This window comes from Physcomitrium patens, chromosome 6, assembly GCF_059467195.1.
Source record: "Physcomitrium patens ecotype Gransden chromosome 6, ASM5946719v1, whole genome shotgun sequence".
Classification (NCBI taxonomy): domain Eukaryota; kingdom Viridiplantae; phylum Streptophyta; class Bryopsida; order Funariales; family Funariaceae; genus Physcomitrium; species Physcomitrium patens.
This window is the reverse complement of record NC_143415.1, coordinates 9,746,241-9,818,329: the sequence shown is the minus strand read 5'-3', so window position 1 is coordinate 9,818,329 and position 72,089 is coordinate 9,746,241. Positions and strand designations below refer to the sequence as shown.

The window sequence follows — 72,089 nt, the reverse complement described above, 5'->3', positions numbered from 1 at the left end:
AATTGGCTCCGCCGTCAAAGCTTTCTCCTCCGTTTTTACCTTTAAGAGATCTTTTTACCGAAAGGACGTTCCTGAAATGACACAAAAGACGAAACAGCCTAAAACGGAATCAGAGCCCCATAATCGGGACTACATTGAGTCGCTCGACCAATTCAGGTCCCATATTGGATAAGAGGCCCGTACTAAGACCTGGATGTTTCCGTAATTGGACCACATTAGGTTGCCCAAGCAAGTCAAGTCTCATATTGGGTAAGAGGCCCGTAGTAAGACCTGGATGTTCCCGTAACTGGGTCCAATTGGTCCTTGGCGTCAGATTGGCTCAATCATCGATTTAGTCCTTTTGATTCTACTGACTTCCATTATTAGAATTGAACGGAGCATTTCAGTATGCCCCAGCTGACTGTAACGGGGTGACTGAACCTGATCTCTCAGTATTTGCACTGGAATTGGTCATTGCTCTCAATATTCGAGGTAACTGAACATTAATAAAAGTTTTTTTTTTATTTTATTTTCTCGGTATATTCGTGTTACAACACAATAGCATTAGTACTAATTAACAACAACATTGCTTTTCAGAGACCTCGAAGCTAAAGGAGGGGGTGATATTAGGAACATAGACCTTAGAACCTTCTAGAGACAAGTTTCTAGAACCTTCTAGAAGTAAGTCTCTGGAACCTTCTAGAAGCTTCCTAATTGGTAGAAGTTGCTTGAGAAACTTCCTAAATATGAGTATATATTGGAATCGAGGCTGAAGAGTTCTTCAGTCTCGACAATACATCTCTTGGAGTTCTAGTTCACCTCTCTGGTATTATTCTTGTATTCATCTGATTAATCTAGTTCTTGTTAGTTCTTCTTGAACTTCTTGTTAGATCTCGAGCCTATATTTCTATGTCCGTGACAATTTTTGTGTCCGTGACATATGCTTCAAAGAGTGACAATAGATACAAATTTGACACCTTAACTTTGAACACCTATACCTCCTTCATAATAACTCAAAATCACACAAACTCTTTTTCCAAATTATATTAAAAACCCTGAATTTGCTAATTCTAGCATCCAAGACTGAAATGACTTCAAATAATAAGGCCTTGGGCAGCGTCCTTGAAGCCATTGGGCATGGCCTTCAACCAATAGGAATGAAGATCCCCATTCCTTGCCTTCATCCAACCATGCCTTACTTTCATCCCTTCCAATAAGCCTCTTAATAGTTTAGACTTTCATCTTTAGATTCCAACCTTCTCTTAAGCTTTATACTAAATATCTAAATCTTACATAATATAAATACTATAATCAAAATAGATAACTCTCCAAATAAATTTCTTTATATCAATTTTTTTTAAATATATTTATTAACCACTCTAATTTATATTAAGACTTACAAACTTATTATATGTCTTAATTTATTTTTTACATACTATAAGCAATTACAATACGACAACATAATCGAGCTTCACCTTCTAGAACATATAGGCGTCATTCAAAATATAATAGATTATTCTTGAATTCAAACTTAGAAGTATCATGGGACTTAGAGGAAGTATCCTTGATATCCTGAACAAGAGGATCAAAGGACATGCTTGATTGAATTTGCTTCACAAATGTTGAGTCAATAGTCAATGTTGATTTTATAGCTCAAAGATGAAAATGCTCAAGCTTCAAGAGAATTGATCTTTTTTGATCAAAAGATACATTTTTTTCTTTTGGTGCAAGATAAGAACGTCTAAAAAAAAAGAGCGTTGTTGTATTGTAACACGACTATATAGCAAAAATATAAATGAAAAATATTTTATTAATATTTAGTCATCTTGGATGTTAAAAACAGTGGCCAATTCCAGTGCCAATATTCAGGGGCTAGTTAATGTCACCCCATTGCAAGCTATACTACCGTACATGACATCAGTAAAATGCTCTACCGACGTCATCAAACCAAGTATCCTCCATACCAACGGGGCATCCGAGATCATTTTCTAACCCTACATGGAACAAGTCTAGTAGGTATATACTGATGGAGATACCCAATATGCTTGATGGAGGTACAAGAAGACCAATTTGTTGTTTCCGTTGTAGACAGATTGGTCATTATGCTAATGAATGTTCCAATCCCAGAGCTAGTGACGATTACACACTAGTGTGTGGGAATTGCAAGTAGTCGGGGCATACTTATCAATAATATAATGTTCCATACAATTTTAATAATCGAAATCAGCTGATCCAAAGCTAAGAAAAAATTGAGAAGATAAATCTAGGTCCTTAAGATACTCTGATAAATTGGGTGGAATGTGTCCAAGCCGTTCTTACTAAGAGTCGGTAAAAAGAAAAAGGACCAATTGAGCCTGATGCGAAGGACCAATTTGACCCAATTACGGAGACATCCAATCCAGGTCCTTACCCAGTATGAAACCCGACTCGGTTGGGCAATCCAATGAGGTCCCAATTATGGAGGCTTTGGTTCCATTTCAAGTTGTTCCATTCTCTAGGCCGTTTTGGAAGAAACGTCTTTTCCATGGAAAGATCTTCTTAGAGGCAGGAATTCCATGGAAGAGCGGTCTACTGTTCCAATTTCGAGTCCAGGATGGAAGAATAGGAGACCTCATAGAGTCAAAAGAAAAGGAAAGAAAAAAGAGGAGGGCATTCGGAGATTGAAGATTTTGGGGTCGGATAGCTAACTTCAAGGTCCTTCAAAAGGTGTAAGACTTAGTTTTTCATAGGATTGGGAGGATTGGACAATCATTGCTGAAATTCAGTGTTTTTATTGTGATTTGGATTTTTTTTTGCAATAAAGTTAAGGCTAGTACTCTTGACTGTTTTGTAAAATTGGAGAGATATTTGTAGTTGAAATTTAGAGATGTCTAAATAGTTGAGTATGCCAAGTGCATGTAAAAATTTATATTAATCTAATGGTATGGATAGAGGATATTTGATCATTAGTGTAAAGAGGTATCAAAAGTTGGCATATTGGGGTTGTTTAGGATTTTTGTAATATCCAGAGATCTATCAACTGAAATAAGGTGAATTTTGACATAGCAAGTCAAGGACTTAAAGGCAAAGATGCACACAAAGTTTGAATGAGAATTAATGATTAGAGAAGGAGAAATAATAAGTCAAAGTTTATCATCAATTTCTAGACGGTGGTCAAGGGACATAAGTGTGGATTTACGGCGTTTTCTTGTAATCTATAAGTTGAATTGGATTGAACTTCTTGAGCATTTAGAAGACTTGCAAAGACACTAGTGGTAGAAGTTTTACAACAATCGGACAATCAGATTGAGAATTACAGCTTGCCAAAGCTCATTGTGTAGGATTAGGGTTTAAATTTTTTTAAAAAATAAAATAAAATAAAATAAAATAAATAATAAATAAAAAATAAAAAATAAAATTAAATTAACAAATAACAAAAAAAATTGTGCTTATAATATCTAAAAGTTATTAAGATAGTGTTTCTAAGCACTTTGTATTGAAATTAAGCTTTTACATTGAAATCTAAAATATTTTATATTTAGATGGTTGAAATCCACTAGACTACTTGGATACTTGCAAAATATTATTTTATCTTCCACAACCAGATGCCTAGTGCGTTCTCAAGCAAGACAGCACATAATACGATATAAGTGGTGAATCTGATGTGAAACACTTAAGGTGGGAGGTATTAAAATTTGTTTATTTTTGTTTTTGTTTTATGCACAACGAGAATAAAAATTTTGAAGGAGCTTAGGGAGGAGCTTCAAGTAGAGCTTCTGGTGGGATTTCTTCTAAAAGACAAGGTATGTACATGAATCCATCTATTGCTAGTATGTTTTAAGTCTTATCATTTTTTATACAGCAACAGCAAAGTAATGATTGCAAAGAAGCTTTAGCAACCAAAGCATTGCAAGCAATGGTCAATAAAATTGATCAATTTGATGGAAGGGATATTTCAAAGTATTTAAGATGTTATGTTCGAGAAATGGAATTAAATTGGGTTTCTAAGAAGAAGATGGTTGAATTATTTGGACTTGCCACGATATCGGAAATAAGAGATCATATTACATCAATTATGGAGTATTATGGAAATTCATATGAGATTTTTTTACATGCATTAAAAGATGAATATTTCTTGGAGGACACTAATCGTGTTACTAAGAAACTATTTCTAGAATGGATTGAGCAGCCTAATAAGAATTTGTAAGCAACAGAGCTACTAAGGGAATTTGAGAGGCAGTATTCTCAATTATCGAAGGTAGAAAAATTGACATTAGAGCCAAACAAGGTTGATTTATTTCTTCAAGCTGCTGATGGAGAATTACAAGAAAAATTGGAGTTGCTTCTTGAAGACAAAGAAGAAGATGAAGGATTGACAATAAAGTAGAGAAATATTGAAAATGTGGTAGGTTTGCTTGCAAAAGAGAAATGAGGAAGGATAGGAGTAATATTCTAAAGGTAGTACAAGCACCTAAAATTCCAGTACATACAATATGACTAACAATGCCTACTGTTCAACCTTCAATATCTTTATCGAAGAAAGAAGATATGGAGATTGAAGAAATTATACGTGGAATGCGAGATCTTCAAATCAAATTGGCAAGACTTAAAGAAAATACTTCTACAAAAAATTTGAAGAATGTTTCAAAACAAGGATATGTACAAAGATGTATCTGGTGTGATGATACTTCACATATTAGGAAGGATTACAATGAACTTAATAATATAGTACAGCAAGAAGTTATTTACTGGAAAGATGGAAAGATTGCATTAAAAGATACAGAGGATCTCCTTCAAACCAATTTTGACAAAGCATGTATGAGAGCATTGATTCAAGATTATTTAATAGAACATGAAATAGCAAAACAAGAGAGTGCAAGTTATGGTGCTAGAGTAGATGATGACTTTGGTGGAAGTATAGAAACTAGTAAATTTTGGACTTTTTTCATTTCTACAATACAAAAAGGAAAAATACCTACGGAAGCGTTATTGATGACTGTAGCTACAATACGAGGTGCAACAGGTTGGGAAGATCTTGTTGAGTCACTTTCAATTCATGCATATATTACTAAGATCTAATATGAAGCTTTAATGGAAGAAAAGAGACAAAGAAATTTTGATGATACAAGAGAAGGAAATTCTTCTAAGAGGCAAATTCGAGGAGACGAGGCTCGTGAGGCAGTTTCACAAGAATTGCCTATAAAGGATACTTTTGCATTATTGGAAGAAAAAACAAAGGAGACAAAAGATAAAGATAAATCAATTGCTTATAAGCTACTTTCTGATATTGAAGTGGCAACAAATTTAAAAGGGGTGTTGGAAGAATGTATAGTAAATGCTAAGTCGGAATTCACATTGAAAGAAATTTTGGGAATAGCAAAGAAGGAATTTTATGATGTTATCATTGATAGCATTAAGCGAAAGAGGCAATTAATGGATGAAGCTAGAATGAGTCATGTTATTGATGTAAGATTATATAAAGATAAAGAAGAGGTTGATAATGGTTACAAGTAAGTATAGAAACTTGTGAATTTTGGACTTCGCACCTAAAATTGTCGCAGATTATTCATTGGGCTGTGAAATATAAAATTGGTTTAGGAAGTTGGTCTCATGAGGGAATCTTGAAGATTATCAGTTCGTGAAACAGATAACTTAGATGGTTGAATCTTACTTCGTACAATACATATAATAGCATGGAATGGTAGTGAGTTCATTGTTGAGTTTAGAATATGAATCTTGCATTTGATTGTGTATCTTTATTGTCATTTTTACTTTGGAGAAAATGTGGATTGGAAGTAGTCTATAACAACATTTTGAATCAGATCAAAGATTGTTTGGACAAGGATGGTTGACTTATTGTATATAAAGTAGGAAAATATTCTTGTAACTTTCTTAAAGATTATGAAACTTGCATTGGAGATGAAACTATGGAGATTGGAGACTGAAGACATCCGTGTTGAAGACACATGTGTTGTAGCTGATAATTACTTCAATGCAAAGCAATGCATTAACTTGTTGGATAATTTACAAGGAGCATTGAAAGAAGTGCAAGTTATAATTGGATCAAATCAACATATTTTACAACCATTAATAGAGGATTTTTCATGAATTATTTTGAAAGCAATGATAGTGGATAAAAATTATTCAAGAGATTGGTGAGAATTTGCTTTGATGCAAAGAAAAACAAAAAAAACTTATCGGAAATTGCTAATGGAATTAAATTGGATTTGTGACATGATTTTTGAAGTTGGATCAAAGAAAAGATTGTGCGAAGAAAAAGATCTCATAAGAGCAAACCAATTTGATCCATGTGATTGGAATGAAGTTGAGAATGATGAAAACCAATTTTATGCAATTCTAGAAGAAGAACAATCTAGAGTGACTCCTAGCTCAAAAGAGTATAATTTAAGCAAATATATTAGATTATGGCAAAATGGCATAAGAAATTTTGAAATGGGAGTAACAAAAAAAATTAATTTTCCAAACTTTCACATACCAAAATTTGGAAGTGCTCTTGAATCATTGGCTAGTGGTTCAAATCTTTACATCACAACATGATTAGGCCTTCATACTGTTACAAAAGTTATTACATTTGGTTATGTTAATTCCAATATTGATGTTGAAAAAAAAGCATCTATCTTATCTCAATTAAACCATCCAAATATTATAAGAATATTTTACATCTTTCATACAAATGATATGAAAAAAAATTCAAATTGGTATGAGAAAAGGTGATATTGTTCTTACAAAGATATTATTTAAAGAAAAGACATTGAAATTATCTCTTCTAAAGAAAATAGAAATTATTATTCAAATTGCTAAAGCAATGTATTATCTCCATAATATAATGATTTCTCATCATGATTTAAAGCCTGACAATATTGTAGTTGTGGATTATGAAAAAACAAAAAAAAGAAGTGGTTACTTCCATGTGAAATTAATTGATTTTGGAATATCCAAATTTGAAGTAAATGGTTTGGAAATACCAACACGTGGATATCGATATGGAATTGATGGTTATATAGCTCCTGAGGCAAAACGAATTTCAAAGACATCATTTCAAAAGATTGATGCATTTAAAGCAGATGTTTTTAGTTTTGGAATGCTATTTGAAGTCCTTCCACTAGTAGAAACAACTATGACATAAATGACACAAGGTGATCCTTCTTTTACAGCATACAAGAAAGCTCTTGTACTTATAAATACAAGTTTAATTGTACTAGACTTATGACTTTCTACTTGATTAACTATGCTCTTAGTTATACTTTCAAAAAAATCAAGACTATAAGAAGTCCGATCTATTTTAGGATTATATTTTTCTAGCCATGATAAACCTAAAATGATTGGATAAGAGGGAGATCTAATGATATTAAATATTACAAAGCTACTATGACCATTAGTTACTACTTCTATAGGAAGTATTTCATGAGTAATATCTCTTGAAGACAACGGACGACCATTTATGACTTCTATATGAACATATTTAGTTTTCTTTACTAAAAATATGCTAAATTTTTTAGCAAATTCCTCATGTAAGAAACATGTTGAGGCTCTTAAATCTAATAAGGCAGAGGCTTTGTGATATTTAGGTCCTAAAATAATATTTATAGTAAAATAAGGAGAGGGTTCTGAGGAGAGAATAGGACCTTCAGTAGGTATTGTACAAGGTTTCAGCTGCATGGTCTCTATTGTAGTTGAACAAATTCATTTTTTGACATACTATCTTCTTTGATAGCCATATTCTTCATTTTATGGTTGCATCGTTTCTTTGGATAATGTTGAGTAGTGAGCTTAGGTTCTCGATAATATAAGCACAATCCTTTCTAATGACGACAAGTCTTTTCTTGCTCAATAAGAGGTTTGAAATGTATCACATCAATTTATATATCCTCTACTTCTGAATGTATGTGTTGAAGAGATGTTGGTGTTGCCATTCAATTATAGTAACGTTGAGGTCCACTTGTATGGTTCTCAGATTGAAATTCAAAAAGATGATTGTCACACTTCATAGCAAAGTCAATTGTTTGACTCAATGTTTGACGATCAGATAAATTGAACATTAATTTTTTTTACTTCATATTGTAATTCGTAGAAAAATTGGCTAACGATTGCAGCATCATCTTACTTGATATCAGTTACAAGTTATCGAAACTGTGAAGTATACAACATTACTAATCAATTGTATTATTGCAAAGTATAGATCTTGTTGGTTGCAATACAAATTACATCATGTTCTTCATACATGGATTAAAACTCTGCCAAAAAAGCCTCTAGATTATCCAATATTGGATTTCGTCATTCAAGAAAAGATAAAAACCATGATAATGTTGAATTTGAAAGAAGCGTACCAATGAATCTAACTTGCGATCTTCGAGTTGAATAGCTTTGGAGTTGAAGTTCAATCACAAGTTGTACTTGATTGATGAATCTTCTAAACTTTGATCTAGTGCCATCAAACTTCTCATGTAGGACAATTCTTAGTTCTCTAATACTGGAAGGATGTTCTACCATAAAAGAAGAGACATGATTTGGTGCAGATATTGAAGCAACTCTAATCATTTCTGTATCTTTACTTCCTGCCAATCTTATTGCTCCTTAAGATGGTAAATTGAGTTGATGCATTATATGTATTAACTCCCTCAATTGCTCTTGCATTTGTGCCATTGCACTCTTCATTTCAAGAAGTTCTGCCATGATAATACTTAGAAAAGAAAAGACGTTTAATATCACTTAAGACAAATAGAAGAGAGGACTTGAGAACAAAGAAAATACTAAGAATAATATCAGTTTAGAAGAGGGTAATTTGTAACTTCTAATACACTTATGTCTTATCAAGAAAAAGAGATAATCCACTCTTAATCAAGATTAGACAAAGCTCTGATATTCTAAGTGCACTCTTATCAATCTGTTAAGGACAAGAACTTGGTAAAAAAAAAAAAAAAAAAAAAAATAAGACTTTTTTCAAAGAAAGATGATAAAATAAAAATAACTAAATATGTATATTAAGAAAGAAAGTAGAATGGCTATTGCCAAAAGATAAGAAAACTAGAGACCCTTGAAACTAATTTAGAAGCAAGAAAGGAGTTGACAAGAGTGAAGAAGGCTTCACTCTTGCCTCTATATATACTATCTACCTAAGAGCTACATGGTGACGTTCTACACGACCTCCAAAAATGTGTTGACTTTATACAACACGTATCTTAACTTGTAAGGTAAGTTTTTTATGTGGGCACCACATAGTTAGCTTGTTTCATAAGCTACCAATATGTATGGCACGTGGTTAACTTGTTGACCAAGTTTTTAACCTATCAATCAAATATAAACACATGTAAAATCAAAACAGCATCTATGAAGCTTCTAGAAAGTTTTTCTAAAAGATATTAAAAAATTAATCTACTTTTACTTATTTCTACCTATTCATATCACCTAAGTAATAATTACAATAATATATGTTCATAACAGAGGTGGTGGTTGTCTTTGACATGATATGTTCGAGTCTTTATACCTTTTTAAAGATGAAACATAAAAAATTGGATGAATCTTTATATATGAAGATAACTCCAAGGGATAAGTTATATTATTGATTTATTTTTGAATCACAAATGGTCCCAACCTTTGATAGTCTAACTTATCACATGACCTGTTGGTTTTTATATTGTACCAAAGAAGCCACTCTTTGTCACCAACTTGAAATAAAGGATATTCTTTTCTCAATTCATCCGCTAATAGCTTATTACATTGCTGAGTCTTTTTTAGATGATTCTTCGTGGTTGCTTGAAATTTGGCCATCTTCATAGCAAATTCCTCTACTGCTCGATTTATCAACTTTGAAGGCTCTATCATATCTAATTTTGGATGATGACTGTAGTTTGAGTATAATGTTGCATAGATGCATGTATTGTATTATTATATGCAAACTCTACCAATAACAAGTAGGAAGTCCAATCATCTTGTTGATAGTTGATGGTACATTTTAAATATTGATCAAGAATTTAGTTGACGTGCTTCGTTTGGCCATCAGTTTGAAGGTAGAAGACAAAAAAAAGGTTGATGTCAATCTTAAGAATCTTGAAGAATGCCTTCCAAAACCTTGATACAAATTATGGCCTAAGATCTGATATAATGTCATTTGGTAACCTGTAGTAATGATAAACATTATTAATAAAGAATCTTGTCATCTCTTCACTTATAATTGACTTTTTGTAAGGTATAAAATATGTCATCTTAGTCAATCAATCAACAACTACAAAGATAGTATTAAATGAGCTTGATGGTAGAAGATCTGGAATGAAATCTATAGAGATAGATGACCATGGTTTTCCACGAATAGAAAAGAGTTGAAGAAGTCCATATGGTCGATGTTGAGGATTTTTTGACCTTGAAAAAATATCACATGATAGTACAAATTTTTTAACATCCTTCTATATTTTAGGCCATTAAAAGTCTTTAAATAGAAGTTTTAAAGTCTTATTGAATCCAAAATATCTGATTGTAAGAAAGTCATGGCATATTTGAAGAATGCACAGGTAAGTTGGTCCTTTAAGAATGAACAAATATTCTTTAGAGAATAAGAAGTTGTCTTCATACTTGAATTTAGAAGACTCTTTAGAAAGGTTTGTTGACTAGATGCTTGATATTAAAAATAAAAGAATCTATATTTGAGGCTTTATAAACCTAATCAAGAAATGATAAATTCACATGCATTGATACATTAGTTGCTCAAGAATGAAATTCCTCAAGTTTTAATAAGGTTGCTCATTGTTAATTATATGCTGCCTCATTTTGTTTTGGTTCAAAGTAGAAACGTGTTGATAATACATTTGATAATCTTTGTTGGCTCTCGGATTGATATGTGATGCAAAAGTCAAATCGTGATAAGGATATACTCCAATATACTTGATAACAGTTCAAGACTTAAGCTGACATGAAGTATTTAAGATTCTTGTGATTTGTATATATAGTCAGCTATTAAAAACCACCTTTAAAAAAGTGGCACCATTCTTAGAAAGAATCCATGATGGCAAGTAATTCTTTATTATGGATTTTATAGTTGATTTTTTCTATCGAGAATTTTTTAGAATAGAATGTCATTGAATGAAATTTTCCATCTTTTCCATATTGTGACAAGACTACTACCAATGCAAAGTCTAAGGCATTGGTCTCTATAAAATAAGATGTGTTCAAATCTAGATGTATCAAAATTGGAGATGTTGTGAAAGCATCTTTTAAGCTTTGAAAAGCTTTCTCTGCTTTGAAGCCTCAATTTAGCTTGTCCTCGCATGTCAACCATGTAAGTAGAGCATTGATCTTAGAGTAATTCCTAACAAAAATCATGTAGAAGTTTACAAATCCAAGAAAGTATTAGACATCACGTTTAGTTTTTGGTTTTGCCCAATCGATGATTGCTTGTACCTTCTTTGGATGCATAAAAAGGACTTTGTTAGAAATAATATATCCAACAAATTCGACTTAAGGTGCATAAAATATACTTCTCTAATTTTGCATATAGTCCAGCACTTTGCAGCTTTTCTAAAACAAGAGGAACATATTTTTTGTGGTCTTCCAAATTCTTAGAAAAGATTAGAATATCATCCAAATAGATCACAAAAAAATCGTCAAGACGCTCGTAAAATATTTCATTCATTAAATTTTCCTTAATATACTCCTTTAAAGTCATAAGCTCATTTTGAAATAAATTGTATATGGATCTAAACAGTGATTGAATACCTTCAAGAAGGTCAATTGTACAATTGTAATGACAATTTATTGAAAGGATGTTTATATTTTTCTTTTCAAATATATCTAAAAAATCCTTATATGCCTCTGAAATTATTGTTATAGCAACCACAAGTTCCAATTGTGGATTTTAGACAACAAATATAGTGCCTTGTTTGGTCGCCCTCACAAATGCTCTAGCTCCAATAAATAAATGTTGTTTAAATTTTGGCTTGTTAGGTGTTAGAAGCTTTTTCATAGATATGAGGGTTCTATGATCTATTTGAAGAAATTCTAACTTTCAAGATATCCAATCTATTCGTAGATTATATTTTTTAAGCCATTAGAGTTCTAAAATGATTAGACTTGATGGTCATCTAATGATGTTGAATATTACTTGCTTGCTATGATTATTAAAGGTTATTTCTAATAAAATCGTTTCATAAGTGACATCTCCAGAGGATTAAGGTCGACCATCTATTACTTCTATATGAACGGCTTTGGATTTTTTGACTGTATAGATTTTATATGATCTAAAAAATTCTTCATCAATAAAACATGTATAGGCTCATCAGTCAATTAATTCATGACATTCTAGTTTTGTGACTCTTATCTATACAATTATAATAAAACAATGAGAAGGGCTAGTAGAAAGTACACGATTTTTTTTGATTTGTGATAATTAAGAATCTAGCCATATAGTCCTTACTATGGCTGAACACCTTTGTTTTCCTACCATGCTTTTGATGATGTGGCCGCACTCCTCATTTGATATATACATTGGTGTTTCTATGAACAATTATTAATATTATAGTTAGATTTTTTATAATATAAGCATAGGCCAAGTTCTCTTTGATGCTTTTTTTCTTGCTCAGAAAAAAGTTTGAAGCAAATTGCATCAATCTATATATCTTCTACTTCCAAATGCTCATTAGAATTAGATGGTGAAGAAGTTGCAGAATAATTGATATATACATGTGGCATAATTAAAGAATATTTATCTTATCATCATTGAAATAAACAATTATGATACTTTTTAGCTTGACTAATGGCTTCATTGAGTATTTAAGGATTTTTCATGGACAACAATAAGTCTTTGATATTGTCTCTTAATCTCCAATGAGATTGGCTCATCAACACATCTTCTCTCTAATTTATATCACATGCTAATTGTCAAAAATCTGAGGCATACGTTGATATAGAGCACATTTTTTGTCAAAGGCTTCAAATTTTAGTTTTTGAAGAACAAACCTTATTATGTTTATGAAATGCTTCTGCAAATGCTATTAAAAATGCTTCAAAATTATACAATATAAGAAAATTCTTTTCAAATAATAGATCGAACAAAGATAAAACTTGACCTGAGAGCAAGATTCCAACCAAACCAACACAAGATGCTTCAATAGAATATCATTGAGATTGAAGCAAGGTAATTAGTCGTACTTAGTTTACAAAGCCACAAAATTTTGAGCAGGTGCCATCAAACTTTTTTGGAAGGCTGATCCTTGCTTCTTTTGTTGTTATTGTTGCCATATCATTGCCTTGAGTAGATGCACTTTCCATGTTTGAAGTAGATATAATCGTTTGAGAATTTGGAACCTCTATTGTCATTTGATGTGGTAGTTGAGACACTCCGACTCTTAAACCATTATATATGGACATATATAATTCTTTATTCTGCTTCGAGAAAGTATCTGTCCTAATCTTCAATGCTTCAAGATTGTATAATATAAAAGAATTCTTTTCAAATAATAGAATCTAATTTAATCTCTTTAGAGTCTATCATATTAACTTTTCTACCTTCACTATAAAAAATCAAAGAAACATACGCATTCAAACAAAAAAAAATTGATCTATGATATAAGGAAAAAAAAAAAACAAAACAAAACAAAACAAAACAAAACAAAAACAAAAGAATATTAAGAAAAGAACAATATTAGACTAGGAGAGGGTAATCTGCAACTTTTAGAATACTATAATACTTCCAAGAAGATGGATAATCCATTCTCTGTTAAGAAAGAACAAACTTCTAATATTATTTTATGGTAGTTTGGACAAACTATTAGGGGCTATATACAAGACAAGGATTCAAGACTTAAAAATGGAATTAGCTTAATATTAGAACAATAATTAGATACAAGGCAAGAAGATCTTGGCTATACCACAAGAAGTGAGTTGTTGAGATTGAAAATCCCCTAAACCTTGACTCCTATATATACTAGGTCCTAGAAAGCTTCTTGAGAAATTTTGATGAGGCTTGGAGAACAAAGCAAGCCTAAGATCCTTCTTCAGCAACTTCCTAAATCATTTAAAGCCTTCTAGAATCTTCTAGGATCTCCTATGACCTTCTAGAATTTTCTTAAAATCTATTGGAACCTTTTGGAACCTTCTTAGAACCTATTGGAACCTTTTAGAACTTCTTAGAGCCTTTTCAAATCTTCTTCAGTTGAATACCTATGACAAAGACGTCCAACACGTGTTAACTTTGCAAGATACATATCATAACTTGCAAGGCAAGTTTTCTATATGTGCACCACATAATTAGCTTGTTTCACAAGCTATCAATACATGGTTAACTTATTGATCAAGTTTCTAATCTACTAATCAAATACAAATACATGTAAAGTCAAAACAACATCTACAAAGCTTTTACAAAGTTTTTTTAGAAAATATTATGAAATAAATCTACTTTGTTTTATTTTTATTCAATTATATAGATATATATTAGAATAAATATGTATGTCCATGACACCTTGATACTTATCTATGTTTTAATTGTAAGACTAGTTGATCATGATAGTTCGATTTCTTATGGCCTATTTGCTTGTAGTTTATACAAAGATTGTATATGTTATTTTTTATTAGATAATTACTAAACATTACTTTTTTAATATAATTTATAAAAAAATTAAGAGACAAAAAAAATTAAAAAGATATACTAAAATATCTTGTGATCTTTTGAAAAAATTAAATATTTATAATTATCTTAATTTATTTGACAAAAAAATATAATTTTATTATAAAAGATTATATATATATATATATATATATATATATAAATTTCTTCTTTTGTATCTTTATAATAATATATAATTTATTATTAAAATAATTTTGAATTTCAAAATAGTATACATCAAGATTGAATGAATATATATTTGTATTGGGACTTTTTTCTATTTCTACAATTAATTCCAGTTCCTATGATGGATTTAATAAATGCAATAATTAAGTCTTAATAACTTGGTATTACTAGAATTTATTAAAAAATAATGCTAATATAATATCTACTAATAAATAATCTTAAAATTTTATATTTTAGAAGCAAAAAAATGAAAAAATCTTATATATTTTGTAATATGATAGAAGCAAATATTTAAAGTTTATAAGGATATTCTTTTAAATTAGATCTTTGAATATATTTTTTTTTAAATTATGATTTTTTAGAAAGTAACTTAAATTTTTTTACTTATAGATTCCTTCTAATATTATATCTTAAATTTATTTTATAAATATTGTGGTAAATAATTATGATTTTAAATATTACATAAAGAAACAAGTCAAAATTAAAAATACCATTTTGATATAAAAAAAATTGAAATGATATTTGAAATGAAAAAAATTACAATGTAATAATAGAATTTTATGATTTCAAATAAATCTAAAATTGATCTATAAGCTTAAACAATTTTTTAAAATAATAATTAAAAAAATTAAATTCAAAAATATTCAAGACAAACTAGAAGTTGAAATACAATGGTAAATAATATATAAATGATACATTTAGATTAAATAAGTAATTTTGTTAAGATTTTAAAATATTATAATAATAATTTTAAAAATGGACTTCATAGAACTATCCTTAAATAAATTTAGACATTTCCTCACTTATGTCTAAACTCTTCACTTTAAAATTATTTAAACATAATTTAAACTATATCAAACATGATTAATCATTTAAATTTGATGTTATCTTATTTCTAAAATTAATAATTATAATTGAAAATATATACACACATATATATTATTATTATTAATATTTGTGAAAAGTGTGGAGATGAAGGGCATTGACAATGTGGAATGTGGAGTGAGGTAGGTTGTGGTAGAATAGACACCCAACTTGTACTCAATGAACAAAAAATCCAAGTAATTTCTTGCATTAGATCATTTTAATGGTATCTCATTGCTTGTAAACAATTATGTGTTTGTTTTTGTTTTTGTTTTTTTTTTTTTTTTTTTTAAACTCCAAACCCTTAACCTTACACCCCTTCTAATATTTCAAGGACTCCCAATAATCTAGATTCTTCTAGAAGTTGTAAGCGCAGCATCCGCAGTGGTGGGTGCCGAATCTCCCACATCGCACGAGCATTTGCCAGAGAAAGTGCCGGGCCCTCCTGCTTGCTAATTAATACTGCAGGTTCGACGAGATTCTCACTTTAGCAGCCTCCGGAATGACTCACTTTAGTGCCAGATTCGCCTACAGTAGATTCTTCTTTGGATCGCTTTTGTTAGCCTGGGGACGGGCCAAGCTTGTGCGGCGTCCAGTTTGAGTGCGTCCCATGCAATCCCCAATTGGTCAGTCGAAGTGCGTATAAATACAAGCAGTAGACCTTGGACTCGAGCGTGACAGCAAACATTCTCCGCCAGCTGGAGAGAGTCGAGTTGGATCTGTGGGGTTGGAATTTGAAGTCTGATGAACTTGGTGATTGATTACACGTTTTTGCTCTTGTTTGGTGGTGAGTTTAGCGCCCTTAAGCAGCGACGCGCGAGGTGACCGTCTTATCAGGAAGGTTGCAGTGGCTCTAGAATTGAGTCACAATCTGTAGGGGTGCAGGACGAGCAACGTAGGGTGGATTTCCTGGAAGTTCGAAAGTTGAGAAGAGAGAAGGTGTTGGACGGAAGACGTGGATTGAACATTATATTGTATTGTGGGGATTGAATATTAACTTGCGTGCACACACACACACACAAAGATGGCGTTTTTAAAGAAGATTAAGTCTATCGATGCCCCGATGAGGCTGCTGGTGCCGAAAAAGGTATCAGAGGATGACATGCTCGTTGATTACGGCTCCCAGTTAGGAAACCGGTTCCTCGACATCCTTGAAAGTTTGCACGGCAAAAGCATGAGAGAAACGGTAAAGTTTCCCAAATCTTGCTGCGCCACGAATGACTACTATATCTGTCAGAGATTTGAACTCTTGGATGTTAATGATCTATAGCTGTTTTTTTGTTTTGTTTTGCAATCTTTTCAAAGAGAGCAAGGAAATGCCAGACTGGTAAGTGTTACAAGTTTCTGAGTCTGTACATATGCATTCCTGAAGGTTTGCATGCGCAGGCCTGGATTGTTGCCAGGTTTCAAATTTAATATGTTGTCCTCAAGGAACATCATCTGATACGATTTGTATCTTGCTAACTACAGGTAATGAATTGTTACGAATTGGCGGGAGCGTTTGCCAATTCCCATAGCAGGGAGGAGGAGAAACTTCAGCAACTGTCGTCTTTGCTGAATAATCTAAACCCGACTGATTCGATCGTGGTGGCCAGTTCTTTTTCGCACATGCTCAACCTCGGAAATCTTGCAGAGGAGATCCAGATTGCCTATCGTCGTCCGACCAACAAGAAGGGAAACATTGGCGATGAAAACAGTGCATTGACAGAATCTGATTTGGACCAGACGTTTCAACGGTTAAAGGACGAGCTGCATAAATCCCCTGATGAGATTTTTGAGGCCCTGAAGAAACAAACTGTGGACCTAGTCTTCACAGCCCATCCAACCCAATCTGTTCGTCGATCTCTGCTGCAGAAGCATTCTCGGTGAGAGTTCCCAATCGAACTCATATATTTGTTTTGAATTTCGTTTTTTTCTACACTTGTCTTCTTTGCATCTCTTCAAGCACCTGCAGAATAATTTCGCTAATTTTTCTTCGCCTCATATTAATCCAGCGGATTTTCACCGACAGGATTCGAGATTGCCTGTCACAGATGTACCAGAAAGATGTCACAGCCGAGGAGAAGCAGGAACTAGACGAGGCCCTGCAAAGGGAGGTTTGTTCTTGTCTACAAATGAGGCAAACGATTTTCCTGAATGCTTCCGTCTCCCTTAGCTAATGTCCTTCACTGTATATCTATTCTGATTAATGATTTTAGTTTTTTTCACTGTTCTTTTATACAGATACAAGCTGCGTTTCGCACTGACGAGATCCGGCGGTCACAGCCAGCACCTCAGGACGAGATGCGTGCGGGTATGAGTTACTTCCATGAAACTATTTGGAACGGATTGCCCAAGTTCTTACGACGCGTCGATACTGCCTTAAAAGGAATCGGCGTGAAGGAGCGTTTGCCACATGACGTACCTCTTATCCAATTTTCCTCATGGATGGGTGGTGATCGCGATGGTAACATTCAGACCTCGCTCTTCAGCCTTTTATCATTTGTCTCTCCATCACTATCGATTTTCTTGCTGTAGTAACGTGAACGCGTTTTACTCATTTATGGAACTCTGGAATCAGGAAACCCACGTGTCACCCCCGACGTGACAAGAGACGTGTGTTTGTTGGCTCGATTGATGGCAGCTAATCTTTACTACTCTCAAATTGAAGATCTGATGTTCGAGGTATGGTATTTAAGCTGCGATTCAACAGCTAGATGGAATCCTTAGGCTCTGGAATTTCTTTCTCGTCCGCTTTCACTTCCACTTCCACTTCTAAGCTCCAGCATGGACATACTTGTTATGTTGATGATTTGGTTCTGCTTTACTATCGATGCAGCTGTCTATGTGGCGCTGCAGTGACGAGCTCAAACAGAGGGTGGCGATTCTGGAGGCGCAAACTAAGAAAGAGTCGAAGCATTATACTGGTAAAACTCTGTTTTGGTATTGTTAAGAGACGATTTTGTTGATTTTGTGCATTTGGTTTAATTCTGTGCTGAATTTTTGTGCACACTTTTACATAGCGTGACTCACTAGAGTGCTAATTACTTACTGATGGATTGATGAATTCAGAGTTCTGGAAACACATTCCACCCAACGAACCTTTCCGAGTATTGTTGGGAAACATGCGTGACAAGCTGTACAACACGCGGGAGCGGATGCGTCAGTTGCTAGCCAACGGCAAGAGTGACATCAATCTGGAAGACACGTTCACCGAAAAATCTCAGGTGTTTTTGCAAGCCTCTTATTTTAGTTGCATCTGTGTGTCTTGCATGTGTTATGATCAATTTCTCTTTGCAAGAATGCAGGTTAATGAGGGAATTCTATTTATTTATTCATTCATTCCTCTGGTTTTCACAGATTCTTGAGCCTTTGGAGCTGTGCCATAGGTCATTGTGTGAAACTGGAGACAAGCCAATTGCCGACGGCAGTCTTCTAGATTTCATGCGCCAAGTTTCGTGCTTCGGATTGAGCTTGGTAAAGCTTGATATCCGACAAGAATCTGATCGCCATACTGATGTGCTGGATACCATAACCAACTATCTTGGTATAGGATCTTATCGCGACTGGTCTGAAGAGCAGCGCCAGGTCTATGACGTGCCCCTCCAATGCCACCGTTTGTAGCAATCTGTATTCTGGAGAGAGAAGTTTTGCAAGTTTGCAACTTTTGTTGCTGCAATTGACCTGCTCCCCCTGAGAAACGTGAGCTATGTGATGTAGGACTGGCTCCTGTCTGAGCTTCGCGGTAGGAGGCCTTTGTTTGGACCCGATATGCCGACAACAGAGGAAGTGAAGGATGTTCTGGATACTTTCAAAGTCATTGCAGAGTTGCCGGAAGATTGCTTTGGCGCCTACATCATCTCCATGGCAACTGCTCCATCAGATGTCTTGGCAGTGGAGCTCTTGCAGCGCGAGTCCCATATCCCGACTCCTCTGCGAGTGGTGCCTTTGTTTGAGAAGCTAGCTGATTTGGAATCAGCCCCGGCCACGCTTTCACGTCTCTTCTCTATTGACTGGTACCTCAGTCGCATCAACGGTAAGCAAGAGGTTATGATAGGTTACTCCGACTCTGGAAAGGATGCGGGTCGTTTGTCAGCAGCATGGCAAATGTTCAAGGCACAAGAGGATCTCGTGAAAGTGGCAAAGCAGTATGAAGTCCGACTCACGATGTTTCACGGTCGTGGAGGCACCGTTGGCAGGGGTGGAGGTCCGACACATCTTGCTATTCTGTCTCAGCCTCCAGACACCATTAACGGATCGTTGCGAGTTACAATTCAAGGAGAGGTTATTGAGCAGTCGTTCGGGGAGGAACACTTGTGCTTCAGGACATTGCAGCGTTTCACTGCTGCTACGCTTGAACATGGAATGAATCCTCCCATTGCACCAGAGCCTGAGTGGAGAGACCTCATGGACTTCATGGCAGTGATTGCTACCGACGAGTACCGTTCCATCGTCTTCAAAAATCCTAGATTTGTGGAGTATTTTCGAACAGTAAGATATCTGTCTTTCGATTGAGTCTTGTGATGCTATTTCACGATGATCGAATGTGTTATTTTGAATAAAATTCCTGGAATTTTCTGAAAAAGGCTTTGATTGTAATTGAAATCTCGCAGGCCACACCGGAGCTAGAGTATGGGCGAATGAACATCGGCAGTCGTCCATCGAAACGCAAACCCAGTGGCGGCATTGAATCCTTGCGAGCAATCCCATGGATCTTCGCTTGGACACAAACACGTTTCCATTTGCCTGTGTGGCTAGGACTTGGTGCTGCTTTAAAGCAGGCGTTGGAAGCCGGGCCGGGGAATTTCGATACTCTCTCCCGGATGTATGATCTATGGCCTTTCTTCCGAGTGACGATCGACTTAGTGGAGATGGTTTTCGCCAAAGGTGACCCTCGAATTGCCGAGTTGTACGATAATTTGCTTGTACCTGAAGAGTTGAAGCCCTTAGGTGAAGAGTTGCGGGAGAAGTACAACGAGACCAAGTCGCATCTTCTGAAGGTGTATTTTTCTCCTCTTTCCAGCCACCTTCAATCCTTCTGTAAAAAATGGTTACTAGAATGTAGATCCACCTTGTAAGCTCAACAGTTTACGTTTTCTGGACACTGCAGATTGCGAGACATACGGATATCCTTCAAGGAAATCCTACTCTGAAGCAGCGTCTTCGACTTAGAGAACCCGTCATCACTGCTCTCAATGTGCAACAAGCTTTTACGCTCAAGAAGATGCGAGAGCAGACCGGGCAAGGAACACAGTCTGAGTCTCCCAAGTCTACAAAGCCTGCCTCGGATCCAGTGACGCTAAACCCAACGACTGAGTTTGCGCCTGGCTTGGAAGACACCATGATTATTACTATGAAGGGCATTGCCGCAGGTATTCAGAACACAGGGTAGAGTCCAATTCAACCTCGAATACATGATATTCAAAACCGAAGATTGGTGTTTAGAATTGTTGAACTTGTCGCCAGCCCTCTTGTCATGTACATGTGGATGTAACATTCTATGTTCCAGATGAAGTTTTTCAGAACGTATAGGATCTTAACGTTTACATCTTCTAGAGCTTCCACCTAGACATCGGTTTCACATTTTCAGAGAGGCTTAACGGCAGTGCAGCATATTGTAGTCTACATGCTGTGTAAGCGAGTTAGACAGGATGGTTGCTCAGCATTGCCCTTGTGACAGACGAACAGTCCAGGGTTGGCACTTCACTTCGCAAGTGCAAACAGGCTTTCCATACTAAGGATATTTATTCTGGTAGATTTTTGAGGTTTATAATTTCTTGAAGGTTTGCAGCAGATCATGTAGAATTTGGATGCTTTTCACTTGTGTAGACAGCCCAAATATCGTTGCTGTACTTTTGTTCTGTAGTATTAAAACTTAATCACCAATATTTAATCTGATCCACAATTTAAATGTCTCATCAGCATGACTAATTACTTGCTTGACAGCAATGATAAACACTGATAGCGGGTAACAATGCAACCAACGAATCTGATAGTTTGTTGCTCTGCTTATAACGCCAGTAACTCTTGCACAATTGCAGTTCATGTATAACAAACACTAGATTGCATAACGAAGCCCAAAATTCAGAAACCTCATCATTAATTCTTGTACATCATCATTCACGCATGAACACCAAGCCATGCTCGTAATTCAGAGTACCATACAAGATTATTGAGTATCTTAGAAAATTTAAGTCAGGGTAATTTTAGTCACTTCAACTTCAACTAAAAAGAAATTCTATATTGCAGTTCACGCAGGGCAAAACCAAGCCAAACCAGACGACTGAAAACGATATGTACCGGGTGACTCCCAAACTGCTGATGGTGCAATTCAGATACAGATGCGATACAACAATACAATCAGAATCAAGAACTTCAACAATAAATTCCTCAAATTCTCTTTTTCTTAAGCAAGAAAACTACTCCTCGGCAACGAAATTCAAAATATGGAGTTAATTAGCAACGGATCTACCAGTGACTCGACATGTGGAACCCTAGCTTAAAAGGGCCCAATGTCTTACAAGCCAAAAAGCAGGAAGAGAGCATCATGACTTTCGAATGATCTGCATGTAAAGCATTTCACAACATACTGGAAAAGTCAAATTCACAATTCCTCCCCTAGCTGCGACAGATGTTGACAACATTCAAATGTCAGCGGCTCTTCAATACTCCACCTTTTACGCCTGACCCTGCTCCCACAATATTATCATATTTCTCGTAACCACGCCAAGCTATGTTATCCAATCAGGACAGGGCACAGGAAAGGGCTCTTTCACAAGTTGTGTCTGTCGGGCTTTCCTCCACCTCCTAACTCCCCTTGGGACAATAGAATAGAGAGGGCACTGCACAGCCATGCTGAATCTTAGCCGCGGGTAACAGAAGGTTACAAACTAGGAGAGACACACACGCATCTCAAAAAACCAATAGCTTCTTGGAACATCCTGAATAAACTCAACCGCTCAGACCTCCCAAAAGTCTGACACCAGAAAATCTGAAGTTGTGATATTTGAAACTCATAAACCACCCCATGTTTCAACCTAAACATGTGGATCGATGAAGATCAAACTTGAGATAAGCTTGGGAGACGATCAAGTCTTCCTTGTGCATGCATGTCATATTGATCCCACAGCTTCGGCCTTTGAAAATCTGTTAACTTAGCGTACAAAAACAGGTAAGCACTGCACCACTCTGCTTAATTATATTGAGATATCCAGTCCTTCCAGTGCCTGCGCATCATGAAACAGTTATTTCCAGATCTCACAACTTGTGGACGACATTTCGCAAGTTAGAGATGCAACTTTTTAAGTAAGAAAAATTGCGAATGGACTAAAGAAAAATTAAAGCAGGTCTACCTCATGACATTGTATCAAAGGGATGTTCGAAGCTCCTAGTTTTAATACTTAACCAGCAGTACTATCATGATCTCTCTCACTACCCAAATAGACCACGTAGAACACATCACAAGCTAGTGCATTCCCTTTCACTATTCTTCAAAAGTTAAAGAAAACCCTTGCAACAACGTTCCACTTGGCCCTCGTCTGGCCCTCCCCGCAAAATATAGTCTCTTGCTTTCCATAGAACTTCTATAGAACTCTTGCACTCGATTTCGAGCTCCGGACACACACCAATTAAGCTCAGCATCGCTTTATTCACCGCTGTCACAAACATCCCGGCGCTTCACATTGAGGGATAGTCCAGATCATGGTGGTTTAATGATACAAATGCAAGGGACTGCAAAGATATCCACACCCCGGACTTCCGAGCTCCCGGAGACCATTAGGAAATTTGAAAAAAAGATCCTCTCTTACTATTTGCAAACCTCTAACAAATTACGCCGGATTCCTTTAAAAGGATGGCGTTACGAGAACCTCACTTGTACTGGCTCTAGTTTAGGGAATGATGTGATAAAATGACATCTAGCTTTCTAGATGCCTGCCAACGAGTTTTCGGATTCCCGTCTGTTGAACCACGTACTTCTATTCCCAATTGACTATATCAAACGGTAGCTAACGAATAAAGTAGCACTGGCTTCACAACCCATAAATGCGCTCCGCTCATTGCGAGCTATCAGTTCTGCAAGAGCCTCAGAATATACTAGACCGTAACATGCACCAAACCGATCAATTCGGGATATACGGTAAGTTGTAAAAGATGTAGATAGAAAAGTCAAGAAAATCCTTCCTGATTTCGAACACAGGAACGTAAACAAGACACAACTACTCTCGCAAAGAGAGGAGCTAGCAATTGGAAGCGAACTCTCAACACAGTCAATGCCGATGTGTGGAAAACCTGCTGTCGCACAAACCCCATCTCTCATAGTCATCATCCGGCAGACAGTTGAATCCCATCCATCACTCACTCACTCACTCACACCTCGGAATACACAGCATCCACAGTTGAGCACATTCGAAACCCATTCATCCCACCAGAACCTGACAAAGAGCGAAACCAAGACCAGAACAGCTAGGAGGTCATTCGCCCGCTCCTCACTCAGCGACAAGGCTGTCCTTTCCGACAGACAGATTATAGCACGCATTCTGAAAAGCTGAAGATCTCAAACTGATCGTAACTTTTCATTAGAATGTGAATATCTTCATTGTCCGTGGTCTCTCATACCCTCCACACCCTGGTATTCCCGGATATTAGAACATCCTTTCCTCTGATGCAACCCTCGTGTTCGGGTGAACTTGATGATTTTCTTTGTGAGGGTTGTATTGTGTTGACAGTGATCCGGTGGAAGCGATGAAGCTGAAATTGCTGGAGTCCTACTTGGGCAGTGTGACCCAGTTCCCGTCTCCGAAGGTGAGGTTTCCGTCCCCTAGTTGCCATTGGCTGAGATAGTTAGTTTTACTTAGATTGATAATTGTTCTTCAGTTATGGTATGCATGAATTACGTGACAATTAACGGATTGTGAGAGAGAGAGAGAGAGAGAGAGAGAGGTGCTGATGGGGTGATTGATTGCGCAGGTAGAATTGGAACAGTATCCTACAGGGCCGCATATTGCGTCGCGAATGCTGTATATGGTAAAGACAGTTTCTCCTCCGCTGTTAAGTATAATTTAGGGTTTATCAATTTCCCGAGGATGGGGTTTGAGTGGTTTGGTGAAGAAGAGAAAATTCGTAAATGAAATAGATAATTCGAAGTCATCGAGTGTTGGACTGTTTCACAAATATTCTTGAGCTTCCTAGGTTGCTCTGTTCGGAGGCATATTACAATTGCCTGTGCTTGTGTAGGCAGAAAACAGCTTTGGTGATATAACGGGAAAAGTTGTGGCGGATCTTGGCTGTGGGTGTGGCACACTCGGTATCGCTGCTGCTTTGTTAGATGCAGCGTAAGTCATCTTATTCTCCTCTCTACCCCCTGTATTATGCAGCTTGTCAGGGAATGTCAACATGAATTTCCAGCATGTGACGGATATTGCCCTTCTATGCAGACAGGTTGTAGGGGTGGATGTGGATGAAGACGCTTTGGCTCTCGCCCAGGAAAACTGCGAAGAACTTGAGGTAATTTTTCTATCAGGTTCCTTTTTTGATCCGTGATTGTGTTGATTTGTCAGCAGTTTCTTGAACATTCATCGGATGCAGAAATGTCTTCAGTTTAGGTCTGTCAATTTCAGTGCTATATTTGTTTTCTTTTCGCTCAAAATTAACTTTATCTTGTCTTGTGACAATATCGCAACACGGTTGCTTCACTAAACCTAACCTCGGTAAAATGTGAACAGGTAGAGATGGATTTGATTCAAGCCAATCTTTCTGAGTTACCTTTACAAGGTATTTACTGAAGTTTTCTTTTACTCTCTCTGCTTTGTGTAGAATTCCTCTCCTCTTTAAAATTTTATGATTTGGTCCTAAATCACGTGATCTTCTTTATGTAGGTCTAGTCGTGGACACTGTCGTCATGAACCCTCCTTTCGGAACGCGACGCAAAGGAGCTGACATGGAGTTTTTGGCGGCTGCCCTTAAGGTAGTTTCATACCAACCTCCACAGTAAGAGGCAGCATGTTTCTGAATCTGTCCAGTCCGATGTTGTCTGAGGTTAGAGTGAAGAAGGACGAATATGACTGGCAAGTTGACATGGCCTTCATGACTGGTGCAGGTTGCTGGAACAGCTGTCTACTCTTTGCACAAGTCTTCTACAAGAACGGTATCCTTTGTCAATTCATGTCATTACATTTATATGGATAACGCTAACAGCTTTAAATTTCAAGAGTTTCTGATGTGTCAGACAGTATCATGTTGAATTGGAATCGTCTTCTTTTTTTCTTTTTTCGTTTGGTGTTTTTCAAACTTTGGATTCAATAGTCATCATGTAATTTTTTTCACATGGCTATTTCATGGTGAAACATGAAAAGGTAATTCAGGAAGATTAGCGTGAACCAAATCCTTCTCTACCAATGGTAAAACACAATTTTCATAAGCAGCGTGAATCTTTTTGCCAGCACATCAAGCGAGCAGCCGTGCGTGATTTTGGAGCCAAAACTGCTGATGTCATGTGCGAGGTATGTTTAAACCCCACAGGTCAAACTTTTTCTGTACAGCATTCTCTGAAGTACTTCCTGCAATTTCAATGTCAGTTTTCACTACTTTTACATTTAGACTTTTCAGTAAAAAAGCGTAGTCGAGCGTTGCATCCTCTCTATAACTTATGCGTTGATGTGTTGGGCCTGCTTGTGTGCTTCACTTATTCGTGAATTTACGACTGTCGCAGCTAAGATACGATTTACAAGCGTCGTACAAGTTCCACAAGCAGAAGGAGAAAGACATCGCTGTTGACTTGTGGCGTTTCACAACATCATCAGTGTAATCTGGAGGTAGAAAGTGCCGCACAATCACTGATGATTTGAAACTTCTCCATTGAATCATCTAGTGGAACAATTCTCTTTCAAAATTGCACTTGTGGCTAGCACAGCTCTCTAATTCCCAATGTGCAACAAGACGCCGTCTTTTAGACCCATTGCTACCGAGTTAGTGTAATACAGTGAAATTTCAGTTCTTTGCCTTGTGGTGGTGCCCTTCATCTCTGAAAGTGCTTCCCGCTTTACCTCCTGCACACGGTGTTGTAGCTGTTACAAAAGAGCAGGCATACCACGAAACATGTTGAGAAAAACGAAAAAAAAAGAAAAGTGTAGCGGCTCATAGAAACCAGATTGTGGAGGATTCCAGTTTTAGAGCCTATTGGAATCCTAAATTGTCAATTGAGAACTTTTGAAAGTGGTAATTATTTAAATCTTCTAAAGATGTATCCACTACTACTCCATATGTGTCATATTTATGGGCGGTGCAGTTTTATGAGTATTGGTTGCTAATGTGAGAAAAGAGAAGAATATAAAGCCTTATCTGGTAATGAAAAGAAATGATTTAAACAAAAGAATAAACATAATGCTGTACATGAAATGACTAAAAATGTACCATTAAGCGACTCTCATAAGCTACAAGCTTTTGGTCTTAATGTGAGCACATGAAGGGATATGAAGAAAGCAAGCATACCTTATGACTGCTACATGTTGCAGCAAAGATGCTTAATGAACTTTGGAAGAGAGCAAAAGCCGAAGAGGGGAAGACTTCCTTGATTCATCAAAAATCCTTACTACAAAAATAAAACACAATAAAGAAACCTATGTTCATTAACAATAGTTTAATCCTATACTGTTCTAAAAATAATATTTATGGTGTATAATTTAAATTGATATCTTAATAATATCATGTAAACATATAAATCTTATAAGATATAAATATAGAATACAAATAGTATATAAAAATATATATATAGTTAGAATATATATATTTTTTATATATATAGTTACATGTATTCTATATATATATATATATATATATATATATATATATCTTGGATTAACAAAAATTTGATTGATAAAATGTTATATTGCAATATCTTATCAAAACTATAATTATAAGATTTTCAAAATAAACTGCAATTAATCTTTAAATGTTTTTGGTAAAATAAACTATTAAAAAATATTCTCCTAGAAAATTATGAAATTATGTAGTTTTGTACATATAACTTTTTTTAAACATCAGAAACCAAATGATTCAATTTATGTGGTTGTAATAATGTTTTTTTAACAAGTTTACAATGATTTGTGATATTTTCCTTTTTTATTCCCTTTTTTTTTTTTTTTGTTTGCAAGTGAAAGGTTTCTTTTTTTAACATTATTCCATTTACATTTTAGCAGTATAAATAAAATATGTTTATGTGGTTGTTGGTGATATTGTTTGTATCATAGTTTAGTACTATAGCATATATTGTAATAAATCAATAACTTGCTTTAAAATATTACTCTTGAAGCAAAGGCCTATAATGCTGATGCAAGTTAAAGACACCATAACTATATAATGTATTTATAATATGCACTTAATCTGTACATAGAAATATTAATAGGATCTATATTGTATGTCATAATAGACATACAAGCTAACTTTTGTACTAAGTGAGCAAGCCAAAATATCTAAAGAAGTACGTAGAAGATTTATTAAATAATTAAACATAGAATATTTTGAAGACAATTAGAACCTAGAAAATGTATATTTGAATTATTTTACTGTATATTTGTGTCAAAAATTTACATTTATTTATTTCAACTAGGGTTATTAGATATATATATATATATATATATATATATACACCAAATTAATAACAAAAATAACAAAATATTTTGCAATGAAAATGGTCTTTTGTAAAACTATTTGAAAATTCAACTAGGGTTATTATATATATATATATATACAACAAATTAATAACAAAAATAACAAAATATTTTGTAATGAAAATGGTCTTTTGTAAAACTATTTGAAAACTCTTATCAAGTTAAAACATATATATATATATATATATATATATATATATTTCGAACTATTTAAATACACATATTAATTCATGCCCATGATCTACATTTTAATATTTGTTCTTTATGCATTCAAATTTTGAAAAAGCTAATACAACTCATAATAGAGTATTTGAGTCTACTCTTCAACATAATACACCAATATTTAAATTCATTGGTAAGAAAAAAATATATATTTAAAATTGTATGTATATACAAATATATATATATATATATATATATATATATACTTTTCTTTTTATTTTTTCCTCCTCTGCATAATAGGAAATTATTAAGAAAATGATTACTTGGATTTCGCATGAGACAAATAATGAAAACGTAAACATGTCTTGCATATATCAAGCTCTCTGGGATGAATTAGGAAAGCACTGTCGACATGACTTAAAGTTGCAAGAGACTGCAAAGTTGGCGTTTGCTGTTAAGCAAAATGTGTAGATACATGTGTTGTGCTATATGAATTTCATTTATGTCCTACCCATCAATTAGTCTAACCACTGTACTAACTACCACTAATTATGGCAGGTACCAGTTACCCATTCTACATCTATTTTTTTATAAAAAAAAAAAAAAAAAAAAAAAAAAAGACAATGGCAATACAAACTCTTACACAAGCTCTATTGTAAGGTTTACCAATTCAGAGACATGCTCGTAAATCTATATAACTGGCTAGGTTCGAACCCAGACAATCCCACAAAATTTAAACAAGTACGAACTGGATCTTAATAAAGCATGTCGACAAGATTCCATGAGCAATGTATTTATGTGCAAATCCTAGTTCAGCGGTATCCTTCCAACAAGAGTTGTCTCCTTCGAGTGAGCTTCAAACTGAGGTTTCCTGACTCATTACGCCACATATTTGAACACGTTGGGATTGTCCTTGTCTCGCTCTAAATATTCACGAGCAATAAGGTCCTCAACTCGCTTCTTGATCACCTTGAAGTCGGGCTGTAAAACAAAAACACCCACAGCAACCACGTCAGACACAAAATGTTCATTTAGACAAAATTTGATGCCTGGACCCCGCTGACGACTTATTTGACTTATAGTAAGAACTTGGAAGACCCACACCACGATTAACAAAAAAATTCGAACACATGGTGTGAGCAGACATTGAAGGAGGTATACCTTGAACATCCGCCCAAGCTGTTCAACACATTCCAATACCAGTTGCTGATGAGGCAACATTTTACGACTTTTCATGATCCGGACGATAGAAGCATCAATAGCATATCGCCTGTCCTTGTCCACGTCCTCGATCACCTTCTTCTTTTCATCCATTGGCGGCAGAGGAATCTGTCGTTGTATGCAAAAGATTCAGTGCACAAGTGAAGGTTGAGACCACTCATGAAGATAAAACTCGTGACCAAGTCGCTCACAAATGCCTCATTTCACTAGAAAATCAGATTCATATTTCAATGGTAATGATCGCAATCAGGCATACCTTAATCCGCCTCATCTTGTCAGTGAACTTGGTATTAAACTCAAAGATATCACTTTGTCCAACAGTTTTGGTGATTGGGTCTTTATTAAGAATCTTGTACTTCGCACATGACAATGAGTGTAACAATCTAACAATATCCTCGTCTGTAAGGTTAAGCTGACTCTTAATATCATTATAGCTCAGCCTATCCGCAGCATTGAAAAGCAACAGCACTGCAGCCTGCAATCACAAGAGTCTCTTTTAGAGCTAAAATGGATGTGGATTTGAAATAAGTGTGAAAAGATTGACAGGGCCCTCCTAGAAACAGAAAATGAAGTTACAACCAATACATCAGCAAATGCTGAGTTTATCAGGCACACGAGCACTCCGAGAACCCCCAAAAATGAAAAATTGTAATACTTAAAAAACATGTCTCTGAACGCTTGGTGAAAGTACCTGATATGTTGTGACAATAAGCTCAATAGGCTTAGCGTCAAACTTTCCTGTTATGTTACAAGTTCCCAAGGAATATATCCAAGTCAGCTTCCGATGCTTTGTTTTCGTTTGATAGAACTCCTTAAACACTTCCACACATTTTACCTGTATTTCGAGCATGATTTTTTTTTTTTTTTTTTTTTTTTTTTTGAAGTTAGAAAAGGCAAGACATTCATACGAGCAAAGTAGAAACAGGACTACAGAAACTTACGGATAACAAAAATATATTGTGAACACAAAAAAAACCAGTGCGGATAAGATTATCACTGACCATCTCTGCTGGTAAAGCCAGATCTGAAGACTTGTAACTGGGCCAAAAGCCAGTTGTAAGAACTGTTACTGTCAGATCGATGCCTGGATTTGACTGGGTGTTATCCGACAAATACTCCTCAAAGTTTATTTGGTTTTCGCGTGCAAGTGTCAGATCTGTTACCTGTAAATGTTCACATTGCCGAAATCAAATCATTACCGGTTGGTGCCATTCTATTTCAGAATTTGAGCGCTAGTTAATACAATCAAACAAAGATAGGTGAACCTTATCAACGGAAAAAATAGTTAACCACCTCAAGCAAGAAAAGAATGAGCATCAAAGAAGTTACCATCCCCTCCATCTTAGAGGTGAATTGTCCTCCACACTGCTGTTTCAACTTGGTCAAGATACTGCGCTCATGATCGTCATTGGCACTTTTGTCAAAGAGCAGCCTTCGAGCCAGCTTTTTCCTACATCAGTTCATAAAACACAGAATTAGACAATGAACGTCATAGATAGAATATATCAAAACAATATGCCAACTTCAACTTAACTAAAACCACACTCATTGACGATTGGTGGATGAATAATGAACAGTCGCAGTACCAGAAGAAACAGTATAAAGCAAAATTACCTGTAGAACTCTGCAAATAAGTCCTTATCACTGATGTATGCAAGGAGCTTCACCACCTGCACTCTCATCAAACTTGATCAGGAGTTGAGAGAGACATAAATCTCTTTTAACCAATGAAAATTGCTGCACAGATGTATTGAAAGCATACTCTGTTTTACAATGACACGTTAAGAAAATGGAAACTCGATCTTACAGATAGAGATACAGATATGAGCAACCACTACCTTTTCAAGTGTATCCTCGATCGCCTCATCACTTAACTTTTCGCTTCCTCCCTTTTTCAATAAATTATCACAAAATGTGGCCAGGAGTTCTGCACTTGTACTCCCAGCAACACCCTTATTGCAGAAGACTTCAAAAGCTTCTTTCAATGCCTGCATTCCATATTATTCACTAAGCTTCAATACAAAGAACACTCCAAGCATTAAGTTTCAACACAAAAATCCTTCCAGACTGCATCCGAGCAGAAAACAAGGGAGCTTCAGCATGATATTCTCTCGTTGAGAACAGAACGTGCGATCAAAATCAAGAGCAGTAAACAGCTTTCTCACCTTGTGAAAAAGAGAATGATTTAAAAAGCAGTCGCTGACATACTGCAGATATTTGTCATGTAGTTCAATCACCTTCCGCACAAAGGCCTGTAAGGAGCAACCGAAGATGCACAAGAATATTCAAGACTTCCTCAATCGAAGGACACGTCGAGCTCTACAATTTGGCGATTATACAAGTGTAACTCAAAGATATTAATGCAAGAACCTCCGGTTCTATGAGTAGTAGTCCAATCTATCCACATATATCGACATACTTTCAAGATCAAGTACACTTGTTAACTTCTACGAGCACAAACCCAGAAAAATGTCACATAAAGTGGCCATTTTACCAGCCCTTTGATTATTACCTGCTCTTGCACTCCAACGATATCTTTTCTCTCAGCCTGCATAAATTCATCAAACCAGTCGGTATGAAGAATGATTGAAGATCGCACAAACATTACACTCTATGAAAAAACACTGCATTATACATCGCATGATATTCAGGAAGCAGAAAGCCACAAAACGAACCTTTTTGTTACTGGCTGCATCTTCTGCCTGTTTTACCAAGGCCGTGCCTTCGCCTGTAACATGCTGCAGATAAACATGTACAGGACGATTACTTCTACCCCACATAAAACAAAAGAGCTCTGAAACCCGAAGTTCATACTTTGGAGTATCCAAGCATTAAACTTTCTCCACAAATTACACTACAACAAGCCACTTGAAGCTATACAAAAAAATTAATTCAAAAATTAGAATAATAAGAAATAAAGAAATAAAGAGGAGATTCAAGTTAAAATATAAATTAATTTTTTTAATAAGAATAATAATAATAATAATAATAATAATAATAATAATAATAATAATAATTTTTATCGCTTTCTTTTCTTTTCTTTTCCCTCTCGTTTCTCTCTTGTTTGTTTGTTTGTTTATTTGTTTATTTACTTCAGTAGTCATAAAACGTGGAGTTTCCATTTAATTCTCGACACTTGTTACCAGGGTTCAGATTCCCAATACCTCTCTAAAAATAGCTGCCACGGGATCCAAACCCTTAAGGATTCTGCAGAATAACCGATACATTCTTGATAGATCATCGACCTTGTCATCTCTCAACAGAGTATGACAGCCTGAATGCTCTTTCTCAAGTAACTGTGTCTCATATTGAGTCAGGAGTTCATGTTGAACTTTCTCAAGCAGTTTTTGCTCACTGCTAGCATGCAAGTAGTGCCCAACCCTTTCTCTCTCCCTCTTCAAGCATTCCTCGGCCTTAAGCATGTAATCAGGACATGAATCCTCTTGAATCCAAGACGAGGCCTTTCTCTTGTAATACGAAGCTGTATCTTCAAGCATAAATGCCTCAAAGTCAGTCTCGTAAGCATCCATGTTACCCATTCCAATTTCAACGAAGATACCAAGGACATTCTTAAGAAGTGCCCGATCTATTTGCTCGCCTTCGCGCTCCCGGTCAATAAGAGCAATTACTGCATCTTTCACATTGACCTTCATCTCTTCGTAGACCTGCATAATCGAGAGTCGTACTTTAAAACTGGAGCTTCGACGAAATTCATGAAAGCAGCGGCCAAAAAGAGCTATAAATCATAGCATGCGCAAGAAGAGATCTGCTGGACGCGTGACAAGTGCATTAAGTTGTCCACACCACCATGAAACATCGACTTCCACAACCTCTCCAAGTGTAGAACCGGATAGTCAATGATTCAGAGGAGCATACCAGATCGCGAAAACGCATCAGACCGACTTCGCTCAATGCAGGAAGTGACCGCCTAGCGATAAAGTACCGATCTAGGTAATTGAAGAACCGGGATAACCATCGAACCATTATTTTATGATTATCCCATCTTTTCACAAGCTCCTTAAGCATGAACTCCTCATGTTTTTCTCTGAGAGCAGGTAGCACCTAGATGCCAAGTACATTAAGATCAGTATATCACAAATACTTCATATGCTACTGGGATAGCCCCTTGCTACGAAATCATGCTATATAATTAGAGCATCCTAACAATGCCGACAGAAAATAAGCCTTCCTACACATCCGTGAAAATATCATCTCAGTGCGAGATAATGGCCCCTGAATTCATCTGGGGGGCCTGTGACGGGAAAATGCAATTTTCTGACTTCCACAGCAGTTACCCCAGAAAATCATGAACGGGAGCCAGCAAGCGCACCTTGGAATTAATGTATCCCTCAAAGGACTCTCTATACCTATCATAGAGTTGCTGAGAGTAATCCTGCGGAGGCTTCTGCGTGCACATATTGTAAATTGTTCTAAACACGGATCATTAAGGAATCCAAACATATCATCCCGAAAGATCGAAACCGCATGGCATCATCGTGAAAATCAAAACATCCACACCCTACCACCCAGCCTGATCCTCACACGGTCCCAATTCCCGAAACCTAAATCATCAAGACAATCACAATTGACGTCGGATACGTATAGAGCAACATATATTCCTCGGAGCTGAACTGCTGCTCGGGCACACCCTCCAGCAGATTCTTTAGCTTCGTAATCCCCTTCTGCATGAAATTCCATCCTTGCTCCAACTCAATCACCCTCCGCTCGTTAATCATCGTCACCACACCCACTTCTCCTCCACCTCCAGACTCTCCCTCCCACCGACACAACAATCACTCTCCCCTCTTTGAATCAATCACCAAACCTTCCTCCTCCTCCTGCTCCTTCCACACACCCCCCGCCACAAAAACGTCTAAAAACCCACTTCCACAATTACCTCCTCACCATCAATCCACTCCTCGCAAACACCTCGTCAATCACAACCCACCTTTCCTCCACCCTCCACTCTCCACTTTCCTCCTCCTCCTCCGGTTCCAATCATCCACGACTACACGGAAACCCACCGCCTCTTCCCTAATCAAACACCTTCGTCCACCGTTGCACACTACCCACTGGGTCACGACCTCAACCCACGCTTTCCACAATCAAACTGAAAGAAGGGGGTTGTTGTTGTTGTAACCTTAGAAAACATCACTTTATACATAGTTATATTTACAAAATGACTATACAACTTTATTTTAAAAAATTCTAGTCATATTAATGGATGTATGGTAAAGCAAATAATCAAATTAAAGTTAATAAAGGCTATTTCAATTGACATAAATAAGTAGTGCACATTTTTATTCTAAAACAAATCCTAGTATCAAATTATATAACAAATAATTTAAAATAAAAGACTAAAATTTAAAATCTCTTTTTTCTTTTCATATATATATATATATATATATATATATATAATTTATTTATTTTTTATATAAATTTAAAACTTTACATCCTTTCAAAATCTAAAACTTATAGAGTAAAACAAAAACTAAAACTCTTAAAGCTTTAAAAAACATGTCTTTTATATATTAGATTAGGTACTACTAAAATAAAAGACTAGTTGATTTTTATTAAAATAAACAAATAACTAAAATATTTTACTTGTTTAATTCACATCTATAATAAAAAAAATTAAATGAAACAATAAATAAGTTATATATGTCATTATTTACTATATGCAAAAATATCTTAAATATACCTTATAACTGAATTTATATTTAATTCTTATTAAAAAAGTTCTTTAAAAAAAATCTTTTGAAAACTTTGTCAAAAAGTCTTATCAAAAACTTTCTTGAGAAGTTCTTTTTAATTATTTGGTTTACAATTATTCTTGAGATTATTCTTTGAAAGATTTTTTTATTGGATTGGTCAACAAAAGAATTATAAATTTTAGATAAGAATTTTCTTATCATGATTTAGCTGACAAGATACTAAAATCTTAGACCACAAGTTTTTCACCTTGTAAATATAAAAAGTTATTAACGTAAGATTGAGGCCATTTGAAAAAAAATAAAAAAATAAAAAAATGAAAAATTTTGAAAGTTATTTTTATTTTTTTAAATTACAAGATTTATTATTATTTTAAATATTTTTTTATTACTATGTATGTGTGTGTGTATATGTATATATATATATATATATATATGTGTGTGTGTGTGTGTGTGTATTTTTAATACTTCTATTGCCATCACAATTTGCCATTCATCACATGCCACCACAATCCACCACTCACTTGATATATTTCTTTAGTTTTTTAAATTTAAATATATATATATATATATATATATATATATATAAATTAAAAAGTTAATAAGAATAAGTTGTAATGAAAACAACCAAAAATATAATAGCTATAACAAAACAAAATCGTGGCATGTAGTGGTTTGCAAATTGTAGTGATAATAGCAAAAATTGTGGTAGTAGGAGCACTATTATAATATATATATATATAGATATATATATTTAATTTTTTTATTATATAATTATTAATTTTATTATTATATAAACATTCATTAATAGTTAGAATTTTAAATTATTTCAATAGCAACATAAAAATATCTCTTTGTGAATATATAAATTATTTTTTTTGATAATCTCAAACATAAAAATGTTTAAAAGAAAAAAACCAAAAGAATCTAATTAAGGTTATTAATTTTTTATTTAAAAATTTATAATATAATAATATAATAAACACTTATTTTATTTCTTCTTCTTAAATATGTATTATGATTAAAATAGAAAAAACATGAAGAATATTATTACACATGAAAAGGAATTTAAAAGAGTTTAGAGAAAATTTGCATTACTTTGGTTTTGTGAATTATATATTTTAAATTAATTAATATAATTAATTATTTATTTATTATAATCTATATAATATTAATATTTTTTATTTTTAAGTTTTTAACAAAAAAAATTAATTTAAATAATATGTAATTACAATAATATAATGTAATAATTTGATGATATTCAATAATTTAAATTTTTATTTAATATGATAAATAAAATATTCTAAAAATGACTTATTTATAATACTTTTTGTTATTTTATTAATAGCTTTGTATGTTTTATAATTCCAAAATACTTAGACTTTAAACTAAATTTAAAGATTATATATATATATATATATATATATATATATATAATAGATAAATTAATTTTTATATAATTATTACATCATATCAGTTGTTATTTATGTTTTCTTAAAAACTATTTGAACTACTTTACAGTTCATTTAAAGATATTATAATTAAGAAAGAATTTCGGTCAAATGTGTAATTTTTAAAATTGAGATATTTTTATTGGTATTTATCAAAAATTATAATTATATTTATATATAATAAAAAAACATTATTTCATTAAATTACATAAAAATCATATTTGTATATATAAATATATACAATATTATTAAAGCTACTACAATTTCTTCTACTACTATTATACCATGCCATCTTATTATGCTATCTACTTGATATAATTTTTTAATTCATTTTTATTTGAAAAAAAAATATTTTTATATTTTTAATATATATTTTAAATTTTATAAAAAATATGTTTAATTTTAATTTTAATTATTTTGATTATCTTAAAGTTAATAAATAAATATTTAAATTTAATGAAAAAAATTAATAATAAAAAATTAATTTTTATCAAATTTGATAATGTTAAATAATATCTTCTAAATGAGCTTCTTAGAAGCCTTTCAAATGTAGATTTGATTTTCAAAATATTTTTAGGTGTCAAGGACATGAATCTTAAAAGAAAAAAACCTCAATACACTCTTGTGTCATTAAAAAAGACTAGAAAATTACTTAAAGATGATATAATATTAAACCAAAATGTCTATTATCAAAGTCAAGAAGACTAGGAAATTTTGAAACAAGACTAAGGACTAAAAAGGCATTAACAAGAGTGAAGAAGGCTTTACTCTTGTTTCTATATATATTTTTAATTAGGAGCAACGTGGTGATGTCTTATAGGACTTCTAAAACATGTTAATTTTTGTAAAACATGCATCTTAACTTCCAAGACAAGTTTTTTTTATATGTGCAGTACATAGTTAACTTGTTTTGTAAGCTATCAATACATGGTTAATTTTTTAATAAGGTTTCTTACAAACTAATCAATTACAAACACATGTAAAGCAAATTCAGCATTTATGAAGCTTCTAAAAAGCTTTTATAGAAAATATTATGAAATAAATCTACTTTTGCCTATTTCTTCTTAATCATATAGATAAATATTTAAATAAATATATATATCCATGATATTACATCTCTTTTGGGAACAAGTTCCGTAAGGAGCAATTATCATATGTTGAAGAAATATGACAAATTATATTTGCCGCATATTCTAATCTTTGCTAACTTTGAAGATGGTTGATAGGTCCTCTTAGCCATCAATAGTGTCCTATATTAGAACAAAAAGACTACCCTATTGTTTGATTGTTGTTAAGGTCTTTGTAATTCCCTTCAAATAAAACATTTGGAACGCTATTAGAAATTGTTTCTACCTCTAATAAAATCACCAAACATAAAGAATCTCTTCCAAAGCCGTGATACCAAATACAATGTATCTTGCCATCTATTTGAAGAAAAAAAATGTCATTTTTGAAGATCTTCATTTCATTTACGTTATTTTAAAAAATGTGACAATTGTAATATCTTGTTTGGTAAATCAACAAGTGATAGCTCTTGAGTTGAATCTACTAGTTGTTGATTCTCTTTTTCTTTAACGTTCTAAATATATAAATATTACAAACAAGAGTAGAAAATAGAATGCTATCTTTTTTGAATCTTCTTTTTTTTATAACAAAGATTTGCTATTCTTTATCTTGGTCTTGATAGATATCGTTAATCAAAAGCTTCAACCTTCTTTTTTGCATTTGTAAGATTTATTGTTGGATTTCATGTGCTTTCACTAATATCATATCTATTGATAGATGGCGTGATTTTTTTTATCAAAGAATACACGAGTTATTTAGTTGTAGAGAGTTTAGCTTTAATTTATTGAACAAGTTCTAATAAGTGATGTATTCTTATTATAGAAGCCAAATAAATATAATAATATCAAAAAATATTCTACTAATAAAATCCTTTTATATTTAAAAAAATTTATACATAAGGCTTTCTAAAGCATCTAAAAATATCTTAACATCCTTTGCTATATCAAGTCATAAATAAATCATTTGGTAGTAAGCTTGATTTTCAACAAGCTCAAACTAAATCCATAATCTCTTTACAAAAATCCATCTTTATATCATATTTTTTAATATCTCCATATCTGCATTTTTAATATGTATATAAAGTCTTGGCTTCCAAAAATTTCTTTATTTTTTATAAAATACTCAAATTGTAGCAAAATCCTTTTAAAACATTTTTCACCTACAAAAGATTTTTCATTTCTTTAAAATTTTAGAAACTTATATCTCTTCATCCAACTATTTAAATTTTTAAATAATTTTTAAATAATTTAGATCTCAACTTTGAGCTTTATTACAAAAAAAAAATAAACTATAAATCTACTACAGATCATTTGACATCATAAAAATCTTAATAAATTCTTTAAATTCTAAATTATAAGCACTTGAGTACTATTTACTTCATATTTCAAAAATCCAAAATCTAAATGCCACAAAATTTGTATATAAAATTTAGTTATATAATAAAATATATTCATAGAAATTTTTAGTCAAAATCTTATGAAATTGCTCAAGGTATAGCTCAAAATACAACTATTAATAAATCGAGTCACTTATTGCCCTTAGATTCCAAGTGCTAACTTCAACTTCTTATATCTTCTTTATTTTAGCTTTGAATTCATTAAAAAATATGTGAAATATGTAGTCAAAAAAATGATCTCTCCAATCTTAGGTACTAAACTTTCATTGCTTTTTTTACGCATATGTGTCATGGACATATACATTTACCTCAATAGTTACTTATATGATTAAGTAGAAGTAGGTAAATATAGAATAATTTCAAAAAGTCTTATAGAGAAGCTTTCTAGAAGCTTCATAGATGTGGTTTTGACTTTAGATGTGTTTGTAGGTTAGAAACTTGGCCAAAAAGCTTACCATATATTGGTAGCTTGTAGAACAAGTTATCTTTGTGTAGTAGCTTGTAGAATAAGCCAACTACGTGGTGCTATCGGGGTAGAGAGAATTTGCCTCAAGAAAATGCTGGGCTTCTAGTTATCACTAATCGTTCAATCAAGCTTCAAAATAAGGAAAGCCCTAAGTTTGTATATAAATTTTCCCTTTTGAGCAATTACACCAAATACACAAGCCTCAAGTAACCAACAACACCCAAAACATGATAAATCCTTTAAAACTTTGTATATCCTTATGTGGAATTTTTTCCGAACTTCAACAACTCATATCTCCTAATCCGACCGTCCAAACAAACTCAAATTTTACATGAGGTACTAATGTATTTTTATTAACTTCTACAACAATTTTCAACCGCAAATTCAATGCGGATCTTGAGATATCTTGAAAATCCTAACAGTCGCTTCAAACCCTTGTCTTTATACACCTGTATGAAATTTTCTTTATATCTCAAAAAATATAAGCTTAAATTCCACAATATTTGTATGTATAGCTTTTTAATACAAAATCTTATATTTTCCAAAAATTTTAAGTCAAAAATTCATCCAAAAACTCAAGTTATGGCTCCAATCATTACTATAAATAAAACCGCTCACTTACTGCCTTTGATTTAGAAGCGCCGCCTTCAACTCCTTATTACTCCTTCACATGAATTCCAAAAGCAATAACTTTTTTATGAAAGATGTAGGCCTTAAAATCCTATTCCATTCACACCTTTTGATCTTCAAAAGCTGTTGTACAACTCCTCGTATTCTCAAAAGAGTAACAGTATATCTTAAATTAATACCTTAACTTCAAACAGCTATAACTTCTTCACTCTAACTCCAAATCCTCTAATTTTTATACACAAATTGTATCCCAAATCCTAAACTTTACAACTTTAGCTTCTTATCTCCGAATTCTTTCTTTGAAGTCGCCAAAACCCTTGTTATGGTCACGGGCAGCCTCCTCAAAGTCCATTGGGCATGGTATTCGACCAATAGGGATGAAGTTCTCCATTCCTTGCCTTCATCCGACCATGCCTTGCTTTCATCCCTCTCAATTAGCCTCCTACTAGTTTAGATTTTCATCCTTAGGCTTCCACCTTCTCCCAAGGCTTCATACTAAACATTTAGGTCCTATATTTTTTTTTAATGTCAAAATCAAAACAAGTAAAGAAAGAAAGTAAAGTTTCTTATACCAACTCCTTTTAATTTAATCTACTAGCCACTCTAACACACATCTAGATTTATTAACAAATAATATGTTTTAACCAATTTTTACATACTGTAAGCATTTACAATATGACAGCGCATATATAGATAACTTGCCTTGCAAGATAAGACATGTGGCTAGCAAAGTCAACACATGTTGGAGGTCTTATAGGACATCGCCATGTAGCTCTTAGTTAGATAGAATATATAGAGGCAAGAGTAAAGCCTTCTTCACTCATATCAATGCCTTTTTAGACTTAGTCTTGTTTCAAGATTTTCTAGTCTTTTTGTTTTTGGCAATAGCCATTCTAGTTAATATTACATCACCTTTTGAGTGACTTTTTAGTTTTTTTTAGTGATAGAAGAGTATATTGAGGATTCTCTTTCTTCGAGATTCATCTCCTTGATAGTTTGACTAGAGTGCTAACATATTATTTTTGTCTTGTTTTAGAAGTGAGTGAATTATCCCACTTCTATTGTTGTGTTTCAAAAGTTGCAAACTATCTACATTTAAATAAAAAATCTTATTTTTAAATACTCATCTTTTCCTTAAAGAAAATAGATTATCCCTCTTTGTAGGATTTATTTTTAGAGGTTATAGATTACCCTCCTATAATTTAACTTGTGAATTTGTTTGAGTTGTCTATAGAAAGAAAGATTATGGATGTTACTCTCAATAGAAATGAGAATAGATTTGCAACTATGGCAGATCTTCATGAGCTTATCAACACTCTAAGAGTAGAAATTTCATGTATTTCCAACGTGAATCATAGAAGTATTATGCCTATTCTTGGGAAAGAAGTTCAAAGTCTATGCTAAGAAGTTGTGTAGTTGAAAGAAGCAAATAGATCAACGTCAACCAAATCTAGGGAATTTTGCTTCTACAAATATGACATGGATAAGGATTAGTATGCCTAAGAAGTTTGATGGAACAAGATCAAAATTTTGAAGAATTTTCTAATAAGTCAAGCTCTATCTAAGGTTGTACCGTTTCCAATATCCTGATGGATTTACCCAAGTCGGATTTATAGACAAACTACTATCAGGAAGTACTTTCTCTTGATTTACTTCTTTAATGAAAAAAGATTCACAACTCCTTTATGATTTGAATTCATTCCTAGAAATATTTTGACCACATTCAAAGAAAGTGATAAAAAATATGTAACAAAGACCAAGTTTTTATCCTTATGGCAAGAATCACGATCAACCACTATATATGCTGCCAAATTCCAAAACCTCACTTGCGACATGGACTAAAATGACAAAGCACTTATTAATCAATTTCAATATGGGTTGAAAGATAGCACCAAAGATTTTTCATTAGCAATATCAAAAATAAAACCTTTGAATCAATTTATTATTCAAGCCATTACATGTAACAATCATTTATTTGAAAGGTGTCAAGAACAAAGATTAGATTGGAGAGGAATAAGTCAAATAATGGCAGCAGCTCCCAAGTTTTTTGAAACGTGTTCGTCAAAGTCGGAACCAATGTAAATTAATATGATACGTTTTAAACGTCTCACAGAGTAGGAAAAAACTTGACGTCACCAAGAGGGGTTGTGTTTATATTGTGGAGAAGCTAAATACACTCATCAATATTTTCCAAAGAAGCAACGCAATTACAAAATGAGGATCACAATTACCAAAGAAGATAATGTGTCAAAAAATGAGTTTTTCTAACTATAATAGGGACTGTGCGGCTAGAATCTTATGCAACACCTAGTTAAGGTCCTATCCTCTCCTCAGATCCCTCACCTTGTTTTATAATAGAAGTATATTTAGGACCTAATAATCACAAAGTCTTTGCCTTATTAGATTCAAGACCCTCAGCATGTTTTATAGACAAAGATTTTGCCAAAAATAAAAAATATCTTTAATAAAGAAAGTTAAATCCGTACATGTAGAAGTCATAGATGGTCGTTTTTTGTCTTTTGGAAATGTTACCTATGAAACTATTCCTTTAGATGTAGCAATTAAAGATCATAACAGTGTAGGAGTATTTAATGTAATAAAATCTCCCTCTAATCCAATTATTTTAGGATTATCATGGCTAGAAAAATATAACCTTCAAATATATTGGATTTCTTGTAACCTTAACTTTTTTGATAGTATAATCAAAGATCGCATTAGTAAAGTAGAAGTACGTAAGTCTAGTACATCTAAATCTTTACTAGTAGGTATAAAAGCTTTTATACATGCTGCAAAAGAAAGATCATCTTTTGCTATATATGCTACATCCATTTCTAATGGTGAAACAACGTCTAGTGGTATTCCTAACCAATTTCAAGAATTCCAAGACGTTTTTGAAAAGAAGAATGGAAATATTCTCCCTAAGCATCGACTTTATGATTGTTCAATTGATCTACAAGAAAGAGCTCAACCACCATTCAGACCAATCTATAGCTTATCGTAGAATGAGTTGGCTGTATTAAAGGAGTACATTGATAAAAATTTAGCAAAGAACTTCATACGCCATTCTAAATCTCCAGTCAGCACAAATATTTGTGAAGAAGAAAGATGGATATCTATGAATGTCTGTGGATTATCAAGGACTCAACAAAACCACCATCAAAAATAGGTATATTTTGTCTTTGATTTTAGGATTTCTTGACCAACTCAATCAAGCAAAGATCTATACCAAAATAGATCTATGAAGAGCAATCAACTTAGTTCGTATCAAAGAAGGAGATGAATTGAAGATTGCTTTTTGAACTAGACATCGACATTTTGAATATAATGTCATGGCTTTTGGACTCACAAATACTCCGGCCGCTTTTCAATATCTTATAAATGATATTTTTTATGAGTTTTTAGATGATTTCATTGTTTGCTATGTAGACGACATTCTAATCTACTCTAAGAATACAGAAGAACATGAGCTTTATGTTTGTTGCATATTATAGAAACTTAGAGATGCAGGATTATAGGCCAAGTTGAAAAAGTGTATATTCCATACTACTCAAGTTGACTTTTTAAGATACATCATTTCTAACAAAGACCTTATGATGGATCCCACGAAGGTTCAAATTATCATAGATTGAAAGATTTCAAGAACAATACAAGTTATACAATACTTTTTGGGCTTTGTTAATTACTATCAAATCTTCATCAAGAATTTTTTTCAAGTTATAGGTCTATATACATGTTTGATTTCTAAAGACAAACTTGAGTGGAATAAAGAAGCAAAAGCATCATTTATTGCTTTAAAGAAGGAATTTATTTTTGCACCAATCTTATATTGCATTGCCTTCTCTATGGCATTTTTTATCGAAATAGACGCATCAGATTTTGCTATAGGTGCTGTATTGTTACAAATGGAAATAGATGACAAACTCCACCCAATAGCTTTCCATTCGAGGAAATTTTTAGCAATCTAGATTAATTATGAGATCCATGACAAAGAGCTCTTTACAATCGTGGATTCATTTTAAGAATGGTATCATTATCTAGAGGCACCTCAAATCCAATTATTGTATATACAGACCATAAGAACCTCAAGTACTTCATGTCAACATATGTCTTGAATTATTGTCAAGCCCGTTGGAGCATGTCTTTATCTAGATTTAATTTCAAGATCACTTATTGATCCAAAAAACAACAAGGTCTATCAAACGATTTTTTTAGATGTTCTTATCTTGTATCAAAAGAAAGAAATGCATCTTTTGATCAACAAAGATCAATTCGCTTGAAGCTCAAGTATTTTCATCTTTGAGCTATAAAATCAACATTGACTATTGATTCAATATTTGTGAAGTACATTCAATTAAGCATGTCCTCTAATCCTCTTGTTCAAGATATCAAGGATACTTCCTCTAAGTTCCATGTACTTCCAAGTTTGAATTCAAGAATAATCTATTATATTTTGAAAGATGCCTATATATTCCAGAAGGTGAAACTCGATTACGTGTTCTTTAAGCTCGTCATGACTTTCTAGCAGCAAGATATTTTGGGTACAATAAAACTATAGAAGTAATATTCAAGAATTTTTGGTGGTCGCAAATGTAAAAATCATTCAAAGATTTCGTAAAATCTTGTGATGTTTGCTCAAGATCAAAAACTCCTCATCATCAACCTTCTGGACTTCTTCAGTCGTTACTCATTCCAGAATAACCATGGTCTTTTGTTTCTATGGATTTCATCACGGATCTTCCAATTTCAGGTTCTTATGACTCTGTATTTGTGATAGTAGATCATTTTACCAAAATGGCACATTTTGTACTATGTACAAAATGTATTACAAGTAAAGAAATAGCTAAGCTTTTCATTAATAATATCTATTGCTATCATGGATTGCCAAAGGATATTATTATTTGATAGGGGGACTCAATTTGTATCAAGTTTCTAAAAAATCCTATTTAAGATTCTAAAGGTGGATATAAAGCTTTCTTCAGCTTTTCATCCTCAAATTGATGGACAAACGCAATGGATAAATCAAGTTCTGGAACAATATTTGAGATGTATCATCAACTATTATCAAGATGATTAGATAATTCTTTTACCATTAACAGAGTTTACATATAATAATTTGGCACATTCTTCCACTCAACAAACATCTTTCTTTGCCAATTATGGTTATTATCTATATCTTGATACTTTTGACTTTTCAAAAGTTGATAATCATGTGGAGGAAGATTTAGCAAATCGCTTGTCAGAGCTATATACAACAATGAAGATACAATTAAAGGAAGCTTAAGAATGACAAAAGATAAATGTAGATGCCTATTGCAAGGAGCAACCACAATATAATATGGGTGATAAGATATGATTACTTCATCGTAATATCAAGACTACTCGTCTTTGTGATAAATTAGATTATCATTGGCTGGGACCTTTTCCTATTTGTGAACAAATCAATCTTCTTGCCTATCGATTACATCTATCAGAGTCTATGAAGATCTACCTCGTATTTCATGTGTCTCTTCTAGAATCATATAAGATAGTGAATATCTTGAGAAGAAGATAAATGCCACCTCCTCCTATACAAGTGGATAATAACCAAGAGTTTGAGATGGAAGAAGTCTTTGACTCAAGGTAGCACAAAAATAGGTTGGAATATCTTATTCATTGGCGGAGATATAATATTAGTGAACGTACATGGGAGCAATCAAAGAATCTTGTAAATGCAGCAAAGAAAGTTGAAGTCTTTCATCAACGACATCTATTAAAATCAAGATGAAGAATAGCAAACCTTTGCTATAAAAAAAACAAGATCAAAGGAAAATAACATTCTACCTTCTATCTTTTATTGTAGCTTCTATGTATTTATGATGAGATGGAGTACCAACAACTAGCAGATTCAACTCAAGAGCTTTTATTTGCGGACTTACCAAACGAGACATTGTGATTGTGACAACCTTCATGATGACAGAATCTAGATGAAGATCCTCAAGAACAACATGTCCTTCTTTGAATAGATGGCAAGATACAACGAATTTGATAACATGACCTTGAAAGAGACTCTCCATGTTTAGTCATTTTATTAGAGGTAGGAACAACTCATGATGGTGTTCCAAATGTTTTATTTGAACGAACTTAAGAAGGCCTCAACAATGATCAAATAACATGGTGGTCTTCTCACCTTGGTATGGAATACTATAGATGGTTGAAAAGACCTATCAATCATCTTCAAAGAGAGCAAAGATTGCAGTATATAGCAAATACAATTCGTCACATCTTAGACTTCCTCAACATATGAAGACTGCTCCTCATGGAACTCGTCCCTAGAAGGAGAAGGTAATATCACAGACATATATATTTTCCTCAATAGTTACTTATATGATTAAATAGAACTAAATAAATATAGAATAATTTTATAAAGTCTTCTAGAGAAGCTTCTTAAAAGCTTCATAGATGTGGTTTTGACTTTAGATGTGTTTGTAGGTTAGAAACTTGGCCAAAAAACTAACCATGTATTGATAGCTTGTAGAACAAGTTATCTCTATGTAGTAGCTTGTAAAACAAGCCAACTACATAGCGCATACATAAATAACTTGCCTTGCAAGATAAGACATGTGGCTAGCAAAGTCAATACATGTTGGAGGTCTTATAGGACATCGCCATGTAGTTCTTAGTTAGATAGTATATATGAAGGCGAGAGTGAAGCCTTCTTCACTGTTGTCAAGATCTTTCTAATCTTAGTCTTGTTTCAAGACTTTCTAATCTTCTTGTTTTTCGTAATAGCCATTCTAGTTAATATTACATCACCTTTTGAACGACTTTCTAGTTCTCTTTAGTGATAGAAGAATGTATTGAGGATTCTCTTTCTTTGAGATTCATGTCCTTAATAATATGTTATGTCCAAAAGAGTGGTAGTAGGTATAAAACAAATACCTTAATTTTGAGCACCTATATCTCTTTCATAAAAACTCCAAATCATACAAAATTTGTACCAAAATCATAGCCAAAATCCTAAACTTTTTGATTCTAGCCTTCTAAATTCAAATAGCCTCCAAAAAAAACCCTAATTCTTAATAAGGCCTCGAGCAGCCTCTTTGAAGTCCATTGGGCATGAATTTTGGCCAATAAGGATGGAAATTTTTATCATCCATTTCTATTCATCCATATGGATGCCTTAATTACTCTTTTTGATACCAAAATTCCTCTCTAATTCTTTTTTTTATAAGTTTTGTATAATATATGTCCTAAATTCAAATAAAAGAAAAAAAAAGATTTTAAGAGTCACCAATGTCTAATAAACATGACTTTAAATATATAAAAACTATTATTTATATAAAATTAACCTTAATAATAGCCTTTTTAAACTAACCACTTCAAAGTAATGATCTAATCATATTTTATAATTAACTAAAATCTAATAATATGGCTTATACTAAATTTTATAATAAATTATATATTAGATATATATATGTATAATATTTTCTCATGGTAGCCAAATCACAATACAATATTGTGCCAATGAATAAGATATTTTAATTTATTTTGGTGCCGCCTTAAATCTAGAACTTCTTCTATCTTGAATACTTGATTATTATCTACTTCCAAAAGAAAAGGTAGCATTTATCTTCTTTTTGAGATATTCACTATCTTATATGGCTCAAAAAGAGACATGTGGAATACATGATGGATCTTTATAGACTCTAATAGATATAATTGATAAGATTGATTTATTCACAAATAAATAAAGGCCTAAGATATGATAATCCAACTTGTCACAAGAAAGAGTAGTCTTGATATTTCATTGAAGTAGCCATACCTTTTTCACTTACAGTGAATTGTGATTGTTTCTTGCAATAAGTATCTACATTGATTTTTTTATTATTCTTGAGCTTCTTTTAATTGCATCTTTATTGTTGCATGTAACTATGAAAAATTATTTGTAAAATCTTTTGTCGTATTATTATTAATTTTTAAAAAGTCAAAGGTATTATATTATAGATGATATCTATAATTGGTAAAAATGATGTTTGTTGAGTAGTAGAATATATTAAATTATTATATGCAAAGTCTACCAATGGCAAAAAAAATTTCTAATAATCTTACTAATAATTCATGGTACATCTTAAATACTACTTCAAAATTTAATTCACTTATTTTATTTACTTATTATTTTAAAGATAAAAAGTCAAAGAAAGTTTTATATCTAATTTTAGAACCTTAAAAAGAATTATCTAAACTCTTAATATAAATTGAATCCCCTTATCAAATATAAAATCTTTAGACAATCTATGATAGCAATAGATATTTTAAAAAAAAGCATAGCTATTTTTTTACTTATAATAGAATTTTTATATAATAAATAATATATCATCTTAGTAAAATGATCTATTATTACAAATATAGAATTATATAAATTTGAAACTAGAAGATCTATGATAAAATCCATAGAAACAAAAGATCATAATTATTTTGAAATAGATAATAGTTGAAGAAGTCTATAAGGTCAATGACAAAGAATTTTTTATCTTAAAAAAATATCGCATAATTGTACAAAGTCTTTAATTACCTTCCATATTTGAAGTCACTAAAAAACTTTTGATATTAATTCCAAAATCTTATTATATCCAAACTATTTGGTTGTTGGAAATTCATGACAAGCTTGAAGAACATGTATTTGTACTTTATCTTTTAGAATATACAAGTATTTCTTTAAAATATAATAAATTATTCTTAAATTCAAACTTGAAAGTATCATGAGACTTAGAAGATTTTTTTTGATACCATGAATATGAAGATCACAAGACATATTTGATTAAATTTGCTTAATAAAGGTTGAATCAATAATCAATGCTGATTTTATTGCTCAAAGATGAAATTCTCTAACTTCAAGAGAATCATTCTTTATTGATCAAAATTTGCGTCTCTTTCATTTAGTGCAAGATAAAAATATTTAGAAAGGGCTCTCACAAAACTTGTTGTTTTTTTTGGTTGATAAGTAAACTTGAAATCAAAACTTGATAAAAACATACCCAAATGAGCTTAGAAATAATTCAAAATACTTACTAACATGAAGTACTTGAGATACTTATGATCTATATACATAATGACTGGATTAAAAGTATTATTTAGATAATAACACTATTCTTGAAATAAATCCATGATTATAAGAAGTTCTTTATTATGGATTTTAAAGCTAATCTTAATTGCTAAAAATTTCTTGAAATAAAAAGATATCAAATGAAACTTTTTATTTACTCCTATTTGTGATAAAATGGCATTTAAAGCAAAATCTGATGTATTTTTTTCCATTAAGAAGTCCTTCAAAAATTTGACATAATATAACATTGGTGCAAAAATAAATGATATTTTCAATGCTCCAAAAGATGCTTCAACTTCTTTGCTCCATTGAAGTTTTTATTTACATATTATGCGTGTAAGAGAGGCCGCAATTTAAAAAAAAAAAAAAAAAAAATTGATAAAAATCTGATAATAATTGACAAATCTCAAAAAACATTGCACATCTCTAATTATTTTTGGGATCTTCCAATATATGATAGTTTGGATCTTTTTAGGATCCATCATAAGACTATTATTTGAAATGATGTATTCTAAAAAATTAACTTAAGTAGTGTAAAATATACACTTTTTCATCTTAGCATATAATCCAACAGCTTTTAGTTTTTGTAACACACAACAAACATGAATTTCATACTTTTCTAAATTCTTACAATAGATCAAGATGTCATCTAAATAATAGACATTAAAATTGTCAAAAAACTTGCAAAAAACATCATTCATTAGATGTTGAAAATCAGTTGGCACATTTGTGAATCCAGAAGGCATGACATTATATTCAAAATTTCCATACCTAATTCAAAATATAGTTTTTTATTTTATTTTTTATTTTTTATATTTTTATGGATATTAGATTATATGCTCATTTTAAATATATTTTTGTATAGATTTTTTACTTGATTTTATTGATCAAAAAGTTGTGAAATCAAAGATAGAAGATACCTAATCTTGACGATGATTTTGTTGAGTCCTTGATGGTCCACATACATCTATAGAAATCCATATTTTTTCTTCACAAATAAGATAGAAGCTATAATTAGAGATTTAGAATGGTGTATGAAGTTCTTAATCAAATTTTCATCAATGCATTCTTTGAATATAACTAATTTTTTTTGTAATAGGCTATGGATTGGTCCAAATGATGGTTGAGCTCTTTCTTGAAGATAGATGGAGCAATCATAAAGACAATATTTTGAAAGAATATCTGCATTTTTTTTTTCAAAGACATCTTGATAATCTTAATATTGGCTTAAATTGCTACTTGAAATCTTTTTTTATCAACAATAATTATGGTATATATAACAAAAATTGATTCTTCTTTTGCAGCATGCATGAAAGTTCTTGCACCTACCAATAATGGTTTAGAAATATTGCTCTTATGAGTTTCAACTTACATAGTAAAATCTTAGGCTAAACTATGGAAAAAATCAAGATTGCAAGAAATCTAGTTTATTTGTGGATTTATCTTTCTAATCACAATAATTTTAAAATAATTAAATTAAAAAAAATCTAATTACAATAAATATTATGAAACTATTAGGATTACTAGTTGTTACTTTTACATAACTAATTTCATTTATAACATCTCTAGAAGATAATAAATAACTTTCTATTATTTCTACATATACAAATTTGATTTTTTAACTAAAGATATATCTTATTTTTTGATAAAGTTTTTGTATATAAAACAGGTTGAGACTTTTGAATCCAAAAAGGCTAAGATTTTGTGATTTTTTAGTCTAAATAAACTTCTATTATAAAATAAGGTGAGAGATGTGAAGAAAGAATGAGACCTTTATTAGGAATTACATAAAATTCTGACCAAAAAGTTCCTATTGTAGCTAAAAAGTCTCGTTTTCTTAAACATTATCTTCTTTGGCAACTGTGCTTCTCATTTTGTGATTGTATTGCTTCTTTGCATAATATTGGCTTTTTGATTGGATTTTTCATAATATAAGCAAAAATCCTCTTAAATATTACAAGAATTTTTTACTAAATAAGAAATTTAAAACATACCATATCAATTTGTATTGGTTTTGACCTTAATGAATAAGTTTCTGAAGACCTAGAAGCTACTATCATTACTTGACTTATTTCTCTCAAGCGAAATCTTTGTTCTTGACACCTTTCAAATAATTGATTATCACATATAGTAGCTTAAAAAATAAATTGTTCTAAAGATTCTACTTTTGGTATTGTCAATAACAAATCTTTGATATTATTTTTCAATCTATATCAAAATTCATTGATAAGGGCTTTCTCATTTCAATTTATATTGCAAGCAAGGTTTTGAAATTTTGTAGCATATATGGTGGTTGATCATGATTCTTGTTGTAAAGATAAGAACTTAGTTTATATTACTCTTTTTCAATTATTTTTTTCAAATATTGCCATGAATACTTTTAAGAATGAATTCAAAACATAAAAGAGTTGTGAATCCTTTTCTATCAAAACTACAAATTAAGAGGGAGCACTTCTAAATAGAAATGTGCCAATGAATCAAACTTAAATAAATCTATTAAGATATAAGAAGGGATGCAACCTTAGGTAGAGCTTGGCTTTTTGCAAAAATCTACAAAATTTTGATCTTGTTCCATCAAACTTCTTGGGTATATTATTCATTATTCTGTTACATTTATAAAAGCAAAAATTTTGAGATTTGGTTGTGACGCTGATTTACTTACTTCCTTCAACTATATGACTTCTTGATACAAATTTTAAACCTCTTCTATAGGCATAGGATTAATGTTTCCTTGATTGGCATTGGTGATGTATGAAATTTCCATTCTAAGAGTATTAATAAATTTTTAAAAATTTGCAATAGTTGTAAATCTATTTTAAATTCTATCAAGAGTAACATCTATAATTTTTCCTTCTATTTCAAAATATTTGAAAAATCTATAAGTCAAATTAGAGGAAGATAATCTGCAATCTCTAATATCAAATGAAAATTTCTACAAAAAAAGATAATCTACTCTCTTCAAGGAAAAAAATAGTCTTAGAAAATTAAATATTTTTTTTAGAGGTGTGTAATCGACAACCTTCGAAACACAATAATAGAAGTAAGATAATATATTTACTTCTAAATTAAAATAAGGACAATGATTTAAGACTCTTTATCAAACTATCAAAGATATAAATCTTGAAGAAAGAAAACCTCAATACACTCTTGTATCACTCAAAAAGACTAAAAAATCACTTAAAGATGATATAGTATTAAATTAGAATGGCTATTATCAAAGATAAGAAGACTAAAAAGTCGTGAAATAAGACTAAGGACTAGAAAAGCATTGATAAGAATGAAGAAAGTTTTAGTCTTACTTCCATATATACTCATAATTAGGAGCTACATCGCCATGTTTTATAAGACCTTCAAAATATGTTGACTTTGCAAAACATATATCTTAACTTATAAGACAAGTTTTCTATATGTGTGCCATATAGTTAGTTTGTTTTATAAACTATCAATATGTGGTTAACTTGTTGATTAAGTTTCTAATGTATCAATCAACTATAAATACATATAAAGTCAAAGCACCATCTATAAAGCTTCTAAGCAGATTTTTTAAAAGATATTACGAAATAAATCTACTTTTATTTATTTATATTTAATCGTAAAGATAAATATTAGAATAAATATGTATATTTATGACACTAGGTGATCAATAGGTTAAAAACTTGGCTAACCAGTTGACTACATGTTGCAAATTTTAACTACTTGTGGTATAGATTGACCATATGATATAGATGTTGGAAACTTGCTTTTTGATTTATTCATGTTTCGTGCAAATTAGACACATGTTGGATAACCTATAAGGCATCAATAAATAATTTTTTAGTTAGACAGTATATATGGATGCAAAAATGGGACCTTCTTCATTATTAGCAATATTTTTTTTGTATTCTTGTCTTAATCTAAGAATCTCTAATCTCTTTAATTTTATAAATTACTTTTTTATTTCTATTTTATATCTATTTTTAATTAAATAATTAATTTTTTTGAATATTATGAGAATATATTGTTTCTTTTGAATTTTTTTATGATTTATATACTTGATAGTTTGACAAGATTCCTAAGTTTTTTTATCTTATTTTTTTTAGAAGTGAGTAATATTTTTAATTTTTTATTGTTATATTTTTAAAAAATTGGACTATTTGTCTATAATTTTTTTTAATATTAAAAAAATATATTTTTTTAATATTCTTAAGGCGGAAATTACACATATTATTAATATTAGCAATAGAAGTATTATTTCTATGGATATGGAAGAAGTTAAAATGAGGTCTAATATCTATCTTAAGAATTTTTGCAATTGAAAGAAGAAAGCATAACAAGCTTACAAGTAAATTTGAAAAGCCTTAATATAAAAAATAACAATACAATGTATTAAGATATATCTAAGATTTTTTAAAGTTGATAGGATTTACTTAGAATAATGGGGAGCTTACTTAGGTTGTTCATGATTGCTAAAAAGTATCGCTAAAGACCTTTCACATTGTTTTGGATTATAAATCAAACTTTAAGGTAAGTTCAAATCCTTCTACAACTAGAAGCTCAATGCATTCTCAAATTAGTTTTTACATAACACAATAGCAAGTTCTATCAATTGCAACACAAATAGTTGATGCCAACTATAAACAAGCACAAGTGATACTAGAGCTATTCTTGCACCATTACAATTACTACCATGGATCAATGTCTATGAAGATTGCATATAAGATGGTGCAATGTAACAACAAAGGTTGACAATAGTTACATCAAATCATCAAGATACTATAATACTCATTCAAACAATTAAGTCACAAGCAAGCAAAGTGAGACAAACAAATGAAATAGTAAATGAACTATATAGAATCAATTACATACTTATTCCAAGCAAATTTAAGAAGAGGTGTTGACATACACATTTGTTAGAACGTTGTCATCCTCTATTTGTTCATTTTTTAAATATAGGGTTGCAATGACATGTAGCCACTCACTTATCATTAGATTTATGGGAGTCAGAATTTCATCCCTCCTTGGTAGATGAAGTAAGCTAGTTGCACATTCATCTCCTTAATAAACCTACTTTTAAAAGCATTAGCATTGTACATCATATCATTAATACGTACCAGAGTTAGCACTTTGCTTATACCAACACTGTCCACAGTTTGATAATAAAACATAGGTGGATCTTAGCCAGTTTCTCTCAATATTTTCTCCGGATATGGAATCGAGGTTCACTGTCATGATTAAAGCATTTGCTTCTGATACTGTTTTCGAATTGTTAACTGTTGTCGAATTTGTTCGGCAGGCTAGAGGTCCTGCTCATGTTGCAAGCCTCACAGAGGTTGTGCATGCAACTGAATCTGGCATTGAAATTTGGGAGGTCTACCTTAGATAGTTGGCATTCAGCTCCCTCAATGACTTGCTGCAATTGTTATTAGGATCCAGTTAGAATCCGTCACAGACACAATCAAATAAGTGCCAGTCGGTTGCTTGTTTTGAATGGTAAGATGTGCATCAGGCAAAGTGTAGATTGTTTCCACTATTCGGCATAAGCACCGACCACAGCTTATATGGCTACCATCTCAGATACATGAATACGTGCAGAAGTTGGAACACAACTGGTTTGTCTTTCTCCATTGATAGATTCGCTTCCACCCAGGCTTGATGCAATTATTTTTGAACGTTTTACGGATATTTATTGATTTGTTGAGGGCTGATTTTTCATGTAGATATGGGAATTAAAACTCTGTTGTTAATGCTATAGCTTTATTGTATAGCAATCGGGCTATGATTGTAGGTAGCATGTAGTTCCATCATTTGGAATAATCCTGTATATTCCCCTGATTAGCCATCTTAGTTTTAGATCCTCTCTGCAGTTCTATATTGCCTTCGTTTGTTATTTTTTTCATCTACCTTCAAGGTCTCAGATGGGAAGTTATTTTCTATGCGCAGAGTATTCTCCTTCACTACTCGCTCTCAACCTCTCAAGCATGAAGGCTATGAAGGTGAGTTAGGACGTGACATGCACGTGTAGTTGCTGATGTCGTGTATTTACATTTATTTGTTTGGACGTCTTGCAGTTCCTGGCATGGATTGGACCAAGGGTTACGCTTCATGGTTTACTAGAAAGCAATAGTAATACCTTAGTTGGGCGTTTGCAGCGTTTGTTTGCTGCGCTCTGCCACCACGACGCTGTAGCAGTTGTGCGTATTCATCTGAGAGGTTTTAGGTCCCCATGTTTTCATAATCCATTCTTGCTGCTCGCAGGTGACACCTCGGAATGTTTGTGTGCTCTTTCCAGCAATCATCGGTGAAATCCGAGGTCAAACGTGCCACTCGTGCGAGGTTTTTTTTTTTTTTATCTTCCAAGCAACAAAGTCATTGTTTGTCCCAGAGGGTGAATTACTTTCTCTAGAACCATTTCATCTGTAATTGTGTGTAAAGATTATGCAACCAGTGAAACTAATATCGACGGACTGGTTTTTTCAATTGTTGAAGTGTACTTGGACCAGCACATCCTCTCTGGATTTTCTTGACTTTGATGACCAATGATCAGATTTACGATGGAAACTGATTGCGACGAATCACAAGGAGAACTTGAAGGTTTTATGCAGGGGAATGCAATGGCGGGTTTTGTATATCTTCATTTTGGTAGCAACCCTACTGTGACACCTGCCTTTGTGGAGCGCTGCAGGTATTCTGATTATGGACTTGTTATTCATATGTCATACTCTTCACTTTGGTCTTACACCTAGCATCTAGTATTGTTATTTGCTTCTAGCATAATTTATTGTGGATTTATCATCTCTGTCGCAGAACAAATACCACAAAAGCAGCAGCTGTGGCTGCGGCTGTAGCGGCAGCACTTGGAGACGACTCTCAGGAATTGGTGCCTTCTTATTCTGTAATCGCAGTTACTGAGATTGATCCTCTTGAGAGTAGCACAAAATTGCGACCTCTATCCAGAGGTCCTCAAACTGCACAAGATGAGGGCTCTCAGATGTAGATCTTCGAGAGGGTGAGGTCTTTGTCTCCGCAAGAATTTTCCAATGCTAGGTTTGATGGACCTCCAGCAACTCATACTCGGCGTTCGTGGTCTTTTGATTTGGGACCTAGTGCAAGTAGTAGTGATAAATTAGACTGGTCTGATTCGGAAATGTTCATTCGCACTGGCGATAGTCAGTGTAATTGTAACGTCAAATTAAGCGTAGAACACCGTAGAGGTAGTAGCTTCAGCGAATCTTCACACTGTATTCAGCACGATACCACAAGGATGCTCTCTGATCACGGTTGGAGATTGGTAACTGGAGCTTTTTATGAGAATTCTCACTCAAACTGTGGTTTACCGTTGGGTACAAACGCAATTGGCATGAATGGTCAAGTTAACCACAAGGACGATACTGCAGAAAACAACACTCTAACTCGTTCAGCTGTAGAGAAGGGCTGCAATGGTCAGGTGTTCAAAAATTATGGTTTGGATCTTCCTCGACACCAATTAAGGACTAGGATGAGGAAATCCGTAAAATGGAAGAGGTTGCCGAGGCGGATAGTTTCGTTACTGCCTTCTCATACAGAAATTTTATTGGAGATTGGTAAGCTGAATTTTTTTTCTTTATTTGACTGATTTTTGCTGTTCTTGTTGTAAGGGCAGAGAGATTGTTTAGTTGTCACCCTTGTTCCAAATTCGCTTGATTCAAGCTACCTTTCGGTGTCGAGTCTAATATGTTCTTGTTAATTGGTGCTACTAGGCGTCGGAGATCGATTAATAACAATAACGGATATGTGTGATATGCCTCCTGGGGTTAAATCAAAACTACCAGTTGTGAGTTCCACATACCCCATCTCTAGGTGTAGAATTGTATGATGCTTCTTCGTATGCGTATCACGGCTTTCGTGGTTAATACTCCTGTCTATTTTTATCCCTTTTCTTCTCCAGGTATGCTCGAGCAAACTAGATATTGCTTCCATGTCTAGCAAGAGCTTGGACTTTGAGGTGAGTGCCTTTATTACACTTAACTTCGAGTTCCGTACTGTTGTAAGACACCTAGTTTTCATCCTTCTTGGGTTCTGATTGCTTGTTAATTTTTTTAACAAAACAACCCTCAGCTTTCTTGGTATAAATTTCCATGTGTCCTTGAGAATATTGTGTTTGAGCAGATTGTTGATTTTATAGATTCTTACAGCTCACATTCAACATCTGTCTTTTGACAACCGAAAGGTCTTGCAGCTAAGAACGAGAGCTACTGCCGTTTGGACATGTCAGGGTTGAGTGAATCAAAACCTGACCTTACCATTTCTCACGTAAAGTTTAATGACAACGGATGGCCCTCTCATTACTACGTCCTACGTAGTTGGCCCTCAGACCTTGTAACCTCCGCGTACGCACGCACCATCTGTGTTGTACAATGTAATGCAACAATAACGGTGTTGTTTTGACCGCAGGATACATGTGCACAATGTGATATGGACGACTGCACACTGACTTCTATGTTGATCAAGGCTGGAATAGTAAGCAAGAATATCGCCAAATTGGTCACACTTAGTCCTAAAACGGTATGTAACTATGATGTAGTGTCAATTCTGCCTTATTCTTTTAAACAAGATTTATGGAAAAAGTGTAAAATGCATAATTTTCAGTCTCTTGTTAGCTTCCGTGAAGCTCTGGTTGCGGACCCCTTGAAGCCGTTTTTAGTGACATTTTCTTCTATATGCTCACATAGCGCAAATGTTTCGCATTGATGATTCAGTTAACTGACATGCTAGCTTCAACCATAATTTTGCGAGAGGCTGTTGGTCTTTACTCTGAGGTATGTTTGCTGGTTTATTCACTTCCAGCTCGGCTTCGATGCGTGGCACCTTCAGTTGCAACCCAAGACAGACCTTGGGTTTTGCTACTCCAAGGGATAGATCCGTTACAATTGGGAAGACACTGAATGAAATGGTAACGCTTGCTGGGAGTTTCGAAGGCTTACAGAAGCCTGGGTGTCCCCCAGAAAACCTGCATTTTCATCGGTTGACAGCATAAGCACCACGCTGGTCCAGTCTGGATCGGAGCTTAGCAGAGGTAAAAAAATTTCTTGCTCTTTATGATAGAATCAACCAAATGAGGAGATTATGCATCCTGGCTATTATCCTTGCCCTACTTATACCCGGAAAAATGTCAAACGCCTGAAATTTAAGTCTAGTGCGCTGTCACTGTGGAACAATTTCTTAGCAGTTCATAATATTTTTTCGGAAGCAGGCAGGTATGAGGAAACGAAGGATTGTGGCCATATTGGGAAAAACCCAGTTAATATTGTCAAAGTTTCTTTATTTTTTGAGTGGGTGAATGTTGTGCTCATTATCTTGTATGTGTCTGTAGATTGAGATTCTTCGGCGCATACCACAGTTCTGGTCCATTCCTGCAGTGAAGAGGAGGGAAGTGGATTTATGCGAGCATTCACATTTCAGCTTTCCAGGGCCAAGGCTTGTGGAGAGTGTAGAGATGCTGGCATATATCCTACACCCTGGAGTGTGCATGAAAATGATCAAAGTAGCAATGTTGAAGTTCTCCCTTCCTGCTGGCCAAAGATGTCGCCCTGAGGAGTTGACATACCATTTCCACTGCTTCCAATGATCTAGCGACTCAAACTTTCTGGTATAACGATGCATTCATAGTTGTATATTAGTCATTCATCTAATAACCGTGGGAAATAACTCTGATAAGGAAACTCCAAGGCCTGTATATTGTAGGTTAGCCTAAGGAGTGATGGTTAATGATTTGAGGCCTTCATCTTGCTCACTTTGGACAATGTCTGATGATTAGAGTGATTAGTTCTACGCTTAGTTCAGCTGTATTTTAACTGTGAAATAAGAAGGAAGTATCCTACACAGAAATCTGTTGGTGTTCTATGTGGTCTTGTATCCTAGCTCACATTCCAACCGCTACTTTACCTCTGATTGTCGCATTTATTGTATAGGAAGGCAATGTAATGAGTACATTACTTGTTAGAAACCTGAATAGAAATATCAGATGTTATTTAAAAGAAGACACTTGTGTTATAAGAAAGACACTTATGGAAATTGTACAACAGATAAAATTTCATGTTCGAAGTATGTTTTAGTAAATGACTGCATAAATATGCTTTTCTTATAACTTAAAAAAAAAAAAAAAAAAAAAAAAAAAAAATTGGCAAATAGTCATCATTTACAATTTGTTACAAGTAAAGATCATATCATGTATTAAATAAAAATTGGTAGTTGAATGTTAAAAGTTTTATCAATTGGCTTATGTAACTTCCTAAACATCAATTCAAAATATGCTTTGCAATTTGAAAAATTTGAACATGTTGATCGTTGCTATGTAAATATCAAACATATTTAAGATGGTTGGTGTTTATTAGGTTGTTGCAAGCAATAAAAATATTGTGTAATCTAAATAATGCATTTAGCAATTAATATTTTAATAATATTTTTATATAATCTTTGAATATTTCCTCTGTGGTGCTATGTACTAGGTCATTTCATGATTTTTTTTATTTTTTATTATAAATATACATATGAATCTCCTGTGTTTTATAATTGAGGGTGTAAGATTTTAAGTAAAGGAAGAAAAAAAAGATATAAATAGATGTGATTAGTTGCAAGTATTTGAAGGGATTGTTTTATGTTTAATAGATGTAAAGCAAAGAAAAATTCAAAAAACTTACTCTAAAACATGAACATTTTTACCAAATAATAGATTTTGCAATGTGATGATACATAATTTGAAATGGTTTTAATCATAAAATATGTTTCATGGATAAAAAGTGAATGATTTTGAATGAAAACTAAGTTACATATATATATATATATATATATATACATTCAAACACAATCTTTATTGAACTTCATTTTCTATTTTTCTATTTATTGCCTTGTGAGATTTTTGCAAAACCTTCAAAAAGAAACATACAAATATATATATATATATATATATATATATACATATACACACACACATACACACAATAATTTCCAAAAATTATTTCAAGGGTCGCTGTTTAAAATTTACATTGGCTGCATTAAGAACAAGTGAGCAGCCCATGGGATCACGTTGCTTTGATAGAGCTTTGCAACGAAGCTGGGCCCTGTCGGCAGAACTTTTTAGCAAAAAAGTGAAAAGGTCCTGTATTTTCTTTTACTTTTTAGGTCATTTGGCTCCATCCGAAGCGTCTAGATGGCCACGCTGGCAATGTAGTATGAGTGAGCTTATCACATGCTTTATATTTGTTTGCAATGTCTTGTCTTTAACCCAACCTACAAATATTTTGGCTTCCCAAGGAATTCCCAAGCTTGGTTGAAGTTATTTATATTTAATAATATATAAAAAATAGGCTAACGATAATTTGATAATTTAATCACTCCTATTAAAATAGGCTAAAGATATGTCGGGTGTAATGGTGCAATGTTGATCAAAACAAAATACCACAACAATTTTCTAATCTTCTATTATATTTGTATGTTTTACATCTTTACTTTATAAAGTTAGAATTTTAGCTGAAATTTGGTCCTAAATAAATAATTGAAATTAAATATTGTTATGATCTGCTAAAGAATCTTAACAACATATAGTAATGAATCTTCTTGTTCATACTCCACAACCTTCCAATTTTCTTTCTAAGCATTATACACGTCAACTCTCTTTTTAAATCAATTTAATTTATTTGGATATTATTTTTAGATGGATTTATATATATATAATTTAAATATAGATTTAATATGTATTTCATTCCACCAAATCCAATGTTACTTATTCGTACAGTTATTTGAGTTTTTCAATTGATTTCTTTTTCAATTCTAAATCAACTTTCATTAAACTGTTTTAGTTAAAAAAAAAATTAAAAATCTAACAAATTATTTTTATGATGAATTTTTAAAATAATTATTAATAAATATAAATATAAATATATATAAGTATAAATTTTAAATTTTTATTTACTACAACAAAATTACAAATAAATTTGAAACATGCAGTGATTAGATTTTTATTTTATAGGTCTCTTTTACCTCAAATTTTATAGTACTAGTTTTTACATATAATAAAAATCATAGCAAAAGACTTAATCTAAATAATATACATATATTTGTATATATATATATATATATATATATATATACATATATATATCATCAGATTAACATTAAAAATTGCAAAAGAAACTTTCACACTTATCACATTATAACTTTTGAATTGGTTTTCAAATTTTGTAACCTTAAATATTTTATTTAATTATAATAAATATTAATATAAAAATCTAATATATATATATATATATATATATATATATATATATATTTTAATAAGCATTAAGTCTAAACATGCTTTGAATAAGTTTAAAAGTTTTATATGATTAATTTTGGCATATATTTAGAAATTCTTAGACAAAAATTGTTTCAATATATTTGGTGTCAATTGTATGTTTTATATCAATCATAATGTAAAACATGGATAAAGTTATCATAGACTATTTTTTCAAGTGAAAAAGAGTTGATTAAAAATCCTACTTTATTTTATATAATTAATTATCTTATAAAAAATGAATACATAAACCAAATCATTATATGATAGCAATTAATTTTTAACAATATATTTAATACATAATATTTTAAAAATTTTATAAATATATATACATATATATATATATATATATATATGTATTGAAGATTAGTAAACCTAAAATTAGTTACCACCACTCAGGATTTTATCTTAATAAATTTCTAATGGTGTTAAAGAAACAAATGCTTGAGAAAAGTTATTTAAAAGAAAACTAGGATTAGATGAAGTTAAGTAGGATGAAGATGATTGTAGATGAAGTTCATCTATATTAGATGTAATTTCCTACCTATAACTAAAAGGTGTTAGAAGTAAGAGTCATCTTATTCTATACTTCATTATGTATGCAATCTTATTAATGCTAAGTGTTGAAAGTTCTAACTTTTCTATTCTTCAATAATGTATTAATAAATAAAACACACAAGTTCTTTTAGGTTTTAGTTTTTAATCAATATATATATATATATATATATATATATTTAATATATAAATATAATAATTTATTAGAATTTTAATTTTAATAATAATTCTATAATTAATAAATTCAATATGACATATATATATATATATATATATATATATATATGTACATTACATCACATTAAAATATTTTTTATAATTCACTTTTAAAAGTCTTGTTTTACCAGTTATTGTGCATATTAATCCAAATATCTTGTCTATGATTTTAATTTATATTTTTTTAAATATTAATATGATAATTTTTTTTTTCATATTAACCATGGTAACAGTTATCCAATAAAACTTATACAACTATGATATATATTTTTCATTATTAATATTATTTTATTTTATTTCATATTTTTTCTATGTATTAATAGAAGTTTTATTGTTTGCATATTTTGATTTGTAATATATAATATCAAAAAAATCGTAAATCAAAAAATATAATTCAAAATTTTATACCAAAATATTATAATCTTATATATAGCCATGTTTCATACATCTTAATAAATATTTTATTTTACTTATTTGTTGTTTATTTTTTAAACCTTAAATTGTATATAAAATAAACTTAAAAAGGCATGTTTTTATAGGCTAATACCAAATTGAAGAAACAATATTCCATGATCCTTTTGATATCTTTCTTGTATATTTAGTTTTTTATTTTTTATTTTCTAAGATATCCTCAATTATTATTCTAATCACTATCTTATAAAAACATACTTAATAATATATGTTTTTGAAAAGCTAGACACTCACTCCATCTAAAACACATTCCCTACAAAATTGCATGTGCACTTCTATTCTTCCTTTTGATATATTCTTTGTCCAAAATCTTGGATTAAGTAGCTCCAATGTCTTAAGAATTGGCTATATTATCTTATGAATAGTATTTTTAAATATTTTCTTGGTTATTATTCAAAATTTTATAAAGTAATATCAATAAATAAATAAAATCCTAATCCTTCTAACATAAATTAAATTGTTTTATAATGATATTTTTTTCTTTTTTAAGTAATGTATGCAAGAAAATATTCTTTGATTGTGAAAATAAACAAATCATAATTCTTTTCTATAAAAATTTATCTACTTACACTATTATTCTAAAAATAAAAATTTTAAATTTTAAAATGCTACGAAATTCTAATTTTCATATTTAGTAATTGAACTGTGTTTTTATTTTTATATAATTTTTATGATATTTTATAACTTACATAAAAATATAATGATTTAATTTCTTTTATATTTAACCATCTCAGAAAAAAAAAATCTAGATTTATATATTATATAAAAAATTATTCTAATATGCCAATTTTAATTTTTTTAATTTTTTTCTTTTAAAATTTAAAACATTTAATAATTTTATGATGAAATTATTAATTTTAAAAGATTAAAATATTTTATATTTATTTATTTATAATACTATTTAAGACTTTGTTGTCACTTTTAGATACTAATCTTGTAATGTAGCATCAAAATATTTACAGAAAAAATAAATCAAAAATAAAATTATAATATCCATAGCATATATATTATATTTTAAAATTTTATTATCTAAATAAATTTAAATTTTATTTACTAAAATTAAATTAAATATTTTATTTTAAAATATTCAAAATATTTATTTTATAAATATGATTTATTTGTGGATATAAATTTGTAATATTCTTTCTAATTTAGAATTTTATTTTATTTAAAATAATAAAGTTTTATAGTTTGATTTAATAAAGTTTTATAGTTATATTTAAAATAATAAATTTTTATAGTAATTTTGTAGTTTGATTTTTTAGTTTTATTTTGTTATTTGATTTTAGTTTTATGTGTTTATTTTTGTATAATTTTTGTATAATTTTTGTTTAACCTTTTGTGAACAATGTTACAAAAAGCAAATTGCACATTCACAATGAAAAATAATAAAGAGAAATCAGATGTACATAGATGCAATATGTGCATGATTCACTTCCTCTGAAGCTACATCCGTGTGAGAAATCTCTAACTTTCACCTTTATTGGTGCCAAACCCAAGGTACAATATGCTCCCTCTAAACTCACTTCTATATTGGAAAATCTATTCAACACACTAATCCTTGACTCTAAGTCCGCTTAGCACTATATACTGTTGGGCATACCAAACTATAAATCCTAAACTTGATTCTATATTTTGACATTTCTATGCCCATGTTGCATGTAATTTGTACCCCCCACTCTGCACTCTGCATCCCAAGTGAACATTAATATTTAAGAAAAAAAACCATTGACTATCAATAAATGAATGTTGGTCGAAATACAATTGCATAATTAAAATTTCTATGTATCTTTTTAACATGTTATTAGAAACTTGATTAGTTTTTTTAACTTTATAAGATGTATTTGTTAAAAAAAGATTGAGATCACTTAAACTTTTATTAATGTTTATTTTTATTTTTTAAATTATTTGTCTTGTGGACTACAAAGTTATTGTTTCTTGTGTAGCTATTGTATTGTTCTATTGTATTTTAGCATAATAAATATGTATTATTGTCTTGAGATTCTCAAGTTTGATGCACAAAGTTTTGTTTTTAACAATTGAATCAAATTAATTTTTTCTATTGTTGAGATGACATAATCTTGGTAATATATAGAATATGCTTAATTTTTTAAATAAATAAATAAAAACACACACACAAGTAATTTCTAGCTTTTACATAGATGTTATAAATGACTGTATAACCAATTTGCAGTAAAATAAATAAACATATCTTTAATTGTAACACTGTTCAACACACAAAAACATCTTTGTTTAAAAGCTTCACCCAAGAGAAACTCAGCAAACAAATTCAAAAATCTGGTTTGCATGCTCTGTTTACACACACTCCGTATAGAACCTTTCATTCAAACCACAAGAAACCAAAAACTAAACTTATTAAAATAAACAAATAGATAAATAAATAAATAACCCAAGAACCACAACCAAAAAAGGCAATCGCTAACAACCGGAGTGTTAAAACCACAGCAAGAGGAACTATGCAGAGACGCAGTGGAAAAGTAGGAAAGGATACTTTTAAAGAAAAGTAGAAAAGTAGAAAAGGAATTGCAAGGAAGGAGAACTGACTTCCGACAAGAGGGCGTTGACGGCGAACGACGAGGAGCATGAGGAAGCAGAAGAAAGACTGACTGACTGACTGCAGCAAAGAATGGCAGCTTTGGTAGGGAGAACGAGAGAGAGACAGACAGACAGAGTCAGAAATAGAGAGAGCGGAGGAACAAAAGGTTTGGATGGATGGGCCAGGCACTGCCTCTGCCATTAGCATTAGCACTAGCACTGCACAGCCCAGCCCAGCCCAGTAATGGTTGGTTCCATGGCCCCCGTGGATCATCCAGGATTTGCAGATTCCCATGCACCACCACCACCATTTCTCCTGCTCTGCACCGCCGCAAAGTCTCCACATCAACGGGAGGGGAGTGGGGAGGGGAAGAGGATTCACCACCCCCTTCCCAGGCTGAAGCAGACACCTCTGGCGTGTGGTTCCCATCATCCTCATCTCCTTGCTGATGCTGGATGCTCACCGTGTCAGCGGATGCCAGATGCGAGGGCGGGGGGGGGGGGGGGGGGGGGGGATATGCAACATGTTGCCAGTCGGATCGTCGATTCGACTCCAGTCCACAGCAGGAGGTGTCCGCGGTTCAGACTAGCTGCAGTGAAGGAACTCATAGCTTGCTAGTTGAGAGTTGCATTACTCGGCAATTCAGGCCCTGGGCTGCTGCTTCGCACGCTCTGATGATGAGGATCCGGCGTGGTGATCATGCCAGCATCTCAAACGACTGGGTGGTTGAGTTGCTTACACGAGCTGGGTGCGAGGATTCATGGTGCAGTCGGAGATAACTGACAATCCCCGCGATGGGCCTGGTACCTGGGAGTCCCAAAAGTCAGTCAGGTTGGGAGATTTTTTGGGGTTCTTACGTGGGAGCGGCGGGGCGGAGCACCTGTGGCAGGGTCTATGGGGGTGGGCCACCACGTGGTTATCTGACACACGCTGTGTTTGAGCAGTGGCACCAATGCCCTCGATCGCCGTGCGGCATTCCTGTGGATCTGCTCACGCATTCTGATGCTCTAGACTGATGCCCAGGAAGCTCTAGCGAATCTGCCTCCCTTGAAGGCCTTGATTAGAGGATCTTAGAAGTCGTTTGGTTATATCATCGCTTGCTTTCGGTTCCATGCATTCTTCAATATCGATACGTGATGGATGATATCTAAGGACTTTGCACTGAGTCGAGAGCATCATTAGTTGCAGTCACAGCATCTGCATATTCTTTCGAAGCTTGAAGTGTGTTGTACCTGCTTTCCTCGGTTTTTAGTTGAGTTAAACACTGTCATCACCAGCCAGAAAGAGAATTTGTGATTATTGTGTGCATAATTGGTTGTGTTAGTTTGACGTGTTGTCCTGCGTGAGAGTGAATGATCGCCATGGACCCTTGGGAGAGGCGGTTCGAGTTACCCAGTGTATCAGAGGTATATGCTTGCCGAGGTTCTCGTATTCTTGGATCCATTTTCCAAAATCGGTTGAATATGGGAGCATAGAAGCTTCAGGAATTGCTGGTTTTAAGAAATGAGTCTCTCTATTTGACGAGGGAGCAATCAGTGAGTCTTCTGTTTCTTCGGTCTGGATTTTGTAGGTGCACGTGTATAGGAATGACCTGACAGTGTTAATATATCTGTGGTCAGGTGTTTTATGGCGCCCCTGAACCGACATATTTCGTTAATGCAGAGCCTTACGGTTTCCAGGGAAGACCGCACGTGGTGCCTGTTTCGGATTACCGCTCCCGGGACGACAGTCCCACTCGATATCGCACTCGTGCGCTTGTTGCTCCTTCATCAATGAAAACTCACGTGGTTCCTTCCACCAAATCTGTGAACAACGTGCGGACTCACCCTAAGGTATGCCCGCACCTTCCATCTCCTGTCATCGTTTTTGGTACGAACTGTGACTACGGGTTCAAATCATGCACTCATGACCTGTTTATCTGCTGTATTGTGTTGAGTTTATACCTGTTCATGTGGATGTTTTTTTCCCCCTTTCTTCAGGGTTTGGTTTTGCAAGTCCCAATGTGCTGCGATAAATGCGTGGAGAAAGTGGGCAAAGCCTTAGAAGACCTTGAAGGGGTTAGCGACGTGGTGTGTGATCAATACCAGCAGAAAGTCGTCATTTCTGGGGATGTAGACCCCGAGGAGGTTCTGCACAGAGTGAGGCGAGTGAAGAAGAAATCGAAGTTTTGGAGGATGGCCACTCAACCCATCCAGTACTCTGGAAACCCCGCCTTTGGCCAGGTCCACACTAAGCCTCAAGTTAATTTGTACCGTGCTCCTGGATATCATACGTCGGCCTACCGTGCACCTACTTCAGCGTATACTCGCTACCTAAGTCCAACTCGCTACACGTCGTCCTACTTACGACATTACAGTTCTCCATACATCGACAGTGAATACAGATCAGGTTATATGGAACCCCGCTATGGCTCTGTGTATGACAGACTGGCATTCGACGACCTTGAGTATCATTCGCGACTCGACCGTGGCACTCCTTATTTTCAGATGAACGATGTATAGCCCAGAATGGGTTATGTAAATTCCTTAGCCTTTTTTTATATTATCACCACATACCTACTTTTTGGAACGGGCTCGGAGGATATGGTGCTTTCTATGCTTCTATAGCAGCACTGATTGGTACAAAATAATATATAGGTTTCGGGTGGAGAATACAGAATGTGCAGTCAGTTTTCCACTTCGCCCTCGAAGCTCTTATGGAGTTCAATGTCTCCACAGTATGTGTCATTGGGAACTGGGAGCATGTGCTCGGCGGAAGTTGGAATCCATGGTTGAAGTGCTCGCGACGATCGCCGAAGATTTTGTGCTGGAATGGCGACTCAAGCATTATGATTTTCTTTACAGTTACAGGGATCAGTGGCATGACCTATGAGGTAAAGGCAAATTAAACTTCAAAGCTTTGATGGCGTTGGTGAGGAGGAAGGTGGTGGGTTGCATCGATGCATCTTCACCGGCGAGCTTTGAAATTTGTGAGTTGCAAGCCGAGGGACTGTTCTACAACAACTACGAAATTATTCGCGGTTACGACGTAAGATTGCTGCGGCAAACGTGGTAAGGTGGATATAGCGAGTTTGGTGTAGGGCGATACAGCTTGTGTCTCTAAAAAGTAGGCATTCAGATATTTTTCTCTCAAATACTGCTGCTGCTGAGGTTGAAAGAATTGAAATAGCTGTGAGTAGTAGGCCGACTACTGTAGACACTTAGGAAAGAGTTCGACTTGGGTGGAGAAGTGACTAGCTGTGTTTGGAAGCCCTCGTGTGGGAGTTGTATGTACATATTGCTCCTGTAAAGGTATGTGGTGAACCAACGTGACGGATTAGAAAATTTGAAACTCTTTTTCAAGCACATGGATAGTTGAACGCGACTTGGTGTTGATCAGATGGTGTTGTTCCTGCTTTGCGTTCATGGAAGCTTTGCTGCATGCAGCGCGACATTTCACACACTATTTTTCGCAAATCCATTCCAGAAGAGGATCGACCGTCATATGAAACTGCAATGTGTCACTTATTGCACAAATGTAGCATACTTGCATGTTATTATTCAACCTCAAACAAGTAATTGGTGTATATGCATTCAATAAGTTCTGTTCATGCCTCATGATTTAGATTCTTGTGCTATCTTCCCCAAATGTAGGACTTGGACACGAGGAGTGGTATGAAATTTAAGTTCAGCAAATATACTAGGCTCTTATATGCGATGTTTAAGTGCCACTGGATTGAAGGAGCATGAAGACGCTCCAGTTGAGCTGAATGGATTGCAAAAGACTGGTTGAGGATTGGAATCTTCCAGGCCTTTCTCAAGAATGTATTGAAGGTTTGGCATGAACTGCAAGGTATCCAATCTTCTAACTCATCTTTTCGATCCAGCGATGCGAATTACACCAACTTCGGCGATCAACTTGCCCCATCTCCTTTCCCATAAATTTGCATGGTCTTCAATTTGTAGTGCTGGTGATGGATTCAGTACTATCTGCGTGAGTTCATGGAATCTTGGCAGTTGCTCCAAGTGCTATTCTAAGAAGTTACCAAAAGTAGCTAGAAATTAAGAAGCGGCAGTTACATATTTGGTATTTCTTCTACTCACTGTGTATGAGCAGCTGTGTTTATGTAGCACACCAATAGTGCTTCACTGCTGTTCAATCACTTCTTGCCTTGAAAACGCTGAGTTGGTGTTGAAGATGTGGAGATGGTGCAGGTGATGCCAGATTGGGAGACTCTGGCACCACGAAGCTGGAAACATGTCCATGAGCACATGCGGCAACAACAAAGCTCATAGTGTACTATTCCAACTGTTGCATATTTGATTTGTATTCATTTTCAAGCCTATAGTTGCATCTTTGAGGTTGATATAGCTAAGGTTATTTTTGTACTTGGCTGATATGTAACAATTGTCAATGAACTGCACATAGTTTTAAAATATCTTAAATTAAGTTCTGTTGCATTTCATAAATGTTATTTTTATTTAGTAAAAATTATTTCTTAATGTCAACATTCAGTCTTTTTTTGTAAAACATAAATAAATTTTTACAAGAAATAATTTTATCCCAAGAATATGATTTTAAAAAATAAATCATCATTATCACTTTAACATATAATTATTTTTAGCCATTTTTAAATATAAAATATCATTTTAAAATTTATTCCATTAAATTTTGTATATATTCCATAACATAATTTAAATACAGTTGTAATAATATATTTCCTTCATTGGTTAATATCTTGTGTTTAAGAAAAAAAAATAATTATCAAAGGTGGTGTTGGACCAAAATCTTATGAGCTGATCTCAAGCGGCATTACAGAGTTAGCTTCTGTTTATATTAAAAGCCTTGTTGTGAATTTGAATTAAGTAGTTGATATAATATTAAGCCATGAGATTATCAAACTTTACAAATGGAAATGACTTCTAATTGTTAGCATTTATGTGAAGTTGAGTGGAAGTATTATTGTGTGATGTGAATATAAGCTCACAAATGCACTATACTTTTGGCTGTAGAAGGGTTTCAACTTATCCCAAAGTTGTATTTACAATCCAAAAATGATATATAAGGTGTTTAAAAACACCTTTTTGACAATCTTAAACTACCTAAGCAAGCACTTAAATATTTTAAGTAAACCTTATCAATCCTAAAAAAATCTTGCATATATCTTATCCAATTCTAATTCATCCAAATAAACCTTAAATAATTTAGAATGATCCTTATTAAATACTAATCAATTTTTTATTAAATTCTAATAAATTCTAATGGAATCCTAAGAAAATCCTAATTAAATAATAAAAATTTTAAATCAAATTTCAATTAAATATTAATTAAATCCTAATTAAATTTCAACAAATCTTGATGGGATATTTAAAATAAACCCTTATTAAAGTCTAAAAAAGCTCTAAGACAATTCTAATTGGATCCTAAGAATTCATAACCAAATACTAAATAAATATTAAATAAAACCTAACAGATTCTGATAAAATTCTAATAATAATCTCAAAAAATCTTAAATAATTTTAAAATAAACCAAAATAAAACCTTATTGAAATTCTAGTTAATTTGTAAGAAATTATAGTTAAATTTTAATCAAAGTCTAATTAAATCTTAAAAAATTCTAAATTAGATCCTTTAGCAAACTGAAAATCTTAGTCATTAGCAAGTTAACCATTTATCTTGATTCAAATTTTGCATACTTCTCAAAATCTTAGTTGATAACAACCACACAAAATTTGAAGAAAACTGGATAAATAAATTGGGAGAAAAAGCACCTAATTTGCTCAAGTATTGGCATTTTTCTTCTCTAATCTTGATGTCTATATTCCAGCATATATATATATATATATATATATATATTTGTAATGTTCACTTGTTCTCAGAATCTCCAAATTAAATAAACTTATAGTTTTTTAAAAAAGCTGGTTTTATTCAACTAGAAAATTCTTTAAAATCATAGAAACCCTTTCTAACTCTCAAATTCCAACTCTCAAGATCCTACCTCACTTGGAATTTTATAGCTTTTAATCTAACCATTTTTATTAAATTTAAATTTATTATACACATACAATGCAACTATATTTTCAAATCTATAAAGTTTAAATCATATATTTTCTATAAGACTCACACAATTTTTTCAAATATAAATACTTTTTTATTTCACAAAAGTCAAAGTCATCCAAAACAATCATAATTTTTTAAGGTTCTTACAAAGTCATTACATATTCAAGTCATCCCAAATTAATTTTCAAAAATTCCTATCATATTTGCTTTGTAAACCAACTCTTTGATAAACAAAAGAACTCTCTCTTTGCCATGGGTCCATGTTTTTGTGCCATAGGCTTTGTTTGCAACCTTGATTCACAACCAAACTTCTTTGGGTAATAATCTAAGGATTTTTTAGATAAATTTTGCTAAAAACTATCCTTTATCTTAATCTATAGATGCTTGCAGTATCATTTTTTTCGAATCTACCGTATTTTCTCTTATTTATGGTCATAAAAAAATAAGTAGAAATTTTTTTAATAATAAATTCACCATTGGCTAAAATTTTTGTTACTATTGAATATTTTGCTTATGAT

The 72,089-nt window shown here is 32.8% G+C and overlaps 4 protein-coding genes and 2 long non-coding RNA genes across 7 annotated transcripts; 4 read left to right on the top strand and 2 right to left on the bottom strand.

Annotated features, from left to right (window-relative positions):
- The first annotated feature begins 16,236 nt into the window (after nucleotides 1-16,236).
- On the top strand, nucleotides 16,237-21,519 carry LOC112283440 (phosphoenolpyruvate carboxylase). 2 transcript variants are annotated; one of them, XM_024522084.3, is made up of 11 exons: nucleotides 16,237-16,805; nucleotides 17,090-17,484; nucleotides 17,631-17,715; nucleotides 17,843-18,065; nucleotides 18,180-18,283; nucleotides 18,438-18,525; nucleotides 18,671-18,825; nucleotides 18,959-19,186; nucleotides 19,319-20,089; nucleotides 20,212-20,598; nucleotides 20,709-21,519. In XM_024522084.3, the coding sequence occupies exons 1-11, from the start codon at nucleotides 16,644-16,646 to the stop codon at nucleotides 20,988-20,990; spliced, it is 2,880 nt and encodes a 959-aa protein (XP_024377852.1). In that variant the 5' UTR covers nucleotides 16,237-16,643; the 3' UTR covers nucleotides 20,991-21,519. The 2 variants fall into 2 exon arrangements, with proteins under 2 accessions (XP_024377852.1, XP_024377853.1); XM_024522085.3 differs by lacking the exon at nucleotides 16,237-16,805 and having other exon boundaries at nucleotides 17,360-17,484; nucleotides 17,614-17,715.
- A 445-nt stretch (nucleotides 21,520-21,964) lies between these two features.
- Nucleotides 21,965-24,009, bottom strand: LOC112283442 (uncharacterized). The gene is made up of 3 exons (XR_016503313.1): nucleotides 22,951-24,009; nucleotides 22,636-22,824; nucleotides 21,965-22,440 (listed from the first exon to the last, which is right to left on the bottom strand). It is a non-coding gene; the product is annotated as an uncharacterized LOC112283442 (long non-coding RNA).
- A 304-nt stretch (nucleotides 24,010-24,313) lies between these two features.
- Nucleotides 24,314-26,850, top strand: LOC112283441 (uncharacterized). Its single transcript, XM_024522086.3, has 9 exons — nucleotides 24,314-24,400; nucleotides 24,566-24,622; nucleotides 24,833-24,930; nucleotides 25,033-25,102; nucleotides 25,321-25,369; nucleotides 25,474-25,562; nucleotides 25,695-25,742; nucleotides 26,038-26,097; nucleotides 26,307-26,850. Exons 1-9 carry the CDS (start codon nucleotides 24,341-24,343, stop codon nucleotides 26,400-26,402), a joined length of 627 nt encoding a protein of 208 aa, XP_024377854.1. The 5' UTR covers nucleotides 24,314-24,340; the 3' UTR covers nucleotides 26,403-26,850.
- Nucleotides 26,851-28,838: 1,988 nt separating this feature from the next.
- LOC112284061 (cullin-1) lies at nucleotides 28,839-34,666 on the bottom strand. The gene is made up of 15 exons (XM_024523568.3): nucleotides 34,246-34,666; nucleotides 33,977-34,076; nucleotides 33,523-33,708; nucleotides 32,811-33,311; nucleotides 32,322-32,384; nucleotides 32,159-32,194; nucleotides 31,812-31,898; nucleotides 31,485-31,634; nucleotides 31,261-31,316; nucleotides 30,976-31,096; nucleotides 30,648-30,809; nucleotides 30,338-30,481; nucleotides 29,903-30,121; nucleotides 29,587-29,754; nucleotides 28,839-29,406 (listed from the first exon to the last, which is right to left on the bottom strand). Exons 1-15 carry the CDS (start codon nucleotides 34,380-34,382, stop codon nucleotides 29,305-29,307), a joined length of 2,232 nt encoding a protein of 743 aa, XP_024379336.1. The 5' UTR covers nucleotides 34,383-34,666; the 3' UTR covers nucleotides 28,839-29,304.
- A 22,503-nt stretch (nucleotides 34,667-57,169) lies between these two features.
- Nucleotides 57,170-59,584, top strand: LOC141045549 (uncharacterized). The gene is made up of 3 exons (XR_016503499.1): nucleotides 57,170-57,967; nucleotides 58,250-58,478; nucleotides 58,776-59,584. It is a non-coding gene; the product is annotated as an uncharacterized LOC141045549 (long non-coding RNA).
- Nucleotides 59,585-65,975: 6,391 nt separating this feature from the next.
- On the top strand, nucleotides 65,976-68,876 carry LOC112283124 (uncharacterized). The gene is made up of 3 exons (XM_024521472.3): nucleotides 65,976-66,938; nucleotides 67,152-67,364; nucleotides 67,512-68,876. Exons 1-3 carry the CDS (start codon nucleotides 66,885-66,887, stop codon nucleotides 68,031-68,033), a joined length of 789 nt encoding a protein of 262 aa, XP_024377240.1. The 5' UTR covers nucleotides 65,976-66,884; the 3' UTR covers nucleotides 68,034-68,876.
- The last annotated feature ends 3,213 nt before the right edge of the window (nucleotides 68,877-72,089 follow it).

Excerpts from the sequence above, each read along its gene's own strand:
- LOC112283440 (XM_024522084.3), top strand. The coding sequence starts at position 16,644 with ATGGCGTTTTTAAAGAAGATTAAGTCTATCGATGCCCCGATGAGGCTG. Across the intron at positions 18,284-18,437 it reads TTGAAGATCTGATGTTCGAG|CTGTCTATGTGGCGCTGCAG; the intron begins GTATGGTATTTA and ends CTATCGATGCAG. Across the intron at positions 18,526-18,670 it reads AGAGTCGAAGCATTATACTG|AGTTCTGGAAACACATTCCA; the intron begins GTAAAACTCTGT and ends TGATGAATTCAG.
- LOC112283441 (XM_024522086.3), top strand. The coding sequence starts at position 24,341 with ATGAAGCTGAAATTGCTGGAGTCCTACTTGGGCAGTGTGACCCAGTTC. Across the intron at positions 24,623-24,832 it reads CGTCGCGAATGCTGTATATG|GCAGAAAACAGCTTTGGTGA; the intron begins GTAAAGACAGTT and ends GTGCTTGTGTAG. Across the intron at positions 25,370-25,473 it reads TTCTGAGTTACCTTTACAAG|GTCTAGTCGTGGACACTGTC; the intron begins GTATTTACTGAA and ends TTCTTTATGTAG.
- LOC112284061 (XM_024523568.3), bottom strand. The coding sequence starts at position 34,382 with ATGATTAACGAGCGGAGGGTGATTGAGTTGGAGCAAGGATGGAATTTC. Across the intron at positions 34,077-34,245 it reads GAATATATGTTGCTCTATAC|AACAATTTACAATATGTGCA; the intron begins GTATCCGACGTC and ends ATCCGTGTTTAG. Across the intron at positions 31,899-32,158 it reads TCGTTGGAGTGCAAGAGCAG|GCCTTTGTGCGGAAGGTGAT; the intron begins GTAATAATCAAA and ends TGCTCCTTACAG.
- LOC112283124 (XM_024521472.3), top strand. The coding sequence starts at position 66,885 with ATGATCGCCATGGACCCTTGGGAGAGGCGGTTCGAGTTACCCAGTGTA. Across the intron at positions 66,939-67,151 it reads AGTTACCCAGTGTATCAGAG|GTGTTTTATGGCGCCCCTGA; the intron begins GTATATGCTTGC and ends ATCTGTGGTCAG. Across the intron at positions 67,365-67,511 it reads ACGTGCGGACTCACCCTAAG|GGTTTGGTTTTGCAAGTCCC; the intron begins GTATGCCCGCAC and ends CCCTTTCTTCAG.